The following is a 72,089-nucleotide window of genomic DNA, read 5'->3' as shown; positions in this document are numbered from 1 at the left end:
CCTATTCCATATAGGCCCGACAACACAATATAACTGAAGATCATTACTTCAACCTTAGCCCGTAAACCACTGAATCCAATTTCCAACACCCAGAATTTCCTATAAGATCTAAATCTCGCATCTACACACTGTATAAGTATGAACAAGTTGTATCAAGCCATAACCATAACCTAAGATGCAATCATATGACATACCACATAACTCAACTACTCATAGCAATAATTCCAACCATAATAACTACTCGAAGCAAACCCGGTACCTGTAATAAACCTCGTATCAAACAAAACCTCGTTCTAAAACCTCCGTACACTGCCAATGAGGGAAGAAACACGCAGAAACTCATATCCACTTATCAGATCAACAAGCTATGGAGCTCCATCTTCTTCGACAAGAACTATATCTAATTTCTAAGCCGATCAACAACATTATCCTTCCAAATATACCACAATCAGATCCGATAGCACCTACTCTAGGTCCAACGACCTCATCTTATCAAATACAAGCTACTCTACTGACATGCCACACCAATACTATCTAGAGCCACAAACCGTGCAATCTGTGCACCAATACGCAATAATTCAAATGTACTCAAACATAAAAATGACTCCAATGAGAGAACCGGGGCAAGCTCAACAAGTACCACCACAAGCGCAATGTTACAAACCCATATTACATAGTAGAACCAAGACACATGCATCTAACACAAAGGATCATATCCCGACATACCCCAACTGCAATGCGTGACCCCATCCAGACACTGGTCCATATGGAATACCTCAAGCCACCATGCTCAAAATTAACAACTGTACGCAATTCGACATTAAATACCCGAAGTGTATGACCATAATCACAGAGAAGCATATAGCACAATATACCACAGTCTGGAGAGAACATAACCAAGACGTAATCAATCATTCGACACCCCAATAACCATCTCGCTCAAATCCCGCTATAAGACCGAAACATAACCGCACCATATGTGCTTATAACCAACAAATCAAAACCCCTCGTGGCATAGAAGGGTAACTTATAGAACATATCAGAACACGAATACGCTCAACTCTAACCGAATGGCACATCCCTCAATAGTAGCAATACAGAGTCAACCAATCCGACCCGGTGTAGAATACACATCCTCATTGGGCCTACTAATGGACCCCAAATCAATTCTGGTCACCCACGTATAGATAAATAACCCTCCGAAAGTCTATAATGACTGAATTATAACACATACTATCATCTGGCTAGCTTTGGCCATAACTTCACGGTCCACAACCACGAAACAATTTGCTTCTGAGAACTCCCAGTCTCCAAATTCATAGAACACACGAATCACCATATTTACTCCTTACTCCACCGCCCGAATGTCCAACACATATCCCATACACGATCATCCCACGAGGAATACTTTCATAATTCTTCCGTTCCACAAATCAAAATCTGAATATCAGTAGTTGATCAACCAGGCGAGTACCGCAAATACCAATGAAGCATCCGTAAATCAACACTCAATGTGCCTTCTGAAATGCGCACTATTCTCCAGAATTACCAAGCAGTTATAATATTCATCCATATATCTGAAACTGCCCATGCTGTCAAAAATTCATGACCTTCCCTCAAAATATGAACCGTGACCTTGCACATTCAAAACTCAATCCTGCATAACACACCGCATCTATCATGCTATCATATAAAATGTACGAGAATCTCATAATCAACTCTAAGTTACAAGCAGAATACATACCCGATCAGTCAGAAACCTACCATTTGATCTCATCCAGGAGAAAATCACAATACACAACATGTTCTTCACGCCACTAGGAAATATCCATCCCAAGCAATGATAGAAACCATTGAGAACTCTGTGAAACCCATTTGCCTATAACCAAACCATCAGAACTGAGTCTCTCTAACTCAACAAAGCCACGCAGGTTGCCAAACCAAGAGTATTGACACCAAAACACCTATAGAGCCTCAACACATCATAAATACCCAAATAACCGATCATATCTATTACCGTGCTGATCCAACCTACTACCAAGCTGTCCCATTTCTCCGAGTTCCTTCCGAATTGCCCTTAAGATGACACTTCTCCTTGTTAGAATACCACGATCCTCACCTAAAGCTCACCACAAGAGATCCTAGCATAAAACCACACCGCCCTAAGGCTCATAAGCCGCTTTATTCCCTCTTAAGCACCCCCAAATGTACCGCAACCGAGATACCTACTCTGAAGAGACCTTTTGTGAATCTAAAGCCGTTTCCTCTACCTCTATAATATCGAAATGTAAAATCTATAATGATATAGAAATACCGCAAGTCTCAACACCATCCAATGTAAATCTCATATCCTAGCCATATACAAACCCGGACAAATTCTCAATTGCTATATATAATTCTTGAATCCATTAGATCCTTCTCGAGAGTCATCCATTATGCTCAAATCTCAACTGCGTCACCCAAACGGGCCAAACGACCTCTGCCCCATTAGCACAACAACACCCAAAGAAGTAATCCACACCTTTAAGCAATCGAGCAATTTCCTACTCCACGCGTACTACATCCTTCACGAATAACAACTCAATCATCCCATGATTCCCATATACCCATAAAGTGTAACACACCCTATATCCAGAAATTTCTTTACTCGAATCATCCTCGATATCAACCTCTGCAAGTCATAACCGATCCATAAGTATGCCTCAGACCAAAACTAATGCAACATGTAACCACGCAATCAAATCATCGATAGCAGACTCCCCCACTTAGATCAATGCCATAGAATAGAACATCTGATAACTCACCATACCCATACTCCATTACTGCCATAATACCGCAGGGAGATTCAACTAAATACTTCATAAGCTCCCATAACACAAACCATATAGTACCTCAAATCATCTACTAAGCCTGCATACATCCACATGATGATTAGGTCAACTTTCTCAACCAAATTCAAATTCAAATTTCAACACATATACCCCGCTGGTAGAAAGAAAACTCTCCATACAACATTATAAGGATCACACCTCGGTAGATTACTTCGCAGGAGATAACCCATATGCTTAGGCTCAAATTGGCATCTTGCTATACCCTTTCGCAGCCGCGATTATTACGCCATCACTTAATCTTCCTAAGTATAAACTTACCACAAGACATGAAAATCTACTTCGTTCCACAATTAAACAACGTGAAAAATCTTTCAACACACTCAACTCGAGACTATATGTCACATCAAGACAACAATCTAGCACCCAATAATCCTTTTTACATCTTAAGAAAACTCTTTTCATCACATTCAAACCATCTGAACACATCCTGCAGTCACATCATACTCATCATATAACCATCCAACCACTCATCAAGTCACAAATTCTACTCATAGGGACGCTATCGAACATATAAGTCCAAAAGCACGTGCTCACACAACCGAAATCCCCGTGCTCAAGCTACAGTCATAACCCGACCTCAAGTTCTCCATAATGGCCCATCATCAGCACACATAAATCACATCTCGCACCTCATCCATGGAATCACAAGCCGACGATGCACAGCTGATACCGAGCATACACATACGCATCCAAATGCGTGGAAGGAATTCAAAGAGTTATGTTTCAAGCTGATTCAATTCCGTACGATAAGGAAATAAAGATAGGAACTTATCCTAAATGCCTTGTAGCCTCTTGCAGATAGGTATGGACGTCATCATACTGATCTGCAAAATTTTACTAGACACTTGCTCATGACTTGTAGAACCTATGAACCTAGAGCTCTAATACCACCTTGTCATGACCAAAATCCACCTAGTCGTGATGGTGCCTAACCCAACCCGTCAGGTAATCCAATTAGCAATTATCCAATTTAATGAGATTTATTAAGAAAATAAATAATAATACACCACTTTTATACAGACAATTTTTTAAGGACTGGTAGTACAAATCATGAGCTTCTAAGATTAGAATTTACAAATCTGGTATGAAATAAATACATCATCTGTTCGAAATGTACATAAACAGATTTTTATAAATCTAGGCTACCATGAACAAGAGGCAGCTACAACCGGAACACAGGTGCACCTTCAAATCTAGCTCTCGTCGATCACATCAACATCAACATCCAATATCTGCACGCAAGGTGCAGAAGTGTAGTATGAGTACAACTGACCCCATGTACTCAATAAGTAACAAACCTAAACTTAGGTTGAAAGTAGTTACGAGCTGGAACACAGGACGGGGGGTCCAACACCAATAGCCAACAATAGTTCATAACAACATAATGGAAGTAATAAAAGAAGTAGCTTAGAGATAAAATGCCCAGATCGTTCACAGTTCTAGAAAAATAGGCTTGCTTTTCAAGTATATTAGTGAAAACCCGAATCTTTTACCGAAATAGCCAAAATAAGAATACGTTTTGTAAAACTGTGATTTTTCCCAAAAACTTTTCAACAACAGATAAGAAGTTTCATTTTCAAATGGCATGAGAAAAATACATCTCTATGCCTACATGTCAATGAGTATGTGAAGTCATGAATGACGCAATATCGTACAACATGAGAAAAATACATCCTTATGCCTGTATGTCAAGTGTGCATGTCAATGCGATGCAACTCAGTGATTAAACCATATGCGTACTCTTAGAGTATCAATTCACTCAGTCCTCCCAGTCACTCAATCCTATCAATCGCTCGGCACTGGCATTCAACACTAGCACTTAGTAGGTACCTGCGCTCACTAGGGGTGTGTACAGACTCCGGAGGGGCTCTTTCAGCCCAAGCGCTATAACAAGCCAATCATGGCATAAATCAATAAAACATGCTGCGGCGTGCAGCCCAATCCCATAAATATCCTCACCATCAGGCCCTCAGCCTCACTCAGTCATCAATCTCTCCAGTCTCTCGGGCTTACAATGTCATGACAAATTAGCCCAAAAATGATGATGTGATATATCATTAAATGGTGACAGAGACTGAGATATGATATGAAAATGAATGTGTATGACTGAGTATGTAATTTCAATGTAAGCAAATAATTCAACAACAGCAATGACCTCGGTGGATCCCAACAGAATAAGCATGTGGCCTAGACATGGTTTCTAGCATGAATCACACCTCAAAAGCTCTAGTACGTAAAGATTTCATGGTTATAGATAAGATCAGGTAACTACACAGTACCACGGAAATAACAGAGTCACAATTCACACGGTGCACGCCCACACGCCCGTCACCTAGCATGTGCGTCACCTCAATACCAAACACATAACACGTAATTTTGGGGTTTCATACCCTCAGCACAAAGTTTAGAAGTGTTACTTACCTCGAACAAGTCAAATCCAATACTGAGCAAGCCAAGCGATGCTCCAAGAATTCCATCCCACGAGTACCGACCTCCGAATGACTCGAAACTAGCCAAAAGCAACTCAAATACGTCAAATAAAGCCTAAGGAAACAATTCTAATTGATAAAGGTCGAATCTTTACTCAAAAGCCCAAAATCAACCAAAAAGTCCAACACGGGACCGCACCTCGAAACTCTATAAAACTTACAAAATCCGATAACCCATTCAATTACGAGTCCAACCATACTAGTTTTACTCAAATCTGACTCCGTATCGACATTCAAAACTCAAAAACTCACTCTTTGAAGCTTTAGGCTAAAATCCCCAATTTTCTCTTTAAAACTCATAATCCAATTACAAAATATGAGGATAAAATCACAAAATATAATCAAAACCGAGTGTAGAACACTTACCCCAATCCTTATGATAAAATTTATCTCCAAAATTGTCTCAATCCGAGTCCCACATCTCAAAATATGATAAAAGAACCTAAATCTCGATTTTTATAACTTCTTCCTAGCAGTTTCCGCATATGTGGTCCCGATGTCGCATCTGCGACCACCTCGTCTATGGTAAATGCCTCACACATGTGAGAATTCACTGAAGACGATCCCATCACACCTGCAGAATTTCTCCGCTTTTGTGCACACACATGTGCGACAACCACGTACGCTTCTGTGCCACACGCCGCTTCTGCGGTTGAAACCTCGCATCTGCGCGCACGCAGGTGCGCTACCAAACTCCGCTTCTGCGGTTTTTCTCATCAAGCTCTCACCTCGCTTTTGCGACTAATTGTCCGCATCTGCGTCCATTCTTCCGCAGATGTGGAAACACCAGAACCAGCATACCTTCAGCAATGCAACATGAAATGAAAATGATCCGAACCTCGTCCGAAACTCACTCGGGTCACTCGGGACCCCGTCCAAATATGACAACAAGTCCCATAACATAACACAGACCTACTCGAGGCCTCAAATCACATATAATAACATCAAAACGATGAATCGCAACTCAAATCAAACTTAAATGAACTTTGAACTTTGAACTTTTAAAACTCGCGCCGAAACATATTAATTCAACCCGGAATGTACCCAAATTTTGCACACAAGTCTCAAATAACATAACGAAGCTATTCCAATTCCCGAAAACACAATCCAAATCCGATACCATCGAAGTTAACTTTCGGTCAAACTTATGAACTTTCCAATTATTTAAATTTCTAACTTTCGCCAATTATCGCTGAATCCTTCTGGAAAAATCCAAATACAAATCTGGGCATATGCCCGAGTCCAAAATCACCATTCGGACCTAACGGAACCATCAAAACTCCGTTCCGGGGTCAAATTTACAAAGTCAAACTCGGTCAACTCTTCCAACTTGAAGCTTTAACGATGAAATTCATTCTTCCAAATCGATTCTGAATAATCTGAAAACCAAAACCGATGATTCACATAAGTCATAATATATCATACAGAGCTACTCATGCCCTCAAACTACCGAATGAAGTGCAAATGCTCGAAACGACCGATCGGGTCGTTACACATGCTCAATATCATAATCCGCCCGACGTGGTCACAGGCATAACAACACAATCCGCCCGGCATGGTCACATGCATAACTACAAAATTCGCCCGACTTGGTCACATGCATAACAATACAATTCGCCCGGTGTGGTCACCGGCACAACAACACAATCCGTCCGGCGTGATCACATGCATTACAATACAATCCGCCCGGCTTGGTCACATGCATCCAGTCCAGATCATATCGCACTTAAGCAAATATACAATAATGCATGTATATGTGATGAATGAATATCATGTTTCATGCTCCTGAACTGGTATAATGACATGCTAAAGTGTAGGCATGTGCAAAGTGTACTATCATAGCTCAAATCGATAATTTCATCTAGAAATATCAATTATCAAGTTCATCAAGGGAATTAGCCTTTATGTAATCCTCAAACACGAATCAAATAGTTCACGACAAGGTTACAAGTATAAGAAACATCAATCTTAGGCATATCATAGCCTAAGCACTATCCCGGTACTCACACATAGGCTTAAACCCCACATATATATGCACCCATAACTCATAGCTATCACAAATAATTCGAGCAACAAGTGCCTCAACCAAGTTTAGATAAGAAACTTACCTCAAACATGCCAAAATATATACCGAGCAAGACAAACAACACTCTAAAAATTCCATCCCGTACGAATCAACCTCTGAACGGTTCGACACTAGCCAAAAGAAACTCAAATACATCAAATAATGCCAAAGGAAACAAACCCAAACGATAAATGTTGAATCTTTACTCAATTACTCAAAGTCAACCAAAAAATCAAACCCGATCCCGTACCTCGGAACCTGACCCAACTCATAAATTCCGATAATTCATTCAAATACGAGTCCAACCATACTAATTTCACTCAAATTCGACTAAGAATCAATGTTCAAAACTCAAAAATTAACTTTAGGAAAGTTTAGACAAAACCCTCAATTTCTCTTTTAGATTCACCATTTAAATACCAAAATAAAAGATGCAATCATGTAAAATAATCAAAACCGAGTCAAAAGTACTTATCTCAATCCAAATCTGATTTCAAATTGATCTCCAAATCCATAAATTTCATCCCCTTAAGTTTTTGGGAAAACCCACAAATCTTTAATCAAAATATGGATTAATTCATAATTGAACTAGTATAATAATGTTAAAATACAAAATTTGAGGTTGGATACTGACCGCCATGAAAAACCGAGAAAAACGCCACGGAATAAATCTCAAACGGAGGTTTAGAACTCAAGATATGCTCAAAATACTAAATAAATGCAGTCTGATTTTTTAATACACAGAGAATTTCGCTTCTACGCCCAAAAATCCGCACATGCGGTTTACCAGGTTTAATTTTTGCATTTGCAGACCATTTTTCGCACCTGTGGAGTTGCAAATGCGGACCCAACTTCGCATCTGCGAAGCACCAGCACTAGATTTCTTCTCTGACACTAAAATGGGCAAAACTTCCTCATACGATGTTTGAATTCTATGATTCTTGTTGCTATAGCTCCATAATTACAATACGGATATAATGCTTCAATGAAAACAGAATTTAGAGCTCATTTTCTTAATGTGGTACCATTTATGCTTGAAAAAGCAACGTCGAGCGCAACACAATCCAAACCAATCCGAAACTCACCCGATCCCCTTGGGACCCCATTTGAACATTCCAATAAGTCCCAAAACATAATACGGACCTGCTTGAGGCCTCAAATCCCACACAACAACATCAAATCCTCGAATCGCACATCAAACCAAACTTAATGAAATTTGAACTTTCAACTTCCAAAACTCGTATCGAACCTTTTCAAATCAACTCGGAATGACCTCAAATTTTGCACACAAGCTCCAAATGACATAACGAAGTTATTCCAATTTCTGAAACCACAATTTGAACCCGATATCATCACAGTCAATTCCCGGCCAAACCTATGAACTTTCCAAACCTTCAAATTTCCAAGTTTTACTAAATAGTGCCGAACCTTCTAGGAGCATCTAAATGCAAATCCGGGCATACGCCCAGGTTCAAATTTACTATCCATACCTAACGAAACCATTAAACTCCGATCCGAGGTCAAATACACAAAAGCCAAACTTGGTCAACTCTTCCAACTTAATGCTTCCTAGTTGAGAATCATTCTTCCAAATCAATCTCGGATCACCTGAAAACCAAAACCGGCGATTCATACAAGTCACAATACATCATATGAAGCTACTTAATTCTTCAAATAGCTGAACGGAATGCAAGGGCTCAAAACAATCGGTTGGGTCATTACATTCTCCCCCACTTAAACATACGTTCATCCTCGAACGTGCCAAAAGTCATTCCTAAGCCATCAAATCAATATGTAAACTCATAATGCACATTTCCGTGGGTGATCTTACGTCACCCCAATCCATATAAGCCTGACAACATAACCTAATTGAAGTTCTTTTCTTCAACCTTAGCCCATAAATCTTAGAATCAAATCCCCAATCTTCGGAATCCATTACAAGACCCGATTCTCTCATCTATACACTGAATAAGCCTGAACAAGCCAAATCGAGCCATAACCACAACCCAAAAAGGTAATCACATGATATACCACATAGCTAAGATACTCATATCAATAATTTTCGACCACAATAGCTGCTTAATGACGAATCCAATACCGGTAACAAACCTCATATTAAATAAAATCTTGTTCTAACCCCTCGTATACTGCCAATGATGAAATAAACATGCATAAACTCATAACCACTCATTAAACCGACAAGTCGTGGAGCTCTCTCATCCGACAAGAACTATAGACAAATTTTAAACTAATTAGTGACATTATTCTTCCAAACCTACCGAAATCAAATCTGATAGCACCTATTCTAGGTCCAATGACCTCATATCATCAAAGACAAGCTGCTCTACTGACATTCTACCCCAATACAACCGAAAGCCATAAACCGTGCAATCCGTGCACCCATAAGCAATAACTCAAATGTACCCAAAAGTGGAAAATGACTCAAATAAGAGAACCACTCCGCAAGCTCTACAGATACCACCACAAGCACAATGCTATGAACTCACCATACAAGGGAGAACCGAAACACCCAAAATCAATACAAAGGATCATAACCCAACATAGCTCCACTGCAGTGTGTGACCAAATCCAAACACCAGTCCACATGAAATACCTCGAGTCGTAATGCTCAAAATCATCAACCTCACGCAAATCAACATCAAGTACACAAAGTGCATGACCATAACCATGGATAAATGGCTATCATGATATACCATCAAAAGTAAAGACCATAGCCAAGGTGCAATCAACCATTCGACATCCCAAGAATCATCTCGCTCGAATTTTGCCACAAGGCCCAAACAGAAACGCATCATGTGTGTAGCTAACCAACCGATCACAACCCATAGTGGCACAAAATAGTAACACATAGAGCATATCAGAATGCGAACAACTCGAATCTAACTGAATGATACATCCCTCAACAATAGCAGTGATGAGTCACCAGATACGATCCAGTGTAGAATAGACATCCTCATTAGGCCTACCGGTGGCCTCCAAATCAATTCCAAAATGAGTCGATAACGTTTCCAAAGATCCACTAGAACCTATCCACATCACATACCATCAGCTGGCTCACTTGGCCATATATTTGCAGTCCGCAACCAAGAAACAATCTGCTTCTGAGACTCATAGTCTTCAAACCACAAGAATACAAAAGAATCACCGGATCTGATCCCATCTCCACCACTCAAATGACTGGCACATCCTTCATACATAATCATTCCACGAGAAATACTTCTATAATTCTTCCATGCCACATAGAAAAATTTGAATATTAGTAGTCGATCAACCGGGTGAGTACCGCAATACCAATGAAGCATCCGTTAGTTAAAACATAAGGCACCTTTTGAAATGCGCAGTCTTCTCAAGTGATACCAGATAGTGCCAACATTCTTCTAAATATTTAAAACTGTCAATGTAGTCTATAACTCATGACTTTCCTTTTGAAATTGAACTGTATTCTTGCACATGCAAATCTCAATCTCACACGATGTACCGCCTCTATCAGACCATCATATGAAAACATGAGAACCTTATTAGCAACTCTGAGCCACAAGTAGAATACATACTCAATTAGGTGGAAACCTTCCACTCGATCCCATTCAGGAGAAAATCACAAAGCACAACAAACTCCCTATGCCTATAAAAAAAATGTCCATTCCAAGCCATGGTAGAAATCATCGAGAACACTACGAAACCCATTTGCACAAAACGAAGCCATCAGAACTGAATTCCTCTAACTCAACCAAGTCACGCAGGTCGCCAAACCACAAGAGTATTGCCACAAAACACCGGTAAAGCCTCACCACATCATAAGAACCAAAAGAATCAATCATACCATTACCACACTGATCCAATTACCAAGCTATCTTCTTTCTCCGAGTTTCTTCCAAAATACCCTCAAGTTGACACTTATCCTTGCCAAAACACCACTATCCTTACCCAAAGCTCACCGTAAGAGATCCTAGAATGAAACCACATCGTCCTAGAGCTCATAAGCCACTGTATTTCCTTTTAAACACTCAAAATACCGCATCTAAGATACCCATTTCGAAGAGTCCTCATGTGAATCTAAAGCTGTTTCTTTAATCTCTCAAATGCTGAAATGTAGAATCCACAGTGATACAGAAATAACGCAAGTCCTGGCACCATCCAATGTAAATATCAGATCTTAGCCATATACAAATTTAGAAATTTCAAAAATACCATATATGAATCTTGAACCCATTAGAACCTTCGCGAAAGCCATCCACTCTGCTCTAATATCAATTGCACCTTTCCCCATGCCCAATCCACACACAATAGTGAGTGGAAATGGTCATTGGATGAATAGTACCCAACAAGAGTCGGGGTCGATTTCACAAGGAGTTTAGTATGGGTGTTAGGGGTATACACTTGACGAGAGCAAATGAAATAGCTAAATTGCACTTCCAAACAAAGGGTTTTGTTTTCTACTTCTAAATTATCACTCACAATTATAAGCTAATGAGAAGAAACTAGAAAGCAAATGGTTGTTTTTATTGTTTTTACCAAATAGTTAAAAAACCTAGGGATGTGACCTTCACCTAGGTGTTCGCCTAATGGATTAAATATGTTAACACTTATTTTATTGATCGGGGTGTATTATAGCTCTCAACTCTGAATTACCCACTCAATACCTCTCGGTCATAAAATGATTTTTTTTCAATTTGGCTTTCTTAAGCCCAAATGGGTATCAAGCTAAATAGTTGATAAGAGCTCAAGTCGGGTTTTTTCTTTCTCTAGTTCAAACCCTTTAATTAGGCTAATCAAAACCTTAATTAACCCAATTTCTTATTAGTCAAGTTATCCTAGATTAGGTCCCTCTTTCTCAAGTAGAGACCAAGTCAAAAAGGCATGAATCAATGTTTGCAACCATTAATTCTAAAATTAAAGCACAAACAGGCTAAATAATCAACACCCAATCATAAACAAGCATTGAATTAAATATCCATAAGGTTTACACACTAGGGTTGGGTTACAACCCTAGTAAGAGTCTAGCTACTTATAATGAAAAATGAAGAAAATAAAGAAGAAATACTAATTAAACTCATAATCTAAGATTAAAATGACAAAATATGATGTTTAAATCCCAAAATAGTCACAACAACATTCCTATAGAAAAATACAACTGCTACAACAACTCAAACTTCAAAACTTGACCTAAAAATGTGATTCCCATCTATTTAGAATGGCCCAAAATTCGCTGACAAAAATGTCCCTCGGGAGGTTCTGCGGCCGCACAATTCCATGTGCGGTCCGCAGATTGCTTCAGCTTGCAGGAACTAGGATTTTGCAGCCACACAATTTGATCTGTGGCTGCAATGCATCTTCTGCGGCCGCACAATTCTTGTGCGGTCCGCACTTTAGGCAAGGCTTCAATTCTTGGTCATTTGCACGCTCTCTGAACTTTGAATTCTTTGTCAGTGTGGACCTTGTTCTGCGGCCGCACAATTCATGTGCGGTCCGCACATCAGCTTAAAGTCTGCTGGGCTTCTTCACTTGTTTTGCGGCCACAGAGGGAATTCTGCGGTCTGCACTTTCTTCTGCGGCCGCAGAAATACCTTTGCGGACCGCACTTCTTATGTTCTGCGCCCCTTTTTGCCTTGTGAGTTGGAACACTCCTTTTTGAGTCGAATTGCTTCACGATGGCCCAAATTTCCAACATTCTTGCAATTTGCACACTTTCATTAGTGTTGGGAACATAAACCAATACTTTCAGACTAAAACGGAAGCAAAAAGGTACTAATAAGTGGTCAAAATCCACACTTATCAACTCCTCCAAACTTAAGTCTTTGCTTGTTCTCAAGCAAACAAATTAGTTCCCACCTCTTCAAAGTTAAAGGTCATTTCAACTAGTCAATGGTGAGCCATTCATACTCAGTTGGGACCAACAATTACCCATACTACTCATGTATTATCAACAAGGTGACAAGTCAAATATTCATGCACATATAGTTCTAATGTGACATTTGAGCTTCAAGAATTGACTTTACTCATCAAGGACTCTTGTTCTATTATGTAGGTCATGGTTGACTCTAAACTCTTCCTCATCTACCTTCTATTTGCCAAGCCCACTTAAAAAGTTAGCTCTCAATCTTAAGATTCATGAAAGGTTCACTCTTCTCTCACAAGAGAATGTCACAAGTACGGCTTCAAGTACCATAGGCTTGCCCCTCATGTAGATCACCACTAATGTAAGCTCACTTGGTTCGAAATCAAGTAGGACTTCTTTCGGATTGTAATGAAGGCTTTTGGATTAGGGTAGGATACCATATGGGTAAGTGGCTACACATTTCCTTAAGCACTCCATATTTTCATTTCTCGGCTCACAATTACCAATTCTTAGAGGCATTATCTTTTCATTGAGGGCTAGAGAGACTTGACATCACTCCTTGTTCATTTCATTCCTTTTCTCCCTTTTTGATGCTCATGTTAGGGATCAATACCTCTTTTCGAATCCATCAACCCTTCCACTTATTCTCTTTTTTGCATTTTTTTGTTCTTTTCTTTTCTTTCCTTCTCTTTTCATAGAGATTATTTATTTTCTCTTTTTGTGCCTTGATACCTTTTTCAAATTCCTCATCTCTCCCCCAAACTTATGCTTTAAGCCACTTATTTCACATGAGTGTTTAGGAAAGTCCGGGTGCCAAGAGAGGGTCATGACAAAACGGGTAAAGGCTTATAACATGATTATCAAATGAGAAAGGCTAGAGGGTCAAAGGTGGTTGACTAGGGATAACGACATTAGTTGGCAATAGAAAGCTCAAACGGGCCAAGAAAAGCCTACAATCACTTCTCAAACCAAGCAATACTTAAGATTTCACCTTGAAATACATTCGGGGTAAGTTCTAGACCATTCGCATGGATACTTGGACTAGCAACAATTCATCTCACCCCTCATGTAACTATATTGTAAAAGAGGATAGAGTCGAGAGCCTACAACGACCACATTCAAGTTTAAAGATCACTATGGTCCAATAAACCACTCGATGATCACCAAAGTCAACTCAAGAGTCACAAAGTCACAAACTAGAGCTATTTCTTTCAAAAACCTTATTTCTAATCATAAGTACGTAGTTAAGTGTGTTGGTACCAAATGAAGTATGATTAACTCTTCGAGAATGACTTGATTAGGCCTTTTTATTCATTACTACTACTATTATTATCACTTAAACACAAAAATGGACTCATTCTCTTAAGAAGGTTTCCACACCATCCATCGTTGGGACGAGTCACCCGGTTCACACAAAAACTACCTTTGGAAAAAACCATGACGATAAGAAAACCAAAGGCTTATTATCTACAAAAACAAAAACTAAAATGGAAAAATAAAGAAGCTAATGGACAATAACTACTAAACATAGATAAATACAAATAAGAAAAGAAAGAGAATCATCAAATTATTACAGTGCAAATGTATCTAGAATGTTTCAATATATCAAATAAACTCCAATCCACCCCCCCTCCCCCGAATAAAAGTAAGCATTGTCTCGAATGCTTAGCAAAATAAGAATGAAAGAAGAGAGGGTAAAGAAAATTCCCTAAGGATTCTTGGACATTTGAGTGTCCCCAGCAATATCATCTCCCCCAGGATCATCCAACTGTATCTTATCATCATCAAATCTAGGGGTGTCTGAGTTGTCGAACATCGCACGCACTGCCTCAGCAGTGTCGACAGCAAGGTCTAGCTTCTCAGACTAGCCAGCTGGTTCTACCAGTGCAGATGGTGTTGAAGGATCTCGGGCAGACTTGTGCGGGTCAAGGAGCATATCAAAAGGCAAGTCTCCAGTTGTGGAAAGTCTAGTCATCTCCTTTCGGAGCTTGTCCACTAATTTCTTCCTTGCATGAGACTTCCTCATCTTCTTCACTTCCTTTCCCAACTCCTCAATAACTGACCCGTGTTGTACCAAGGTGACCATGATCGTCTTCTGGTTCTCCAGAATCTTCTTGAGCGTCTCATCAATGTTAGAGGGGGCCTGTGGTGCCTGAGTAGTGGACTGCATTGCAATAGTACTAGACAAGTCAAATAACTTAGAAGTAGCTGTTTGCATCTAGTTGTTGAGACTCGCCAATGTCTGGGAGACTCGTAGAGCAAATAGTGGAACTGTGGGTATGGGCACTAGCTTTAAAGCAGCTCTAAGGACTATGGTAGGAGCTGAGGATGATGGTGGTGGCATATGAGCGACACTGGAAGAAGGCTCATCAGAGGTGGATGGAAGGTCCGTTGTCTCAGTAACTACCACTGCTGGCTCATCAGAATGGCCTGTGGTGGTAGAAGGCTGGACTTTCTTCTTTGGGTTGGTCGATCCATCAGTAAATACCAGTCAAAGGGCTTCTTCGACTTCACCTTCGTGTCAAAAGATCACGGCTCTACCTTTGCATCGGTGAGGTACTCTGTGATAGTGTTGGGGTAAGGGTAGGCCGAGCTATCCTACCGTGCAATCAAGGAAATGTTGGTCGACATCATGACACCCACATTGATTGGATACCCGACCATGATGGAAGCCACAAGAACAACCCGACAAATAGGAAGATGAGTCTCATACTGGCACATATCCAGTTTGCTACAAATAAAAGTCTGCCACCCCTTGGACTCAAAGCTCAATATGTTCCGCTGAATGAGAACCCCATTGGTAATCCATGGTGGTAGTGGCCCTGGTGGTGCTATGATCTCTGCCAACCGAGGTCGGATTTCCTCCTTCATTGCACATTTCTCTCGATACTCTTTTGGCTCAACATCCCCGAAGCCCAAGTATGCGTTTAGCGTATGCTGATCAAACCCCACCTTGAGGTTGCGTACTTTGGTCACCTTCGTCCCCTTCTTTATATGAGCAACATTGGCATAGAACTCTCAGAAGAGGTATTCTTTGGCATCCTCTACTCTCTCAGCGAACCACATCCAACCCTTTCATGCTCTGAATTGCTTCAAGATTGCCAGGTTGTATGTCTCCAGATCTTTCAATAGAAACTGTCTCTCAAGAGTCAATGACCTCACTGTCCACCACATACAAAAATAAGTGAAGGCGGCCAGGCTGACACATCTATCCTCCCAAACCTCCTTCTTCTTTGATCTCTCCACACCTGTGGCTATACCATCTCTTCCTCTACTATCATCGGGGATCTCCTCTATAGGTTGTGCCTTTGTGACTGGTGTAGCTGATGGCTCAGAAGCCCGACTAGCACTCTCCGACCCCTCGGAATGCTATGATATGAAGAAGGCTCATCCCTGAGCTGGTATCTCCCATGTGGCCTCGACTGTGTGGCTGTATGCTCCTCCTGAACAGAGGATGAGTTGCCCTCTGACACTTCCCTAGACGGGACATAGGAGCTAGACTCGGAGAGGTCTATACCTCTCCCTCTGCCTGCTGTGGTTTTCTTCCTGACTGTCTTAGGCTGGTCAAGGGGCAAGGTACCTCTACCTCGACCCCGAGAAGATTCACCTCTTCCCTTTGAAGTGTCTCCTCGGCCTCTCGATCGAACCATTATCTGTATAAAATAAAAGAATATTATTAGTTGCAATTCATTGTTCAACACATTCAGGACTTATATAGGTAAGGGAGAAACAATTGGGCACAGTGGGGTTATGAATGTAATACATGTCTACAAGATAACTGATTTGCGGTCCGCATATTTTTGATGTGCCACTGCAGAAGGGGGTTGCGGTCCGCAAAAAGTTATTGTGCAGCCGCAGAAAGGAAGTGCGGTCTGCGCATTTTAACTTGCGACTGCACTTCTGACCCTAAAAAATACAGACTCTATAATGACAGAGAGATAGCTGATCTACGGCCGCAAAGGCAAATCTGCGATCCACACATTTTAACTTGCAGCTGCAATGCTCTTCTGCCGTGGCACCTAGAAATGTGCGATCCGCATAAATACAGTGCAGTCCGTACAATTTTAAACACTTAGCCATATTTTTGTCCACCTTTCTTGTAAGTCACACTCATCCTTGTAGCACACTTCAAATCAAGTTAGAACACAAATAACACCTAACTACAAAATATAAAGGAAAAAAATATGGGTTGCCTCCCAAGAAGCGCCTGATTTAACGTCGTGGCACAATGCAAAATACCCTCAAGTGAAGTGAATGACCGCCACCACGTGTCTATCTCCAACCTTGCCCAAGTAGTGCTTCACCCGGTGACCATTGACTCAGAATACTTCATTCTTTTTATTCTTGAAGTCTAATGCACCAAAAGGTGTCACACCAACAATTTCAAAAGGACCACTCCACTTGGATTTTAGCTTCCCGAGAAACAACCTTAACCTTGAGTTAAACAACAATACAAGATCGCACACCTTGATCTCTTTGTTCCAAATGTGTTTGTCATGAAGATATTTCATCTTTTCTTTGTACAAGGACAAACTCACATATGCATGGTACCGAAACCCATCCAATTCATTCAAATGTGCAACCCTCAAGTTAGCGGCTACATCCCAATCAAGATTAAACTTCTTTAGAGCCCACATTACCTTGTGCTCTAGTTCCACCGAAAGATGACAAGCTTTTTCGAACATCAACCGGTATTGTGACATTCCGATAGGTGTTTTGTAGCCGTCCGATAAGCGCATAATGAATCATCAAGCTTCTTGGACCAATCCGTCTGATTAACATTCATCGTTTTAGACAAGATACGCTTTATCTCCCGGTTGGAGACTTCCACTTGCCCACTAGCTTGTGGGTGATAGGGAGTCGTGACTTTGTGAGTAACACCATACTTGCTAAGTAAAGTGTCAAAAGCCTTGTTGTAAAATTTTGAGCCTCCATCACTTATAATTGCACGTGGAGTACCAAACCTTGTGAAAATATTATTCTTCAAGAAAGCCACTACACTTCTCGCCTCATTGTTGGGTAAGGAAATGGCCTCAACCTATTTGGACACATAATCCTTTGCGACCAAGATATAGGTGTTTCCACAAGAACTCACAAAAGGACCCATGAAGTCAATGCCCCACATATCGAAAATATCAATCTCCAAAATGGTGGTGAGAGACATTTTATTTTTCTTTGAGATTCCACCGGCCTGTTGACATTCATCACATCTTTTCACTAACTCACTAGCATCCTTGTAAAGAGTGGGACAATAGAAATCACAACTAAGCACTTTGGCCGACGTTCTTACTCCACCATGATGACCACTATATGGCGAAGAATGACAAGCCCCAAGAATATCACCTTGCTCTTCTTCCGGTACACACCTCCTAATCACCCCATCCGTACAAATCCAGAAAAGGTATGGTTCATCCCAATAATAATCTTGACAATACCTTTTGAGCTTCTTCCTTTGGCTTGAAGAGAACTCATCTAGAATGATTCCACAAACAAGAAAATTTGCTAAGTCCACGAATCATGGCACCTCTTTTATTGAAATTGCCAAAAGTTGCTCATCAGGGAAGGAGTCATTAATTTCAAGGCCATTATGCGGCCTCCCCTCCTCCTCCAAATGAGACAAGTGGTCTGCCACTTGATTTTCACTACCTTTCCTATCTTGGATGCCAATATCCAATTCTTGTAACAATATTACCCATCTCATCAACCAAGATTTGGAGTCCTTTTTGCTCATAAGATAACGAAGTGCCGCATGATTTGTGTGGACAATAACTTTTGCACCCATCAAGTATGAGCGGAACTTCTCAATTGCAAACATAATAGCAAGGAGATTTTTCTCCCTAACGGTATAGTTGACTTGGGTACTATTCATGGTCTTACTAGCATAGTAGACCAGATGGAAAATCTTGTTGAGGCGTTGGCCCAAAACAGCACCAACTGCTACGTCACTTGCATCACACACGAGTTCAAAGGGTACAATCCAATTTGGAGTGGTGATGATGGGAGTAGTTGTCAACTTAAGCTTCAACCATTCAAAATCTCGCATGCAATCATCATTGAAATTAAACTTGGCATCCTTCTCAAGAAGCTTGCACAACGGGTTCACCACCCTAGAGAAATCTTTGATAAAGCGCCAGTAAAAACCGCATGACCTAAGAAACTCCGCACACCCTTCACTGAAGTTGGGGGTGGAAGCTTAGAAATCACTTCAATCTTTTCCTTGTCAACTTCAATTCCATTCTTTGAGATTTTGTGGCCGGACAATACGTTCCTCGACCCTGAAATGGCATTTTTCCCAATTGAGCACCAAATTGGTGTCTTCACATCTAGCCAACACTTTGTCCAAATTTGAAAGACAATCATCAAAAGAATCTCCAACCACCAAGAAGTCATCCATGAAAACTTCAAGGTAGTCCTCCACCATGTCTGTGAAAATAGCCATCATACACCTTTGAAAACTCACCGGTGCATTGCACAAACCAAATGGCATCCGCTTGAAAGCAAAAGTTCCATAGGGATATGTAAAGGTTGTTTTCTCTTTATCTTTCAGAGCAATGAGAATTTGGTTGTATCCCGAGTACCCATCAAGAAAGCAATAGAAAGCACGGCCGGCCAATCTATCGAGCATTTGATCTAATAAAGGAAGTGGAAAGTGATCATTCCTTGTGACTTTGTTGAGCTTGTGATAATCCATACACACCCTCCAACCAGTCACCGTTCTTATAGGAATAAATTCATTATTGTCATTGGTGACCACAATCATGCCCCCTTATCTAGGACATATTGAACCGGAAAAGTCCATAAACTATCGGAGATGGGGTAGACAACCCCGACATCCAACCACTTGATAATCTCATCCTTGACAAATTCTTGTATAGCCTCATTGAGTTTCCTTTGATGTTCAATAGATGGTTTTGCCCCATCGTCGAACTTGATGTTATGCATGCAAAAAGCGGGGCTTATATCCCGAATATCCGCCAAGGTCCACCTAATAGCCTTCTTCCTCTTTTATAACACCGCTAATGTGGAATCTACCTACACGTTAGTCAAACAAGAGGAAAGAATAATCGGTAAAGTAGAACAAGGGTCAAGAAATTTATACCGAAGATGTGGAGGAAATGGCTTCAACTCCGAGGTAGGTGGCTCTTAAATAGAAGGTTTTGTAGGAGGAGTCTTCCTATTTTCAAGATCCAAGGACAATTTTTGGGGTGCATAGTTGTACGACCCCATTCCTTGCAAAGAGTTCAAACATTCCATGAAGCTATCCATCTCATCATCATCAAAGTTGAGCAAGACAGCCTCCAACATATCACCAACACTGATTGTAACACTTGTATCATCAACAATGACATCGGTCACCAAATCCACAAAAGAACACACCTTATTGCTATTTGGTTGCCTCATGGACTTACACACATGGAATACCACTTTTTCATCACCAACCCGGAAAGTGAGTTCTACGGCTTTATCATCACAAAGAGCCTTACCCGTAGCAAGGAAAGGTCACCCAAGAATAATTGGCACTTCATAATCAACCTCACTATCTAAGATGAAAAAATTCGCTGAAAGAATGAATTTATCAACCCGGACCAAAACATCTACAATTACACCCAACAACCTTTTCATGGTACAATATGCCATTTGCAATCTCATAGAGGTGGGTTTTGGTTGCCCAATTCCCAAAGTCTTGAAAACTGAATAGGGCATCAAATTTATACTTGCCTCAAGATCACAAAGAGCTATAGCAAATTCGGCACTTCCAATTGTACAGGAAATCGTGAAAGCACCGACATCCTCCAACTTAGGAGCCACTGAATGAACAATCGCACTTACTTGGTGAGTGACTTTGATGGTCTAAAAATTCTTTGACCGCTTCTTTGTCACAAGATCCTTCATAAACTTTGCATAACCAGGCATGTTTTCCAAAGCTTCGACCAATGGCACATTGATTGAAAGACTCTTTATCATTTGAATGAACTTCTTGAATTGATTCTCACCATTTTTCTTGGCAAGTCTTTGAGAGTATGAAGGTGGAGGCTTAGGTAATGGTGCCTTAGCCTTTTGCACTACCGTCTCCGGTATGTGAATAATGTGATTCCTAAACGGGTTCACATTCTCTTGAGTCTCTTCCACATTACCGTCAATATTAATCCGAACTTCCTCATTAGGTTGAACAACATTGTTCGGGATCTCTTCCTCTTATATCACTTGATCATCATCAACAAGTCGCCTTCCACTTGAGGTGGGTGCATTCCCACCTTTTTCACTTCTTGTGATAACTGCCATGGCATGCCTCGTATTGTTACCACCCTTTGGGTTTACCACTGTGTCACTTGGTAGTTCCCTCTTAGGATGAGAATTTAGAGCTTTAGAGATTTGCCCGCTTAGGACGAGAATTTAGATCTTGAGAGATTTGCCCCCTTAGGACGAGAATTTAGAGCTTGAGAGATTTGCCTCATTGGAACTTCTTGGTTTCAGATTGATATGTTGTGTGAGGCAAGTTGACATCCGAATCGGTATTCTTTTCCATCATTTGCTTGAACATGCTTTCAATATGTCTTATCTCATTATTTGAAGAACTTGAACCATGGGAAGGATAAGAAGGTGGGTTGCTCGGTTGTTGATACATTGGGGCCCTTTGAAAAACCAACCCCCCAATTGCCTTGATTGTTGCCTCCCCAATTTTCTTGGTTGTTTCCACTCCAATTTTGTTAATTGTTATTGTTATGCCAATTCCCTTAATTGTTAGAATTCCAATTGCCATGATTATTTTGAGGTCGCCATTATTGTTGGTTTGGGCCTTGGAAGATGTTTCTTTGCCCTTGAAAATTGTTCACATATTGTACTTCCTCCTCCTGTTCATTATAAGAATCATCTTGCTCAAAACCACCATCATCTTGCACATAGTTCTCCACTCGAGTTTGCACTTGTGGACCCTTGGTCCCCCTCTTGTTCACCATCGCATTCTCTCCCTCCATAGCATTAACTTGCTTAGGAGCTTGTACTTGATTTAGTTGGGCTTTTGCTAGTTGAGTCATGGTAGTGGTCAATTCGGCAATGGCTTGCCCATGGTCTTCCAATTCTTTGTGAAGGTGGATCATATTCAGATCACCTTGTGGAACATTGGCCCGGGATCACCAACTCGACAATGTTTCTGCCATCTCATCCAAGATTTCACACGCCTCCGCATAAGGCGTAGTTATAAAGTTTCCACCCGCTAGTTGATTCACTACACATTGGTTGGTTGTGTTAATCCCATGATAAAAGGTTTGTTGAATCATGTTTTATGTCATATCGTTGTTAGGACATTCCTTAATCATTGTTCTATAGCGCTTCCATATCTCGTGTAGTGGTTCATTCGACTCTTGCTTGAATGCCAAGATCTCATCTCGAAGCGTAGCCATGTGCCCGGGAAAGAAAAACTGAGCAATGAACTTTTCCGCCAACTCATCCCAAGTGTGAATTGAATGGTTCGGCAATCATTCCAACCAATCTAAAGCTTTCCCCCGTAGAGAGAAGGGAAACAGCCTTAGCCTGAATGCATCCTCAAAAACAGTAGTTTTCTTGCTCCCCCAACATGTATCCACAAAGCCCTTCAAATGTTTGTAAGCATTTTGAGTTGGAGCACCGATAAAGAAACCTTGTTGCTCAACCAAAGTGAGCATCACATTGGTTATATGGAAGTTGCCCGCCCTAGGGACTATTAAACTAGCATAACCTTTGTTGGGCAATATCCGGTGTGGAGCCACTCTTGGTAGAGGTGGGGGTGGAACAAGCACATTGTCATGAGGTATCCGGCCTCTCCAATTGGCTTGTGGCATATTGTAATGACCCGATCGGTCATTTTGAGCTCTAGCACATCGTTCAATAGTTTGAGGCCTTGAGTAGCTTCACTTCAGGTATTATGACTTGTACGTATGGTCGGAATGGAATTTTGGGAAGTTCAGAGTAGATTTAGAAAGAAAATTCTAATTTCAAAAGTTTTAAGTTGGAAGAATTGACTAAGCTGTGTCTTTTGAGTAAACGACCTCGAAATTAGGATTTGAAGGTTTCGATAGGTTTGTATGATGATTTTGGACATGGGCGTATGTTCGGGTTGAGAATCGGGTAGCTTGGGAGTATTTCGGTGCTTATTACTGAAGGCTGGCATTTTGAAGGTTTAAGAATTTCCTAAGTTTTGGGTTGGAGTGTATTTTGATGTTATCGATGTCCATTTAGGATTTCAAGTATGGGAATAGTTTCGTATGGTGATTCTGGTCTTAGGAGCGTGTCCGGATGTTGATTTGGAGAACTGTAGGTCATTCCGACATCAATTGGCAAAAGTGGGAAATTTGGATGATTTTTGGGAAGTTTGACCGGGAGGGGACTTTTTGATATCGGGGTCGGATTCTGATTCTGAAAGTGGGAGTAGGTCTGTAATGTCAATTATGACTTGTGTGCAAAATTTGAGGTCAATCATACTTGATTTGATATGATTCAGATGCGTTCGTCGAAGTTTGGAAGTTTGAAAGTCAAAGAAGGATTTCGATCATCGATTCGTAGTTTTGATGTTGTTCGGCATGATTTGAGGCCTCGACTAAGTTTGTAATGTGTTTTGGAATGCGTTGGTATAATTGGTTAAGGTACCGAGGGCCTCGGGTGGATTCCGGAGGGTTAACAGATCGAGTTTGGGCTTGGGGGAAAGCTGAGGCAGATGGTGTTTGGTGCAATTGCACCTGCGAGAAAAGAACCGCAGGTGCGAGACTGTAGAAGCGGCCAAGGGGTCGCAAATTCGGAATAGAGTGAGGGTGGATGGATTCGAAGGTGCGAGGAAATTTGCCGCACCTGCGGGCTCGCAGATGTGGGCGGAGGAGCGCATAAGCGAGAGCTGGGCTGAGGGGGAAGGCCGCAGAAGCGACAGTCTGTGCGCAGAAGCGCATTTTGGCACGTAGAAGCGGAGATGGCCCAGGTGAGGGACGTTTGCAGAAGCAATTTTTTATTCGTAAAATCGAGGCCGCAATTGCTTCAATTCTGTCTGCAGAAGCGAAAACTGGGCATAACATAAGGGATCAAACTTGGTCATTTCATCATTTTCATTTGGGATCTTTGGAGCTCGGTTCTTGTGCGATTTTGAGGAGTTTCTTCATGTAACACAAGGTAAGTAATTTCCCACTTGTTGTAAGCTAAATGTAAGGTTTATATGTGGATTTAAGAGGAAAATTTGGGATTTTGGTAGAAAAACCTAGAAATTGGTATTTGTGGATTTTGACCACGAAATTTGACATGGAATTTGGAATAAGTTATATATTTTAGTTCGTGGTGTTATGGGTAAAGTTATCTTAAAAAGATTTTTGAAATCCGGGCACGTGGGCCCGAGGATTGATTTTATAAATTTTTTGAGCGGAGTTGGGAATTGTTTAAATTGATTAATTATGGGTATTAGAGTATATTTGATTGGTTTGCATATTGTTTGACTAGTTTTGGACCGACGAGCATTGGTTTGAGGTGTTGAGAGGCCTAGAGCCGGTTACCAAACTTCGGAGCTAGGTAAGTCCCTGTCTAACTCATTGAGGGGGAAACTACCCCTAGGTGATAAGTCCCTGTCTAGCAGAGCTAGTTGTGGGTGCTACGTACGTACGAGGTGACGAGAGTCCGCACGTAGCTAAAGCATGATATGTCCGGGTACACTTAGGATCTTATCCTATGATATTTAAATTATCTAAACTCATTCTGCTGGCTTAACTAATTAAAGTTATAATTGAATTTGAATTAGAAATAAACGTATGTATAATAGGCCAAGTCTTGACACTTTGAATTTTGGAAAAGTTAATTGAGAAATGGTAAAGATTATATTCATTTTATGCTCCTGTGCTGTATTGTAAACACGTGTCTCGTAATTCAGTAAACTTCCTTCCTTTTCTTGTGGATCGGGCCGAATGCCTAGGCAATATGTAGATGCATCTATGGTTCATTCCGCTTGACTATCGACAGTGTACACATTATTCTGGATCGGGCCGAACGACCTCGACAGAATCATGTGTTATATCGCTAGTAGTCCGAATGTTCACGAGTTAATCTCAACTACTGATGCCCGACATATTATACGGTGTTCCTTATTTATTTGATATTGGCACTTGATAATTTCTGAGCTGTTAAGGCAGGACACAAGATCGAGATATTTATACTTTAAAAAAGAAATAATTGGAAGATTATGAACCTTATAGATTTATCTTATTATTGCCGAACGTTGTATATCTACTTAAGTTTTATTATATTACTTTATTGGATATTTAGTAAGTGTCGATGTCGATCCCTCGTCACTACTTCTCCGGGGTTAGGCTAGATACTTACTGGGTACACGTTGATTTACGTACTCATGCTACACTTCTGCACTAAATGTGCAAGATCTGACAGGTTCATTGATGACCACCTTGGCGCGTAGGCGCACTTGTTGAGGAGAATTTATGTGAGTTGCATTCCAGGCTACGCATTGCAGTCCACCGGGTCTCCATTGTACTATTTATTTTATTCTGTCTTATTATATTCGGGACAGACGTTGAATTAATATTGTACTCCTTACAAATTTCTCATGCACTTGTGACACCGAATTTTGGGGGTTTCTGCTGGTTGATCGTTATTGTAGATCACGTAGTTATTATCATTTTCCCCCTGTAAATTCGATTCTATACTATTTAAGTAATGAAGATTATGATCTCGAGAGTAATAAATGAGTAAATAAATTGATGAATTAACGTTGGCTTGCCTGACGGCGACGTTAGGCGCCATCACGACCTATAGTGGATTTTGGGTCGTGAAACTCATGAGGTACCTCCTCTACTTGTTCTTCCTCACCATCCAATTCCCCCAAAGGCAATTTTTTGAGATCATTGTTCGCCATTTTATACCTATAATTTCTCACACAAGTTAGTAACACGGAAGGGAAAGAAGATATTCCAAAAATAAACTCAAATATATAGCTAACACCATTTTAACTCCCCAGCAACGGCACCAAAAATTGACCCACGTTCAATCCACACTCAATAGTGAGTGGAAACGGTAGTTGGAAGAATAATACCCAACAAAATTCGGGGTCGATGTCCACATGGAGTTTAATATGGGTGGTAGGGGTATACACTTAACGAGAGAAAATAAAATAGCTAAATTGCACTTCCAAACAAAGGGTTTTGTTCTCTACTTCTAAATTATCACTAACAATTATAAGCTAATGAGAAGGAACTAGAAAGCGAATGACTGTTTTTGTTGTTTTTACCAAATGGTTAAAAAGCCTAGGGATGTGACGTTCACCTAGGTGTTCGCCTAATAGGTTAAATCCGTTAACACTTATTCTATTGATCGGGATGTATTATAGCTCTCAACTCTAAGTTACCCACTCAATTCCTCTCTGTCATAGAGTGATTTTGCGCAATTTGGCTTTCTCAAGCCCAAATGGGTATCAAGCTAAATAGTTGATAAGAGCTCAAGTCGGATTTTTCCTTTCTCTAGTTCAAACCCTTTAATTAGGCTAATCAAAACCTTAATTAATCCAATTTCTTGTTAGCTAAGTTATCCTAGACTAGGTCCCTCTTTCTCAAGTAAAGACCAAGTCGAAAAGGCATGAATCAATGCTTGCAACCATTAATTCTAAAATTAAAGCACAAACAAGGCTAAATAATCAACACCCAATCATAAACAAGCATTAAATTAAATATCCATAAGGTTTACACACTAGGGTTTGGCCACAACCCTAGTAAGAGTCTAGCTACTTATAATGAAAAATGAAGAAAATAAAGAAAAAAATACTAATTAAACTCATAATCTAAGAATAAAATGACAAAATATGATGCTTAAATCCCAAAATAGTCACAACAACCTTCATAAAATAGCAAAATACAATGGCTACAGTAGCTTAAACTTCAAAACTTGACCTAAAAATGTGATTCCCATCTATTTAGAGTGGCCAAAAATTCGCTGACAAAAATACCCCTCGGGAGGTTTTGCGGTCGCACAATTCCATGTTCCGCAGATTGCTTCAGCTTGCAGGGACTAGGATGTTGCAGCTCCACAATTTGATATGCGACTGTAATGCGTCTTTTGCGGCCGCACTTCAGGCAAGGCTTCAAGTCTTGGTCATTTGCACACTCTCTGAACTTTGAATTCTTTGTCAGTGCGAACCTTGTTCTGCGGCCGCACAATTCATATGAGGTCCGCATATCAACTTAAAGTCTCCTGGGCTTCTTCACTTGTTCTGCGGCCATAGAGGGATTTCTGCGATTCGCACTAATACCTCTGCAGACTGCACTTCTTATATTCTGCGCCCCTTCTTCGCTTGTGAGCCGGAACACTCCTTTTTGAGTCAGATTTCTTTATGGGAGCCCAAATTTCCAAAATTCCTTCAATTTGCACACTTTCATTAGTGTTGGGAATATAAATCAATACTTTCGAAATAAAACAGAAGCAAAAAGGTGCTAATAAATGGTCAAAATCCACACTTATCACACCGCTCAAACGAGCCAAAGAACCCGTGTTCCTTTAGCACACCGATATCCAAAGAAGTAACCCACATCTCTAAGTAGGAGTGGCAAACGGAAGGGTCGGGTCGAATATGAGCAGGTCAAAATGGGTAATTGAAAAAATGGATAGATTTTTCGACTCGAGCCATATTTAATACGGATAAAAAAGGACTGTCCGACGGATAATATGATCATCCATATTATCCATGGCTTCTTTAATATAATCACTCTTGTAAGAATTCCTAGTCTTCCAACCTTGAGGAGACCCCAATTTGAAGCTTTACAAATGTAAAAGTTAAACTCATTAGTTATCCATTTGGTTATCCATTTTCTAAGTGGATAATATGGTTCTTATCCATATTCGACCCTTTTTAAAAATGTTTATTATCCAACCCATTTTTAGTGGATAATAAGGGTGAATAACTGTTTTAAAACCATTTTGCCACCTCTATCTCTAAGTAACCGAGCAAGTTCCTTTTATTAGCACATTACATCCGCCACAATTGGTATCCCAAATCATTCCAAGGTTTCCAATATGTCCAAAAAGTATAATACATCATGCATCCAGAAATTTCCTTGCTCAAGTCATCCTCAAAACCAACCTCTACAAGTCATAACCAATCCACAAGTATGCCTCAGATCGAAACCAATAAAACACATAACCATGTAATCAAATCGTCGATAGCAGACTCCCCCCACTTGGATCAAAGCAATAGATCATAACATCCAATAACCACAATACCTTTACTTCACAAATGCCACAATCTCGCACCGTAATTCAGTTAAGTCCTTCATGAACTCATATAGCTCAAATCATATAATACTTCAACTCATCCACTAAACTCACATTCATCCTCATGACAATCAAGCCAACTTCCTCAAGTGATCCAAACTCAAATTGCAACATATATAACTCACTGATATGGAGAAACTCTCCACACAAACATCATAAGGATCACACATCCATAGAACACCCCACAGGAGATAACCCACATGCTTAGCCTCAAACTGGCATCTCTCGATGCCCTTCCATGGCCACAATCACCATGCAATCGCTAAATCTTCCCGAGTCTAAACTCGTCAACAAAACATAAGAATCTACTTCATCTAAAAAATGAACAACATGAAAGACTCCTCAACAAGCATATAACTCGAGTCTATACATCACATCAAGATAGAAATCAAGCACCCAATAGTCCTTATCATATCCCAAACAAACTCTTCTTGTCACATCCAAGCCATCTGAACACATCCCACATCCACATCATACTCATCATATAAACCACTCACTGAGCCATCAATCCCACTCCTAGGGACACTACCAGACATATAAGTCCAAAAGCACATACTCGCACAACTGAAACCACCGAGCTCAATTTGCGTGCAAAACCCGGCCTTAAGCCCTCCAGGCTGGCCCAACTCCAAAATACAGAAAACACATCTCACACCTCACCCATGAAATCATAAGCCATCACTGCACAACTGATACCGAGCACTCACATAACATACGAGTGAGTGGGAGAAATTCAAAGAGATACGCTTCAAGCTGAATCAATACCGCATGATAAGGAAAGAAAGATGAGAAGTTTATCCTAGATGCCTAGTAGCCTCTCGAAGATAGGTATGGATGTCATCATACCGATTCACAAGTCTCTACTAGACACTTGCTCATGACTCGTAGAACCTAAACCTAGAGCTCTGATACCAACTTGTCACGACCCAAAATCCACTAGTTGTGATGGCACCTAACCCAACCTGCTAGGTAAGCCTACTAATAGTCAACATATTCCAAATGAGATTAATGAGAAATAGATGATAAAATAACTGAACTTTTATACAACAACCCAAGGACTGGTAGTACAAGTCATGAGCCACTAAGACTTAGATTTACAAAACTGAAATGAAATAATTACAACATCTATTTGGAATGTACATGAATGGAATTTGAATCTAAAGCTACTAAGGACAAGTGATAGCCATAACTGGAACGTGGGTACATCTTCAATGCCAGCTCCCACCATACACAACAACATCAACTCCAAGATCTGCACGCAAGGTGCAGAAGTATAGTATGAGTATAACCGATCCCATGTACTCAATAAGTACTCTAACTAACCTCGGCGAGGTAATAGCAGCCAGAAGTATAAATGATACTCTCTATCACCTGTACAATTTATAAATTCAACAAGTATAGAATATATATAAGATCAAATCAGGAAAATTAAAGGTAAAACCAACTTGATGCTCATAATTCTTTATTTTAAAGTGTTCTACTCAGTCAACAATCCACCATATAAGGAAGATATGCAAGTAATTTAGGTAAAAAGTTAAGGATATTACAAGTAAAGATGAAATGCAATAACAAAATATCAGTCCATTACGACGCACAACCCGATCCAAATAACAATATTCTAATAAGGCCCGTTGCGGCATGTAACCCGATCCAAATAACCATGACCAGCTCTCCCAGAGCTCACATTAACTAAAAACCCGTCGGTTTCTCACAATCCGCGTGTACACCATCAAGAGAGAAACATGAGAGGGTGACCCTAGGGGATAGATCCGTATCCACATGCAAGAACGGCTAATTCAACGCGCTATCAGCCCATCGTGGTCATATGCTCAATATCATAATCTGCCCATCGTGGTCATATGCTCAATAACAGATCCGCCCAGTGTAGTCACATGCCCAACGTGCTCACAAGCATAACAATATAATCCGCCCGGCGTGTTCATAAGCATAATAACACAATCCGCCCGGCGAGGTCACAGGAATAACAACACAATCCACCCGGCGTGGTCACATGCATCCAGTCCAAATCATATCGCACAAAAGCAAATATATAATAATACATGTATATGTGACGAATGAATATCAATTTTCATGCTCCTGGACCGGTATAATGACATGCTAAAGTGTAGGCTTGTACAAAGTGTACTATCATAGCTCAAATAGACAATTTCATCCAGAAATATCAATTATCAAATTCATTCAGGGATTTAGCCTCTATGTAATCCTCAAACATGGATCAAATAATTCACAATAAGGTTACAAGTATAAGCAACACCAAGCTTAAAGCTTAATAGTCCATTCTAGGCATATCATAGCCTAAGCACTACCCCAAACATGGATAAATACCCCGGTGCTCGCACATGGGCTCAAACCCCACACATATGCGCACCCATAGCCCGTAGCTATCACAAATAATTCAGGCAACTAGTGCCTCAACCAAGTTTAGATAAGATACTTATCTCAAACATGCCAAAACAAATACCGAACAAGCCAAACAACACTCTAGAAATTCTATCCCGCGCAAATCAACCTCAGAATGGCTCAACACTAGCCAAAAACAACTCAAATACATCAATTAATGCCAAATAAAACAAACCCAAATGATAAATGTCGAATATTTACTCAATTACTCAAAGTCAACCAAAAACTCAAACCTGAGTCCACACATCAGAACCCAACTTGAGTCAGTAATTCTTATAACCCATTCAAATATAAGTCTAACCATACTAATTTCACTCAAATCCGACTCCGAATCGATGTTCAAAACTCAAAAATTAACTTTAGGAAAGTTTAGACAAAACCCCCAATTTCTCTTTTAGATTCACCATTTAAATACCAAAATCAAAGATGGAATCATGTAAAATAATCAAAACCGAGTAAAAAAATACTTATCTCAATCCAAATCCAACTTCAAATCGATCTCTAAATCCATAAATTTCATCCCCTTAAGTTTTTAGGATAACACCCACAAATCTCCAATCAAAATATAGATTAATTCATAATTGAACTAGTATAATAATGTTAAAATACAAAATTTGAGGTTGGATACTAACCGCCATGAAAATACGAGAGGAACGCCGCAAAAATCACCTCAAACGGAGCTCTAGAACTCAAGATATGCTCAAAATACTAAATAAATGCAATCTGATTTTTTAATACACCGAGAATTTCGCTTCCGCGCCCAAAATTCCGAGTTGTAATTTTTGCATTTGCGGACCATTTTTCGCACTTGTAGAGTCGCAGATGCGGACCCAACTTCGCATCTGCGAAACACGAGCACCAGTTTTCTTCTCTGACACTAAAATTGACATAACTCCCTCATACGATGTCCGAATTCGACGATTCTTTTTTATATGACTCCGTAATTACGATACAAATCTAATGCTTCATTAAAAATAGAATTGATAGCTCTTTTTCTTAATATGGTACCATTTATGCTTGAAAAAGCGACGTCGAAACATAAACAATGAGCGCAACACAACCGAAACAAATCCGAAACTCACCCGAGCCCCTCGGTACCCCGTCCGAACATACCAATAAGTCCCAAAATATAATACGGACATGCTTGAGTCCTCAAATCCCATATAACAACATCAAAGCCACGAATCACACCTCAAATCAATCTTAATGAACTTTTGAACTTTCAACTTCCAAAACCCGTGCCGAACCTTATCAAATCAACTCAGAATGACCTCAAATTTTGAACACAAGCCCCAAATGACATAAAAAAGTTATTCCAAATTTCAGAAACACAATCCGAACCCGATACTATCATAGTCAACTTCCGGTCAAACCTATAAACTTTTCAAATCTTCAAATTACCAATTTTTGCCAAATAGTGCCCAAAACCTTCGAGGAACATCCAAATGCAAATCCGGGCATACGCCTAAGTACAAAATCACTATCCGGACCTAACGGAACCATCAAAACTCTAATCCGAGGTCAAATACACAAAAGTCAAACTTGGTCAACTCTTCCAACTTAAAGCTTCCTAGTTGAGAATCATTCTTCCAAATCAATCTCGGATCACCTGAAAACCAAAACCGATGATTCACACAAGTCATACTACATCATATGAAGCTACTCAAGACTTCAAACAGCTAAACAGAATACAAGTGCTCAAAACGACCGGCTGGGTAGTTACAAGTATAGTGTAATAATGGAAAGCAAGGAAATGATTGATAATAAAGCAGTTCAATAACGTAAGCTAACAACAGAATTTAAAGCAGTAAAGGCAACAAGGAATGAAGAAATGATAAGAACAACAAGAAATCAATACGGACAAATATAAGTTAGGCAAATGAAGAGATAACAAAACTGTTCAACCAACAAGCCTCTTTAATATGAAAAGTACAACACGAATCACAAACGAGGTACCACGCCTCATATTCACATTTCACAATCTCAATCACAATCTTTTCTTATATCGCTGCATGAGCCTTACATTTGGATATTTTTGAAAACATTTCTCTAAATAGCTATACACGCTTTAACCTCCTTATATCGCCACGTGGCTTCAAGTAATTCTCTTACTAGCAACACACACATAAATCCCACCTTATGTTGACGCATGCACATCAACCCCTATCCTTATACCGCCACATGCGCATCAATATTACAATACAATAACAACTCGCATCACATGTGCCTATATGCCACAACTTGCCAAAAATCAACAATACCAATGTTACTACAACATATAGCCTACGACTCAACCATAATGTGTACAAGAATCTCAATAATAGTAAAATTAATTGGGAAATACTCAACATGGACAATCAACAACTTTAACCTCAATGTGATAATGGCTTTTACAACTTCAAAATCAATAACCAAACAAGAAAATTTTCCCAAAAAATAACAATTTCAAGTAAGAGTAATTCAACAATAACGGAGGTAATAAGACAATAAGAGAGGTTACAACTTCAACTGAAGCATGTAAGAGCGAACATAACAATAAAAGATAGAACATATGCTAACAACGTCAAATAGAGCATGTGAGATTAAGTTTAGCAATAAAATATATAACATTTTATGATAAATCCAATTAAATGCATGGAAGAAGTCTAAAAGTTTAAATCGGTCATTTTACCACATAAAGCCCATGTACACTGTAACGCCCCGATCGGTCATTTTGCTTTCTAGATCTCTGTTCCTCTCATTAAGAATCCTCATATGTGCTTTTACTATTTTATAACTTGCGGGGATGGTTGGTTTGGTGTTGGAAGAGTTCGGATTGAAATCGGAACACTTAGTTCTTTAATAGTGGCCTAATATGGCCAAGTTTGACTTGAGTCAACATTTTGAGTAAATGACATTGAAACCGAGATCTGCTGGTTCAAATAGTTTTGTATGATAATTTTGGACTTGACGTGTGTTCGGATCGAGTTTCGGGTGATCCGTGAGTATTTCGACGCTTAATGTCGAAAGTTGGTACCTTGAATGTTTTAAAGTTTCTTAAATTTGGTTTGGAATAGACTTTGGTGTTATCGATGTTCGTTTGGGATTTCGATCCCTGGAATAGGTCCATATGGTGATTTATGACTTGTACACAAAATTTGGCATCATTCGGAGTTGTCTAAGTAAGATTCGTCCCATTCGGAGCTAGTTGAAGAAGTTTGAAGTTCATAAGTTGATTAATTTGGTTTTGGGGTGCAATTCTTAGTTTCAATGTTGTTTTATGTGTTCCGAGATTTTGAGGAGGTCCGTATTATGTTTATGAACATGTTGGTACAGTTGGACGGGATCCCGGGTGGCTCGGGTGAGTTTCAGACCACTCGGAGCTAAGTTCAAATTTATGAAATTTGTTGTTCTAGTATCGTTCTTCGTGAACACGGAGAAGGCATCGCGTTCGTAGTGAAGGAATGAGGCTGGAAGAAACTTTGTTCTACGCATTCGTGATAAGGAGCTCGGCTGGAAGAAACTTTGTTCTTTGCATAGCTTTGGTCAGGCAAGCCTTCGCATTCAAGAAGTGCATTTTCAGCGGCCTTGGTAGTTTGCCTTCACGATCGCGAAGAAGGAATCCTGGGCAGTGTTATGTTTTAAAAACGGGACTTAGGCCATTTTCTCTCATTTTCACTTCTCTTGGCCGATTTTGGGGCTCTTGGAGAGGTTTTTTTCTACTAGCATTTTAAGATAAGTAATTCCTACCCAATGTGAGTTTAATACATAAATTATGGGAAGATTTTAACATGTAAATTATGGAGTTTTAGTGTTTTGTTGAAAAATCTAGGTTTTGGTAAAAATGGGATTAAACTACGAAAATGATTATGAAATTGAGTAAAAATTATATATTTGTGTTCGTGAGGTTATGGGTAACATATTTACAAAAATTTTCGAAATTCGGGCCCGGGGGTAAAGTTTAGGAATCTTCCTAATTAGATTGAGTAATTACTCTAATAGTAAAATTATGTCCTTTTGAGCATATATTGATTAGTTTGTACGACCTTTGGCTAGTTTCGGATTGTTCGGTACCGATGTGAGGCAATTAGTGTGGTTGAAGAGCCGAGTGGTGGAATTGGAAGCGAGTTAAGTCTCTTACCTAACCTTGTAAGAGGGAATTATCCCCGTAGGTGTTTTAAATTGTTATTTTCTAATAATTGTGGGTGCCATGTACGCACGGTGTGACGAGAGTTCGTACGTGGCTAAAATCATACTTATGTTCGGGTATACTTAGGACTTTACCATGCAATACTTGTATTATTTGAACCCAACTTTTAGTTTAATTACTTGAATTTATAATTGAAATTGGATATGGGATTTTATGAGACCGAGCTTCATTGACTTGAGTTTTGGCGAAATACTTGATTGTTGGTGGAAATTATACCTTCTTTGAGTACTATTCTTGTGTTGTAGTCGTTGACTGTAGTTTTTAGAGTTTCTTATTCATGTGGATCGGGCCGAACACCTCGGCAATATATTTAGATGCATCTATGGTTCGCGCTGGTCGACCCTCGACAATGTACACGATTATTCTGGATCGGATAGTACGAACTCGGCATAGTTCGTGCATAATATCACTAGGAGTCCCGTTATTCTTGATATTTCCTTCATGACTTGACATTTGATAATTACTTGATGGCTCTTAATTGATAAAATTGGCATGTGATAATTGGAGATTTTAAATTGAAATTTTGTTAAAAGATCATTACTTATTATTTTCTTATTCCATTGCTATTGTTGTATTTCATACCTAATTATAATACCTCCACTTTATTTATTGACCTCTAGTAAGTGTCGATGTCAACTCCTCGTCACTACTTATTCAAGGTTAGACTAGATACTTACTGGGTACACGTTGTTTACGTACTCACGCTACACTTTTGCATAAATTGTGCAGGTTCTGAGGCAGGCACATCTGGTGTTCCGTACAGGCACGCATTGTCATTATCCGGAGACTTGGTGGTGAGCTGCTCCCCCATGCTCCGATTCGCAGCACCTGGAGTTTCCTTCCTGTTGCACTTTACTTTATATTTCTATCTATTTCATTTCAGACAATAGTTGTTGTGGTATGTATATTCTACTAGATTGCTCATGCACTTGCAACACTGGATTTTGAGAATTGCTAGTAAATATTTATGGTTTTTGTCTATTAATATCACTATTTCACTCTTATGTTTTACTTTATGCTTTATATCACCGTGACTACTTATTTTTGGTTTCTTTAATAAATAAAATTCATGACTTTAAAAATAATAAGATGAACAATTAAATGGATAGTTCACCGTTGACTTTTCTGACGGTGACGTTGGGCGCCATTACGACCTATAGTAGGAACTGGGTCGTGACATACACAGTCGTCACCTCGTGTACACGTCTTCCACATAATACAAATAACACAAACAACCCAAATCCCAAGAGGTAGTTTCCCTCACACAAGGTTAGACAAAATACTTACCTCAACTAGGCCAAATCAACTATCGAAAATTGCTTTTCCCCTAAAATTTGCCTCAACATGGCTCAAATCTAACAAAAAATGACTTAATATCATCAGACAATGCAAGTGAAATAAATTACGATAGATAATGCTATGATCTTTACACAATTTACCAAAAGTCAACCTCGGGCCTGCCCGGTCAAAACCCGGGTCCAAAGGTAGATTTTGACTACCCATAACCCTACGAGTCTATATATGTGTTTTGTTTTCAAATCCGAGTTCAAATCGACTCTCAAAACGCAAATTTTTATTTTTAAAAACTTTGACAAAAATTCCCAAATTTCCTCTTTGATAATTTTGATGTTAAATCTGAGATATAATCATGAAATATAGTTAGAAATTAACTAGAATCACTGTGCAGATGTCAACTGATAAAGGCTGTCATATTTGGCATTCAAACCTGTAACACCCCGGAAAATTTCGAAGTACTTAAGTGTAAAGTCCGGTAAAATTTGTAAAAGAAAATAATGTTTCGTGATGCCGAATTGGGCTTACGTGTTGAAATGTTTTTGGGTTGAACAATGCACCGAAAAGTAAAGAAAAATATTTGGCAATGAAATGCGTTTCTACGGTCCAATTATGCGACCACAAAATCACTCTGCAGACCTCATAATGGCCGCATAGTGAGGTAGTTAATTGGGCCAGTTGGAAGCAATTATGCGGTCGACTATGCGACCGCAAACACAGGCAGATATTTGGTCATTTTGGACACCAATTATGCGACTAATATGCGGTCGCATATGCGACCGCAGAACCTGTTCCGGAGCTCATTTTTGAATTTTTAAAACCCGACCCTATTTCGTTAAATACACTCTTTGGGCCATTTTTGAGCTATAATCTGATATTTTAGAGTGTGTGAGAGAGAGAGTGACCTAGAGTAAGAAGGTATTTTTCAATAATTATTCTTCAATTCTTGCTTAAGTTTTGGAAGATTAAGAAGGGAAACTCACTAGGTTTTTATCCTAGAGGTAAGATTCTACAACCTAACCCCTAATTTCGAAATTTTCTGAAAATGGGTAATTAGCAAGATAATTCTTGGGCATGAGAGTTGTTTATTTTACATGCATGTGATATGAAGGGGTGTAGGAAGATTGTTGAACTAGGAATGGTAAAGATTGGGTTGTGAGATGATGGAATTTTCCATAAAAGGACTTTGAAATCTTATGCACACATAGTGTTTGATAAAATACTCAAATGAGTTAGAACCATGATCATCGTCCTAATTTTGGTTCAACTTGTTATATTTCTACAATAGATTCAAGTTGCTAAGAATTCCGGAACATTTCGAGTGTAAGGAAGCTCAAGTGAGGTATGTTGGCTAAACTCTTCTTTAAGAATTGGAATTCCCATTATCCTTGTAAGTTCCAAGATGTTGATTACAAATCGAGTATTCCAATAAGTTTTGTGATAAAGATATATGTTCAATTCGTGTTTCAAATGCTCTTATCATATTGCATTATAAATTGAGGATGTGTTCCAAACTATGGATTGTGTATCCATATGTTATAATTTCAAGTCATGATTTATGTAAAAGTTGTTATGCCAAGCTGTGTAGAGATTGTGATTGTGATACACCTCCACCCGTATATATTGGGGTAAGGCGACATGACCTCTTTATGTGGGGATTATGGTATAGATATTGTGATTGTGATAGGCCCCCACCCGCATATATTGGGGTGAGGCAGCATGACCGCTTTGTGTAGGGATTATGGTATTGTGGGACTGCACCTCCACCCGTATACATTGGGGTGAGGCGGTACGACCGCTTTGTGTATAGTTTTGATATTGTTGTGGAACCAACACCCACATATATATATATTGGGGTGAGGCGGCATAGCCGCTTTGTGTTGGTATTGGTATCATTGATGCATTTCCACCCGCATACATTGGGGTGAGGCGACATAGCAGCTTTGTGTAAGTATGGGTATCGTTGATGCATTTCCACCCGCCTACATTGGGGTAAGGCGGCATAGCCACTTTGTGTTGGTATTGGTATCGTTGATGCATTTCCACCCGCCTACATTGGGGTGAGGCAGCATAGCCGCTTTGTGTTGGTATTGGTATCGTTGATGCATTTCCACCCGCATACATTGGGGTGAGGCGGCATAGCCGCTTTGTGTAGGTTCTTGGTACTGTGGTTATACATTCACCCACATACATTGGGGTGAGGCGGTGGGGCCGCTTGAGTAGAGTTGTGATATTGTACTTACACCTCTACCTGCATACATCGGGTGAGGCGGCGGGGCCGCTTTGTGTGAAGATAGTTACAGAGGATATCATCTTATATCCTATAAATGATATTGATAGCTCTTAATAAGCTTGCTCTAGTTTAAACGGTTAGCTATATCATGCTATTGTCGCCCGAATTCATCATATTCATATTGTATTTCTAAATTCTTAAATTGGTGTTTGGTTTTCATACTAGTACTATTCGATGGTACTAACGTCCCTTTTACCGGGGGCGATGCATCTTTAAATGGATGCAGGTGGTTCCACAGCAGTAGGTATTGATCAGTGATAGCAGACACCTTCTTCCCAGCTGACTTTGTGAGCCCCACTTCATTCCGGGGTCATGTATCTTTTGTTCTTTGTGTATTCTGTTTGAGGTATAGCCGGGGCCTTATTGCCGGCATTATCATTGTACTCTTCCTTATCTATAGAGGCTCCGTAGACATAGTGTGGGTTGTGTATTGGTGCTGGGAATTTCAAAACATGTTATGTTGTGGCTGTATTATTTGTCCATTTGAGACATTAAAAATGATGAAAACTATTGGTATTGAAGACATGATCACATTTTTATCTAATTAAAGAAAATATATATCATCTTCATTCGTGGATGAGTTTGGGTAGAAGAAAATTTAACAGGATTGCTCGGTCGGGTTCACTCGGTTGAGCGTCGATCACGCTCCTCGATTTTGGGGCGTGACGAAACCTACTGGGCACAAATTTTTGTCCTTCCAAAGAAGCTTATGAAGTTAATTGAGGCAATATGTAAAACATTCCTATTGACGGGTGCTGCTATTATCTCTAAGAGAGCACTAGTGGCATGGGAGAAAGTATGCAGGCCAACAGCTGCTGAAGGGCTCAATATACTGGACATCAAACTGTGGAATAAAGCAACAGTCATAAAACATATGTGGGATATAGCAAGAAAGAAGGTTTGCTTATGGATACTGTGGGTGCATAGCTTCTATATAAATAATAAAGACCTGGAAATAATGGCTACACCTAAGGCTGCATCTTAGGTGGTGAGGAAGATACTAGATGGCAGACTCTTGATTATGGAGCACCAACAACTTCAAGGTGACATCCATAGCAGATTAAAGTCAATGTGCACTGATACAAAGTTCCAGATAAAGCGAATGTACTTGAAGCTGATACCAACATATCCCAGAGCTGAATGGAAAAGTTTGATGTTGCATACCAACATACACCCCAGATATATATTTACTCTAGGGCTTGCAGCACAACAGAGACTAGCTACAGTGGAAAGACTATTGAAGATTGGCATCCAAATTCCTGCAGCATGTGCATTCTGTAGATATAACCTGGAATCTTTTAGTCACTTATTCTTTGATTGCACCATCACAAAGCAGTTGTGGTCCAGACTATGTTCATGGTTGGGATATAATAGGAGAATTAGTGATTGGAATGCAGAATTGGAATGGGTATGCAAGAAAGCCAAGAGCAGAGCAGGAGCAAATGCAATTACCAGCTGTGTGTTTGCCATGACTGTTGCATTGATTTGGAGAGAGAGAGAAACAAGATCAGATTTGAACAAGCTAAATTTGATGATTCTAAAATCTGTAGGGAGATAGTACTGCACCTGCACATTAGAGAAAAGGACATAGTCAAGTGGAAGGGAGCATTGCAGCAGCTGGATTGGGTTCCATAGATAATTAATTGATACACTAGGGAATCCTTGTTGTACATTGTTTTGAAACAAGTGTCTGTATGAAATTTTATAGTGTAGGATAGATAGACACAAGAATTGATAGAAGCAAAGTGTGATGTATATCTGGAGTAGCCTATCAAAGCTACTCCTCGGACTTCATTGTACATTTTTTTTTGAATATCAATAGAATTAATATTTAACTAAAAAAATTAATTAGAATCACTTACCTAATATTTCTAGATGAAAATTCCCTCTCTTTCGCCTCATATCGAGTCTAGGGTTCTAAAATAAGAGAAAATGAGATGAAATTCTGACTTTCTAACCTTTTGTTCCGTTGCAGATGTCACAATTGCGACACTGGGTTCGCAATTGCAAACCCTCGCAATTGCGAAGAATTCATCGCAAATGCAGTACTGACAGTCTATAAAGGATGTCGCAGTTGCGACATTGGATTCGCAATTGCGGAGTCTGCTCCCTTCACAAATACGACTAAAATGTCGCAATGCGAACTTACCCAGAATGGCATACACATCACAATTGCTAGTGGGGTATCGCAATTGCGATACCTGACCTTCACCTGTTCACTTCACAATTGTGAGGCAGGTACTCACAATTGCAACATCAGAGACACAAGTACACCCACAACCTGTTTAAGTACAAAACCATTCTGAAACATGTCCGAAACTCACCCAAGCCCTCGGAAATCCAAACCAAACATCTACACAAGTCTAAAAATATTATACGAACTCGTTCGTGCAATCAAAATATAAAAATAATATCTAGAACTGCGAATCGGACATCCAAACGCATGAATTTTAAAGAAAAGTTCAAGAACTTCTAGAAATACAACCAAGCGTATCTTATCAAATCAACTCCAAATGACATCAAATTTTGCAGCCAAGTTCCAAATAGCAAAACAAACCTATTTCAAGTCCCAAAACCAAATTTCAAACCCGATGGTCAAAAAGTCAACCTATGATCAAACTTGGGTAAACTTCTAAATCTCAAATTGTCAAATTTTGGCAAAACAACACAAATCAACCTACAAACCTGGCCTCCGAATTTATTTATGGGCATACGCCTAAGTCTAACATCATGATACAAACTATCACGATCCAAAATCTATCTAGTCATGATGGCACCTAACCCAACCCACTAGGTAAGCCAAGTAACAGTCAACACATCTCAAATGAGAATAATAAAAGTAAATGAGGAAAATAACTGAAGTCCTATACATTTTCCCAAGTATTGGTAGTACAAGTCATGAACTTCTAAGACTTAGAATATAAAAAGCTGGTACAAAATAGATACATCATATGTTCCAAATACACATAAACACATTTGCAAATCTAAAGCTACTAAGGAAAAGTGGCAGCTATAACCGGAACACATGTACATCTTCCATGCCAGCTCCCGCCATACACAGCAACATCAACTCCAAGATCTGCACGCAAGGTGCATAAGTGTAGTATGAGTACAACCGATACCATGTACTCAATAAGTAACAAACCTAACCTCAGGTTGAAAGTAGTGATGAGCTCGGAAGAAGGTTAGAGTCCAACACTAATAGCAAATAACAACTCGTAATAATATAATGGGAACAGTAAAGGTAAATAACTCAAGAGATATATGCTCAGCTCGTTCATAGTTACGAGAAAGTAGGCATGCTTTTCAAGTATAACAGTCAATTCCAAATCTCACCACTGAAATCAACTAAACACAAGTTTATCAAAATAACTGTATTCCCAATTCACAACACCAAATAAGAATTTATGTTTACTAATCAGCATGTGGAAAGTACATCTTTATGCCTACATATCAATATATATGTCAAGTCCTTAATTATCATATACCATCTATCATGAGGAATATACATCTGTATGCCTACATGTCAAATATACATGTCAAATCATCAATGTCACATTACCGTCTAACATGAGAAAAATGCATCTCTATGCCTACATGTCAAGTATGCATGTCAAATGAATGATTTCACAGTGATATTCTCAGGTACTCTCACTCTCAACATACTCATGCTGTCTGTCTCAATGCCCACTTCATCACACACAGAGACAATCACTCAGCACTGTACGAGTGCCTGGCACCAATACCTCTCACCAAAGCACGTGCATGTATATCATTGTTCCTGCGCTCACTGCTGGTATGTCAAACTCCGGAGGGGCAAATCCTGTCCAAGCGCTAATCAAAAGCCAATACGGCCTTCTGCGGTGTGCAGCCCGATCCACAACAATAATAATAAAGTCAATATGGCCCGCTGCGACGTGCAGCCCAATCCACAACAACACTCTCAACACAGCTCTAAAGCCCACCTCAGTCATCAACCTCTCAAGTCTCATGGGCTCACAATCTCATATCACTCAGCCCCGACAACACCACATATGGGAAAATAATAATAACATGCGATGTAACAATGAATGATGAACAGAGACTGAGATGTGATATGCAGTTGAAGAATCATGATTGAGCGTATAATTACAGTTAAATAAGATAACCCTAAACAACAGAAATAGCCTCATCATATCTTAACCATAAAGCCTAAATATGTTTTCTAACATGAATCATAGCTCAATTAATCTAACAAATAGGAAAAACATGGATAAGACAAGACATGATAGCAAAACAGTACAAAAGTGTCACGACCCCAATTTTCCACCTTAGGATGTTGTGATGGCACCTAGTCTCTAAGACTAGGTAAGCCTATCATGCATAGAGAGATAGATGGAATAATAATAAAACTTCAAATTTAAACCATCTAAACTATCATAATATAACTTAATAGTACAACCGACAATAAGTCCCAAAATCTGGTGGAACTGAGTCATAAGCTCTACATGAATATACCGTAAAATCCCTAGTACAACACTGTCTAGATAAAGAGTAAACAGTAACAAAATAAGGATAGAGGGTGACTCTGAGGCATGCGAATGTCGGGAAGGTATACCTTGAAGTCTCCGAACTGAATGATCCACTCACTGATGCCTAGCCTGAGTTAAGGTACCTGAATCTGCACAAAAATATACAGAAGAGTAGTATGAGTATACCACAATGGTAACCAGTAAATATCAAGCCTAACCTCGGTAGAGTAGTGACGAGGCCAGGTAAAGATACCTACTAGGATAAGAAAAACAGAACAATATAGTATAGTCTAATAATGAAAACGAGGAAATAATAAAGCAATACAACAAGGTAAGTTATAACTGAATTTAAAGCAATATAGGCAACAAGGAAGTAACACATAATAAAGACATCAAGAAAATAATGCGTACAAATACAAGTGAGGTAAATGAGATATAATAACAAGAATCACAATCGAGGTACCGCCTTGTAACCTCATTTCACAATCACAATCACAATCTTTCCTTATACCGCCATGTAAGCCTTACATTTAGATAATTTTGGAAATATTTTTCACGAAATAGCTACACACACTTTAGCCTACCTTATGTCGCCGCGTGACTTCAAGTAATTTCCTTACTAGAAACACGCACATAAATTCCACCTTATGCCGTCGGATGCACATTAAACCCTATTCTTATACCGCCGCATGCACATCAATATCACAACACAATAACAACTCAGACCACAAGTGCCCATATGCCACAACTTGTTAAAATAATCAACAATACCAATAGTTCCACAACATATAACCCACGACTCAACCACAATGTGAACAAGAATCTCAAAAATAACAAAATAAAAGTGAACAGCTCAACAAGAAAGATATCTCAACAATTAACAACTTCACCTCAATGTGATAATGACTTTTATAATTTCTACACTAGTAACTCAACACAAAGATATTCTGTGAAATAGCAGCTTGAAGTAAGTAATTCAATAATTAAAGAAGTAACAGACAATAAGGAAGGCAATAACGTCGACCTAAGCATATAAGAAAAAAATAACAAGTAAGAGGTGGAACAAGTATTAACAATGTCAAATAAAGCATGTAAGGGTAGATTTGCACATATAAGGGTAGGTTAACAATGAAATGTATAACATGTTATGACAATTCGATTAAGGGCATGACAAGAGTTTATTCCGAATAATAAAGTTGCAATCTTTACAGAAATTCAAAAAGTCAACTCAAATTATTAGACCAAACATACAAAATCCGAATACACATTCGGTAATGAGTCTAACCATATTAAAATTATCCAATTTCGACCTCCAAATCCTCAATTAATAGTTTAGGAAGTTTTCACAAAAATCCCCAATATTTCCAATTCAAAACACTAATTAAATAATAAAAACAATGATGGATTCATGAATAATAAGCAAATCCGAGTAAATAACACTTACCCCGATCCAATCCTTGAAAATCCCCTCCAAAATCGAGCTCTCTAAATCAAAAGATGAAAAGTAGAACAAAAACCTCGATCTCCACTATTTCTGCCTAGGTATTCCGCACTTGCGGCCTCACCGTCGCATCTGTGTCTCCGCTTCTGCGGTTAAACTTCCGCACCTGCGGATTCTACTTAGGCACCTGACCAAGTGCACTTGCGGCTAAGATTACGCACCTGCGGGACCACTTCTGTGGTCCTGCCTTCGCTCCTGCGAGTCCACTTCTGCTGAGAGTCCACCGCACTGCGGTCTCACGCTAAAATCCAAATTCCGCATCTGCGGAGCCATTCCCGCTTCTGCGATTATGCATCTACCCATCTTCATCCGCACTTGAGGAATTTGTGCACCATGCTCAATCTCTCTTCTAAGGCTCAGAGGCCGCTTTTGCGGTGCCGCACCTACGACAAAAAATGCGCAGGTGCGATTGCACCAGAACTAAGCAGGCCTCCAAAATCCATCAAGTCTCCAATGGGTCCGAACTCACCCCAAATCACACCCGGGGCTCCCCGGGATCCCGTACGAACATACCATCAAGTCCCAAAATACATAGTGAACCTACTCGAGGCCTAAAATCACATCAAACAATATCAAATCTATGAATCACACCCTATATCAAGTCTTTTGAATCCATGAACATTCAACTTCCAAAACTAACGCCGAATCATATCAAACCAACTCCGAATGAGTTTAAATTTTGTACAAATCATAAATGATACAACAGACGTATTTCAAATTTCAAAACCGAAATCTGACCCCGATATCGACAAAGTCAACTCTCGGTCAAAGCTCTCAACTTTCCAACTTTTGCCAATTCAAGCCAAAATAACCTACAGACCTCCAAATCAATATCCGGACATACTCCTAAGTCCAAAATTACCATACGAAGCTATCGAACCATCAAAAATCTATTCCGGAGTCATCTACACAAAAGGCAAATTTCGGTCAACTCTTTCAAGTTAAGCTTCCAACTTTGGGACTAGGTATCCCCATTCATTTCGAAATTCATCTGAAACCAAACCAACTACCCAGACAAGTCACATAACTACAATTTAACATAGAGTAGGCAATAAATAGAAGAATGGAGCTACAATACACAAAACGACCGGCCGGGTCGTTACAAAAAGTTAATCCGGATCATGATTACCCCGGTGCATGCTCACACGTCCGTCACATAGCATGTGCGCCACCCCAACACAACACAAATAATATGGTTCCTAGGGATAATTACCCTAAATTCCAAGTTTGAAAATGTTACTTACCTCGAACAAGCCAAATTCAATACGAGTCTAACCTTATAAGTTTCATCCAAATCCAACCTCAATTTCATGTTCAAAACCCCAAAATTCATCCTCTTAAGTTCAAGTAAAAAAACCCCCAATTTCTTCTCTTCAAATACTTGATTTAGGTGTAATAATCCATGAAAAAATAAAATATATAATAAAAAAAAGATAAATTTACTTTCCCTCAAGATTTGGGTATTTATCATCTCCAAAATCACCTTACTTGTGCTCCAAGAACTCAAAAGGTGAAGAAAATAAACTCAAAATCCCCAAATTTGATGTTTGAATGCACTGCCATTGGTCTTTCTTCGCGATCACGATATCCAACCTCGCGATTGCGATTCAAAAAAAAAAAGAATTCCAGCACAGTTTTTACCTGTAAGGCCCCGTAAAAGTTTTTCTAAAACTCGGGGTTTTGTGGTGCTGAGGTAGGCGTATGTGTTAATGCGTGGTACAAACGTTTTGGGTCAAACAGTACGCTGGGGAGTTGAAGGAAAATGCTTGGCAGAAAAAGGCATTCTGTGGCCCACTATACGGCTGCAAAATCACTCAGCGGGCTGCAGAATGGCCGCAGAGTGAGGCAATCAACTGGGCAACTTTTGGATGTCATTTCGCGGCCAATTTTGCGACCGCAAAATGATTTTGCGGGCCACACACCGATCGCAGAACCAACATGAAATTTTTTAGAGGGAGGTTCTGCGGCACATTATGTGATCGCAGAACAGGTCTGCGGACCGCATAATGGCCACAAAGTGGGGCAGACCTGCCCAGTTCCGAAGGGCCATTTCGCGGCCTATTTCGCGAATCGCAGAAGCATTATGCAGTCGCATATGCGACCGCAAATCCCGTTTTGGAGCTTTATTTTTTTGGGTTTTTTATAACCTTACCCCCTTCTCATAAAACACTATTAGGGGTCATTTTAGAAAGATAAAACTTACATTTTAGAGAGAGAGGAAGGTGGTCTAGAGTGAGAAGAGGAATTATAAGCCATTGCCATCAATCTTTGCCCAAACCTTGAAGATTTCTCTAGAAAAACTCACAAGGTCTTCAACCAAAAGGTAAGGTTCTACACCCTAGCCCTTAATTTCAAAATTTAACAAGAAATACGTAATTAGTAAGATAATTCTTGGGTATGAGAGTTGTTTATTTTGCATGCATGTGTTATCAAGGGGTGTGGGAAGGTTGTTGAGCTAAAAATTGTAAAGGATGGGTGGTGGGATGATGGAATCCTCCATAAAAGGACCTTGAAACCTTAATGTACACCTAGTGTTTGATAAAATGCTCAAATAAGCTAGAACCGTGATCATCTTCCTAATTTTGGTTCAATTTGTTATATTTCTAAATTAGATCGAAGTTGCTAAGAATTTATGAAACATTTTAGAGTCTTAGGAAGCTCAAGTAAGGTATGTTGGCTAAACTCTTCCCTTAGAATTGAACCCCATAATGTCATTGTAAGTCCCAAGTTACTCATTATGAATCGATTATTCCGAATAAACTTTGTGTTAAAAGACTTTTGTGTTCAATATATATTCCAAATGCTCTTGTTAAGTTGTACTACTATTTGGTAATGTGTTCAAAGTATTGGTTGCTTAGCGGAATACTATGGCTTCAAGTTGCATTTCAAATGATAGCTAATACCAATTGTGTAAGAAACCTCAATGATGTTAAGATTCTTGTTTGCTCATATGTATGCTTAGTGTCTTGAACATAAATGCCTTGTTGTTGATAATCCTTGATAATGACTAAAAGTGGAATAGTGAGCTTGAATTATGAAGTACGGCCAATGTGCCAAGAATGCTATTACGTTATGGCCAATGATGTCAATAAAATGAATGATATATGAAAGAATATGAATTGAGTGGTAAATACTTTTAATAACAAATTCTTTGGAAGTATCGATTAGCCACCGAGGAAGGGTAGGTCGGAACAACCTAACCTCAAAATTACACGTGCTGGTGTAGGAGTGATTGAGGGGTAAATCCCCGTGTTAACGTGATGAGATTGTTTTCCCTTACATGGGATGGGATTGGTGTGTTGAGATGTTTTTCCCTTAAATGGGATGAGATTATTTCTAGCTAGATGTGATGTAATGTCGACCCACACGACATTGTGGTGAAACGGCTTCGCCGATCGGGCTGAGATCGGACGCCATGCCACACACATGGTGGTATTGTGAGTGTATGTCTCGGGGTGAGACGACTTAGCCGATCGAGCTGAAATTAGACTCCGTGCTAAAACACGGTGGTATATTGACGCTAAAGATCTCCCAACTTAAATTATCGAAACCTACTTGGAATTTACGTTTCCCCTAATGTGACACTTTGATACCGTTTGAGTCTCTTATTGATATCATGTTTTATTCTTCGTTTATTGTTGCTCGTTCTATTGAGAGGTTGCTTAGTTTTACATACTAGTACTATTTTATATGTACTAACGTCCCTTTTGCCGGGGCCGCTACATCTTTAATGGATGCAGGTGGTTCCATAGTAGGTGGTATTGATCAGTGATAGCAACACACCCTCTCCTCAGCTGATTTGGTAAGCCCCACTTCACTTCGGGGTCCTGTATCTTCTATCCTTTGTAAATAGCATTTTGAGGTATAGCCGGGGCCTTGTTGCCAGCACTATCATCGTACTCTTCGTATTTATTAGAGGCTCTGTAGACATAGTGTGGGTTGTGTTTGTTTTGGGGAAGTTTAAACTAAAAATGTTGAAATTTTTTCATCTGTTCCACTTTAACTATGATTGTACAATGTACTATTTTGAAAACTTGTTAATGACGTAACTAATGAAAATGAACCGGTGTTGTTCACATGACTTCTTATTGACTTATTAATGATCTGCATTCTTCTCTTTATTTGTGGGTGAGTTGGGTAGACAGCACTATGCAGGCTTGCTCGACCGAGGTAACTCTGTTGAGCACCAGTCGCGCTCCCCGAGGTCGGGGTGTGACATTACCCTTCACGATCGCGGCCATATCCCCATGATCGCTATGAACAAATTCCAACATGCTTGCCCAACTCTTCCAGATATCCTCTAGTATAATAGCCATAACATTTTTTGTATATAACTCCAAATGACTAACGTTTTGATATTTCTGAAATCTAGACAGAAAGAGCTACAACTTTCATTTTTACATCATCTCCAAATTCCTTATAGTTTGCAAGATATAAGCTTCCAAAGTCAGTCCTATAATATCGAAAATTTCTCTACGCGATCGCAAGAATGGCTTCCGCGATCGCGATTCAAAATGCCCAAACAACAATTTTCTCTTCGCGAATGCGACTTGAAGTCCGCGATCGCGATGCACTCCCCTGTAGCCAAAAACTAGCAACTGAAAATGGCATAGAAATAGTCCGAAACCATCCCGAAACTCACCCGAGCTCCTTGGGACCCCGTCCAAACATACCAACAAGTACCAAAACATAACACGAACCTACTCGAAGCCTCAAATCACACATGACAATATCAAAACCATGAATTTTACCTCAAATCAAACTTTATGAACTATTAATTTTCAAAACGCGTGACGAATTATATCAAATCAACCCGAAATGACCTTAAATTTTGCACACAAATTCCAAATGATATAGCGAATCTATTCCAACTCCCAGAACAATAATTCGAATCTGATATCATCAAAGTCAACTCCCGGTCAAACTTATGAACCTTCCAAACCTTTGAATTGCCAACTTTCACTAATTATGGCCAAAATCTTATAGAAGCCTCCAAATACAAATTCGGACATACGTCCAAGTCCAAAATCACCATCCGGACCTAATAAAACCATCAAAACTCCGATCCGGGTTCAAATATTTAAAAGTCAAACTTGGTCAACTCTTCCAACTTACAGCTTCTTAGATGAGAATTATTCTTCCAAATCAATACCGAATCACCCGAAAATAGAAACCGACGATACACACAAGTCGTAATATATCATGCGAAACTACTCATGCCTTCGAAACATCAAACGAAATACAAATTTTCAAAACGACCGATTGGGTCGTTACACAAACCTATCAGAGCCATTAAAATACTGTTCCAGGATCGTTTTCACAAAAGTCAAACTTTGGTCAACATTTCTTACTTAGGCTTCTAAGCCAAGAACCAAAGGGTCCAAATCAACCAAAAACCTTCCCAGAATGAAACTAACCAACCCCGCAAGTCATAGAATACATATGTGTGATGCATCAAAAAGGGAAACATTCCTCAAATATACAAAACGAACGGTCGGGTCGTTACATTGAATCCTACAAGTATCTGATATGAATATGTAGCCCTTCACGATTCTGAATGTATAATATTTCTTTTAACTTTGGAGTTTTGTCTTTGTTCGTTAACATGAATCTTTGTACGTATATATGAATCTATAGTCCTTCCTTGTTTTTATGACTTTGAATGTGTAATAATTCCATTAAAATTGAAGTTTTTGTCTATCTCCGTTTGGTAGTTTAGTAAATTAAAAACAATATATTAATTGTAGTAGTTATAAATTTATCTAACATGAAATGTTAGGCATTTACCAACAAAGGATATATTTTAGAAACCTTTGTGAAATTATTTTTTGAAAAACGTTTGTGTTAGGAGTAGCTTGAGAACCTACCTTTTCAATGTTTTGCATTTCAAGGAAACATCTTCTATTTGATTTTCCAAGAAAAAATAATTTCTTTAAAAATAAATCATAACATTTTTAGGAAAAAGTTACCAAAAAGTACTTTAATTCCAATAATACTCGTTTCACCGAGGATTTGATCTAATGGAAAAATGGTTTGGAATGTGTTTATCTCACAATATTGATTCTACATGGACAATTTTGTATTAATGAACATAAATATGCTTTAATTATTATTTTTTTTATAATTTTTAAAATGTTTATCTTCATTAGTATAAGCTGAGTGTTGTATGGAGCTGAGTGTTGGCCCGTCAAGAAGTTCTATGTCCAAAAGATGAGCATAGCAGAAGTAAGGATGTTGAGATGGATGTGTGAACATACCAGGAAAGAAAAGATCAGGAATGAAGTTATTAGGGACAAGGTGAGAGTGGCATCCGTGGAAGCCAAGTTGCGGGAATCGAGGTTGCGATGGTTTGGGCATGTGAAAAGGAGAGACATAGATGCCCCGGTCAGGAGGTGCGAGAGGTTGACCATGGCGGGCTTGAGGAAGGGCAGGGGTCGGCCAAGGAAGTATTGGGGAGAGGTAATTAGGCAGGACATGTCAGTGTTTCACCTAACCGAGGACATGACTAGCGATAAGAAGGTGTGGAGGTCGAGAATTAAGGTGGTGGGTTGACATGTAGTTGTGAGTTTCTCCTAGGTTTACCAGTAGTACTGGTAATATTCTTGTTGTGGGTTGAAAGTTACTTCCTTCTAGTTTGTTATTGTATCTGGTACATAGCAACCACGTCCATTATTTTTGAAAATTGCTACTGGGATTGTTGCTCCATGATTATTACTATTTGATGCTACTTTTTCTCCCCTTTTAATGAATATTGTTGCTCCCTGATCGTTACTATTTGATGCTACTTTTTCTCCTCTTTTCTTATCGTCTTTTGCCTCCCTCTTCCTTCTTCTCCTCCCTTATTCTTCCTTTCCACCTTTTCTTGAACCGAGGGTCTATCAAAAATAACCTCTCTACCTCTCCAAGTAGGGGCAAGATCTGCGTACACACTACCCTCCCCAGACCCCACCCATGTGATTATACTGGGTATGTTGTTGTTTTTGTTTTATCTTCATTAGTAAAAGATATACGCGCATTAAAAGTACAAAGCTCCTTAGTGAAATGTCGTTCGTTTTTTTAACCTTTAAAAAATAATTTTATATTAGATAGAATTATAATTAATTATTTTCCTAATTTTTAGGACTTTAAAATCATCTAAAATTTGGTTATTACATTCTTCCTAATTCGAAATATGTATATACTTATCTCACGATATTAGATTATTTAAATCTCCTTTTATAAATGAACTACTAAAATTTAGGAGTTTGAGATCATTAAATGAATTTTCCACTTCTATTCTCAAACAAATAAGTTTAACTTTAAAGTCTATATAAACGGAAAAAGAAGAAGTTAAAGTCTAAGGAGCTCCAAAATATGATTGTCATGATCTGAATCCCATCTTAAGACCGTGATGGCGCCTAACCGAATTTTCTAAGCAAGCCAACTCGCATTTCACAAAAAAAAAAAATGAAGTCTATTTTCTTAAATTAATGTTAAAATAACATAAATAGAGATAGTAATAATCCAAAACAATAACAAAACCTGATAAAGCCATAACTCGGCCTAAACACAGCCAACATCGCACAACCCCAAGACTAGGTAGTACAAGTACATGAGCTACTACGATCAGAGAATATGTCTGAATACATAACAAATTATCTGAAATACAAATAGACAGGAAAAATACTAGAACAGGGACTCGGGAATTGTGAAATAGATCCATGAAGTGCAACTCACCTTGAGTCTCTGTGTGAACTCTAAGCTCAGTCCGAAACTCTGCTAGGACCCATCTGAGGATCTGCACAAAAAGATGTGCAGAAGCATAATATGAGTACACCACAATCTGTACCCAGTAAGTATCAAGACTAACCTCGGTGAAGTAGTGACGAGGTTCAAGCCACATGATACTCACTAGTCAAATAACTTTCTCGATAAATCAATAAGTGGCAATATGATATGAAGTGAAAAATAATATCAATAATTCTTCAAATAGAAGAGGAGGCCTACGAAATAGCACGATGAACAATATTCCATAATCTTATGAAAATACAACACAAAGTTTCAATGAAAACGAGTACACGATTAATATATTGCGCTCGTCCCAGCACACCAATAATATCAAAGATAACATCCAATACATCACATAATCTCAGCAAGAATAACCCCCGAAAATATCACGTACAACATCACAATACCATCTTTATCTCACCACGTGTGCTAAAATAAAGTAAATGACGGCCTTGTCTCGCCACATGCATATTAATAATCCATCCCACCTTGTCTCGCTACATGAGCAAACCCGATATAGCCCGCTTGTCTCGACATATGTGCACTATCAACAATAATAATAGCACGGCAAAGACTTCGTACCAACACCCAAACAATCTGCCCAACATGTCCACATGTGTCACAATATAATAAAATAATAATATCACAGTCTCATCAAGATATAAGCTCACAACTTATCAATAGAGTGTACGAGGACATAATAATAACATAAAAGAACGGATGGGTATCTTAACAAATAAATCATGACTATGACTAAGTCAATATAGTGATCATGATTATATAGTCACAAAATGATTTAAACATGCTTCATACAAAGTTCCTTATCAAATTATGGCATATTAAAAGCCTGCGGTCTAACCCGGTCATAAATCATATATAGCACCCGTGTACACGCTCGTCACCTTATGTATATGTCATGTAACGACCCGATTGGTTGTTTTATGTATTTGCGCCCCGTTTTCCCTTTTGATATTTCACACGCGTTTTGTTCCGGGAAGGTTTTGGGTTGATTTGGACCCTTTGATTCTTGTCTTAGAAGCCTAAATTGATTATATTGACCAATATTTCACTTTTATGAAAATGACCCCGGAACCGTATTTTGATGGCTCCGATAGGTTCGTATCATGATTTTGGATATGGACGTATGCCTAGAATTGAATTCGAAGGCCCATATGTTGATTTGTGTTATTTTGCCGTAAGTTGGCTATTTGAGGTTTAGAAGATTTCTCAAGTTTGACCGTATGTTGATTTTTGTCTATCGGATATGAAGTTTGGTTTTGGGACTTAGATAGGTCTGTTATGCTATTTAGAATTTGTCAGCAAAATTTGGTATTGTTTGGAGTTGATTTGATCGGATTCGGACGCTTGGTTGCAATTCTAGAGATTCTTGAACTTTTCTTTGAAATTCATGTATTTTGATGTTTGATCCATAGTTCTAGGTGTTATTTTTGTATTTTAATCATGTGAGCAAGTTTTTATGATAGTTTTGAATTTGTGTGGATGTTTGGTTTGGAGCCCCGGGGGCTCGGATGAGTTTCAGACGCGTTTCAGTATGGTTTGGACTAAAATAGGATTTTCTAGTATGTTGGTGCTCTGATGTCACAATTGCGAGCATGGCAGGGAAGGCTCAGATATCGCAATTGCGATACCTTGTTCGCAATTGCAAAGTCGTACCTGGGTAGGGAAGGATCGCATTTGTGATAATCGTGTCGCATTTGCGAACCCATTATCGCATTTGCGACTTAACCCTTAGGTTGTCAGTAGCTGCTTTTGCGAGGAATTCTTCACAATTGTGAGGATTCATAATAGTTGCAATTGTGACATCTGCAACTGAACAAAAAATAGGAAAGTCGGGATTTTACTCACATTTTCATATTTTAGAACCCTAGACTCGGTAAGAGACGATTTGGAGCGGGGATTTTCATCTACAAATATTGGTAAGTGATTCTAATTAATTTTCAATTATATTTCATGATTATATCTTAGATTTAATATCAAATTTATGAGAATCAAAGAGGAAAATTAGGAATTTTGTCAAAGTTCTGAAAAATGAAGATTTTAGTTTTGAGAGTCAATTGGGACTCTGATTTGAAAACAAAGCACATATATGGACTCGAGGGGTTATAGGTAGTCAAAATCTACCCTTGGACCCGAGTTTTGACCGGATGGACCCAAGTTGACTTTTGTTGACCTTTTGGGAATTATGTAAAGATCAAAGCTTTATCTATTGTAATTGGTTTTCCTTGCATTGCTTGATGATAATAAGTCATTTTTTGTTAGATTTGAGCTGTGTGGAGACGAATTTTGAGAGAAAAGCTATATTCGAGGGTTGATTTGGGCTAGTTAAGGTAAGTGTCTTGCCTAACTTTGTGTGGGGTAACTACCCCTTAGGATTTGGGTTGTTTGTGTTAATTGTATTATGTGAAAGACGTGTACACAAGATGACGAGTGTGTACACGGGCTATATGTGGTATTTGACCGATTTAGACTTTTGAACTTCTTCCATGTACCTAATTGAACTTGTTATAACATGTTACATCTTTCATCGTTAAATTTACTCTTACATGCTTTAATTGACATTACTAGCACTTGTTCTATCCTTGATTGCTGTAGTTTCTCTTATATGCTTTAGTTGAAGTGACTATCTCCATTATTGTTTTGTTACCCCTGTAATTGTTGAATTACTCTTACTTGAAGTTGTTATTTCGTGGAATATGTTCTTGTTGAGTTATTGGTGTTGATGTTGTAAAAGCCATTATCATATTAAGGTGAAGTTGTTAATTGTTGAGGTATCTTTCCTTGTTGAGTATCCCTCATCCATCTTGTTGTTATCGATATCATTGTACACATTGTGATGGAGCCATGGGCCATTTGTTGTGTAAATATTGGTATTGTTGATATTGGCAAATTGTGACATATAGACACTTGTGGTGCGAGTTATTATTGTGTTGTGATAGTGATACACATGCGATGGTATAAGGATAGGGGTTGATACGCATGCTATGAGATAAGGTGCGCTTGATATGCATGTTTCTATTAAGGGAATTACTTGAAGCCACGCAGTGAGATAAGGGGGCTAAAATGCATTTAGCTATTTCGGAAAAAATTATTTCAAAACTAATTGTAAGGCTCACGCGGTGATATTAGAAAATATTGTGAATGAAATTATGAAATGTGAACATGAGGCGGTACCCTAGTTGTGATTCTTGTTGTACATTCCATGCTAAAAGAGGCTTGTTGGTTGAACAGTTCTTGTTGTTTTCTTCATTGTCTCACTTGTATTTGTCCATGCTGACTATTTGTTGTTTCATCATGTGTTCACTACATGTTGCCTTTACCACTTAAATTTCCACTGTTAGCTTATATTATTGAATTGCTTATCTGTCATTTACTTCCACGTTTTCCATTATTAGACTATGCTATATTTTGTTAGGCTTTCTTATCCTAGTAGGTGTTTTAACCTGGCTTCATCACTACTCTACCGAGGTTAGGCTTGATACTTACTAGGTACCATTGTGGTGTAGTACTCATACTACGCTTTTGTACATTTTTGTGCAAGTCCGGGTACATCTGCTCGTGTTGGACGCCAGTGATTGATTAGCTTTGTTGGAGACTTCAAGGTACAGCTACTCAACGTTCGCATGACTCAAAGTCACCTCTGCTTTAGATGTTCTACTGTTTATTTCTTGTTCTAAAATAGTACTTTATTTCGAGACTATTAATACACTCTTGTAGAGCTTATGACTAGGTTCCACCAGGTTTTAGGGGAGTTGTTTACAACTGTACTGTTAAGCTTTATTATGACAGTTTAATGGTTTAATTTGAGGTTTTATTATTATTTCTTAATGTATTCTAGGCTTACCTAGTCTTAGAGACTAGGTACCATCACAACATCCTAAGGTGAAAAATTGGGATCGTGACAAGTTGGCATCACAGCTCTAAGTTCATAGGTGTTACGAGTCATAATCAAGTTTAGTAGAGTCTTGCGGATAGGTACGGAGACGTATGTACTTATCTTCGAGAGGCTACAGAACTGTTAGGAAATTCCACTTCCTTGATTCCTTATCGTACAAATTAGTTGACTTTGAACACTGAATCTTTGCCTTTCTATTCTCTCACAGATGGTGATAACATGCACTGCTGGATCCGATGATCAGACACCCGTGCCCCCTACTAGAGCCACGGGAGCCCCGGGGCCGGGGTAGAGGCCGAGGAGGGGCACGTGTTATAGCCATATCACCTGCTCGAGCTGCGACTGAGGAGCCACAAGTAGCTCCGATTGGGGACAGGCACCGGGACTCCTGTTACTGCCCCTGAACTTCAGGAGACCCTAGCATAGTTTCTAAGCATGTTCGTCACTCTAGCTCAGGCGGGATTGATTCCCCTTGCACTAGCCATATCTCAGACTTTGTTTGGCCGGATATTATTGCCATTTCGTAGGGGGTTTCTAATCTATTGATGTACCGTTGACGAGATTATACCTGAAGGGTACTCTTTTCAGATGGTATGAGGAGTGTGAGGCGAGTTTTCAAAAGCTCAAGACTGCTTTGACTACAACCCCATAGTTGGTGTTGCCTATAGGCTCAGGGTCTTACATTATGTAGTATGATGCATCACACATTGAGCTTGGCATGGTGTTGATGCAAGTTGGTAGGGTAATTGCCTACGCATCTCAGTAGCTGAAGGTTCATGAGAAGAATTATCGGGTACATGACTTGGAATTGGCAGCTATTGTTCATGCATTGAAGATTTGGAGGCACTATTTGTATGGTGTTCTATGTGAGGTCTATACCGACCACCGAAATCTCCAGCATATGTTCAAGCAAAAAGATCTTTACTTGCGGCAGCAAAGATGGTTAGAGTTGCCAAAAGACTATGATATCACTATTCTATATCATCCCGGGAAGGACAATATGGTGGCCGATGTATTGAGTAGAAAGGCAGAGCGTATGGGTAGTTTGGTATACCTAGCAGCAGTAGAGAGGCCGTTAGCCATGGATGTCCAGGCCTTAGCTAATCAATTTGTTAGAATGGATGTTTCGAAGTCTAGCCGGGTTCTTGCTTGTGTGGGTCTCGGTCTTCCTTGTATGAGCGCATCAGAGAGCGTCAGTATGATGACCCCCTATTTACTTGACCTTAAGGACACGGTATAGCACGATGATGCCAAAGAGGTTTCTATTGGAGATGACGGGATTTTGCGGATGCAGGGCCGGATATGTGTGCCCAATATGTATGGGTTGCATGAGTTGATTCTTTAGGAGGCCCATAGTTCATGGTACTCTATTCATCCGGGTGTCGCTAAGATGTATTAAGATTTAAGGCAGTATTGTTGGTGGAGAAGAATGAAGAAAGATATAGTGGAGTTTGTGGCTCGGTGGTTGAACTGCTAGCAGGTGAAGTACGAGCACCAGAGGCCAGGTGGTTTGCTTCAGAGACTTGAGATTCCCAAGTGGAAGTGGGAGCGTATTACCATGACTTCGTTGTTAGGCTTCCACGGACTTTGAAGAAATTTGACGCAGTGTGGGTGATTGTGGATAGGCTAACCAAGTCGGCACATTTCGTCCCACTAGTGACTCCCTATTCTTTAGAGCAGCTGGCTCAGATCTATATCCGTGATATTGTTCGTCTCCATGGCATGCTGGTGTCCATTATCTCCAATCGAGGCACGTAGTTCATATTGCATTTCTGGAGGGCCGTATAGCGTGAGCTAAGCACACGGGTTGAGTTAAGTACATCATTTCACCCCTAGATGGATGGACAATCCGAGCGCACCATTCAGATTTTGGAGGATATACTACGCGCCTGTGTTATGGATTTTGGGGGTTTATGGGATCAATTTGCCGCTTGCAGAGTTCGCGTACAACAACAGCTACAAATTGATTATTCATATGACTCATTATGAGGCCCTATATGGGAGGCGGTGCCGTTCTGCAGCTGGTTGATTTGAGCCGGGTGAGTCTATGTTATTGGGCACTGATTTAGTTCGGGATGACTTGGAGAAAGTCAAGTTGATTCGGGATCGGCTTCGTATACAATAGTCAAGATAGAAGAGTTATGCCGATCGGAAGGCTCTTGATGTAGCATTTATGGTGGGAGAGAGGGTTATTTCTACGGGTTTCACCCATGAAGGGTGTGATAAGGTTCGAGAAGAAGGGAAAGTTGAGCCCAAGGTATATCGATCCTTTTGAGATCCTAGAGAGAGTTGGTGAGGTGGCCTACAAGCTCGAATTGCCACCCAGCCTATCGGCGGTCCAACCGGTGCTCCATGTTTTCATGCTCCGAAAGTATTATGATGATCTGTCCCATGTATTAGATTTCAGCTCAAACCAATTGGACAAGGATTTGACTTATGTTGAGGAGCCGGTGGCCATCTTGGACAGGTAACTCCGAAAGTTGAGATCAAAGAGTATTGCTTCAGTGAAGGTTCAATGGAGGGGTCATTCGGTCGAGGAGGCGATCTGGGAGACCGAGCACGATATGCGGAGTCATTATCCTCACATTTTGATCACTTTAGGTATGTCTCTATGCACGTTCAAGGACGAACGTTTGTTTTAAGAGGTGGGGAATGTAACGACCCGACCGGTCATTTTGTGTATTTGTGCCCCATTTACCTTTTTGATGCTTTACACATGTGTATTTGTGGTTTTATCACTTGCGGGGTTAATTAGTTTTGTTCCGGAAAGGTTTCAAGTTGATTTGAACTCTTTGTTTCTTAGCTTAGAAGCCTAAGTTGATTATGTTGACCAATATTTGACTTTTGTGAAAAAGAACCTGGAATGGTCTTTTGATGGCTTCGATAGGTTCATATCGTGATTTTGGACTTGGGCGTATGCCTGGAATCAAATTCGGAGGTCCGTAGGTTAATTTGTGTTATTTTGCAGAAAGTTGGCGATTTGAGGTTTAGAAGATTTCTCAAGTTTGACCGTAGGTTGACTTTTAGATATCAGGTTTGGAATTTGGTTTTGGGACTTGTAATAGTTCCATTATGCTATTTAGAACTTGTCTGCAAAATTTGGTGTCATTTGGAGTTGATTTGATTGGATTCGGACGCTTGGTTGCAATTCTATAGATTCTTGAACTTTTCTTTGAAATGCATGTGTTTTGATGTTTGATTCATAGTTCTAGGGTTATTTTTGTATTTTGATCGCGCGAGTGAGTTCATATGTTATTTTTGGACTTGTGTGGATGTTTGGTTTGAAGCCCCAGGGGCTCAGATGAGTTTCAAACACGTTTCAACATAGTTTAGACTGAAATAGGATTTTCTGGTATGTTGGTGCTCTGATGTCGCAATTGCGAGCTGATAAGTGGGTATTCTGACTACTTATTAGCATCTTTTAGCTTTTGTTTTAGTTTAAAAGCATTGAATTGTGTTCCCAAAACTGATGAAATGTGCTAAATGGCATGAATATTGGAAGATAGACTCCCGAGATAAACTCCAACTCATAAAGGAGTAATCTAAATGCAAGGCACAAAAGCTCACAAAGTGCGGACAGTAGAATTTCATCTGTGGCCGCAGATGATGAAGGAAAGTCCAGCAGACTTTTGTGCAAAGAGCGGACCGCACATGAATTGTGTGGCCACAAAAGCTGGGCTAGGAACAAAGTTCAGAGAATGTGCAAATTCCCAAGTTCCAAGTCCCTCAGAAGTGCGAACCGCACAAGAATTGTGTGGCCACAAAAAAAGTGCTTTGCGGCCACAAAAGTAAAAGTGCAGACCGCAGAATTACGACCGCAGTTACAAATCTGCGGACCGCAAAAAGAATGCCTCACGGCCGCAGATCAGAATTATGCAGCCGCAGACCTCCAGTTCCTAACAAGTTGAAGAAATCTGCGGACCGCACATGGAATTGTGCGGCCATAGAACCTCCCGAGGGAATTTTTGTCCGAAGTTGTCAGCTTTGTATAAATAGAAGAGTTTCACGAAAATAGGTCAATTTTTGACATCAGCAACTACAGTAGCCGTTTCTCCTTGCTTCTTTTAGTAGTTTTTCATATTTTGGGATATTTTAATAGAGATTTTATCATTTTAATTTTTACAATATGAGTTTAATTAGCATTTCTTCTTCTATTTCTTTAATTTCAAGCATGAGTAGCTAGATTTTTACTAGGGTTGTGACCCAACCCTAGTGTGTAAACCTTATGGGTGTTTAACTTAATGCTTGTTTATGATTGGGTATTTATTATTTAGTCTTGTTCATGCTTTAATTTGTGGAATTAATGGTTGCAAATATTAGTTCATGCCTATTTGACTTAGTCTCTACTTGAGAAAGAGAGGCTTAGTCTAGGACAACTCGGCTAACAAGAAATTGGGTCAATCGAGAGATTGATAATCCCAATTAAAGGGTTCAACCTAGAGATAGTAATAACCCGACTTAAGCTTTTATCAACCGTTTTGTGCAATACCCATTTGGACTTGAGAAAGCCAAATTGGGCAAAATCACTCTCTGACCGAGAGGTATTGAGTGGGTAATTGAGAGTTGATAGCTATAATATATCCCGATCAATAAAACAAGCATTAAGGTTTATATCCCATTAGGCAAACACCTAGGTGATGGTCATAGCCCTAGGCTTTTTACAAAACTTGAAAAATAACAAAAACAATTTTTTAGTTTTACTTCTTAACTTTGCAATCTTAGTTTAAATTAGACATAGAATCAACCCCAATTTTTGGAAGTGTAAATTGAGGTAGTTCAAACTCACGTACTACAATATATACGCCTAACTCCCATACATAACTCCCTGTGAAAATCGATCCCGACTCTTGTTGGGTACTACTATTGCAATCGACCGTTTCATAACAATGAATTGAGGTGTGAAATTGGACGAGATCAATTTTTGGCACCGTTGCCGGGGAGTTAAAAAATGGTGTTAACTATATATTTAGGTGTGTTTTTGAAATATCTTCTTTTCCTTCCTTGTTACTAACATGTTGAGAAATTGTAGGCACAATCATAGCAAACAATGATCTCGTAAACATAGCTTTGGGGGACGTGGATGCTGAGGATAATCAAATGGATGAGGTCCCTCTTGAACCTCAAGCAAATAGACGAGGTCGAGTGCCTCATGACAATGTACCCGCTCCACCCCCACCTCCACCAAGAGTGGCTCCACACCGGGTGTTGCCAAATGAAGGGTATGCAAGTGCTATAGTCTCTCCCCGTATTAGGGCGGGCAACTTTCAAATAACCCACGTGATGCTCACTTTGCTCGAGCAATGAGGGTTCTTCACCGGTGCATCGGGTCAAAATGCATGCAAACACTTGAAGGGGATTCGTAGATACTTGTTGGGGGAGTAAACAAACTAATGTCTCCGAGGATGCCTTGAGGCTAAGGCTTTTTTCCTTCTCTCTACGGGGGAAATCTTTAGATTTGTTGGAACGTTTGCCAAATCATTCCATTCATACTTGGGATGAATTAGCAGAGAAATTAATTTCTAAGTACTTCTCTCCCGGGCACATGGCTATTCTTCAGGATGAAATTCTAGCATTCAAGCAAGAGCCCAATGAATCACACTACATGATATATGGGAACGATATAGAACAATGGTGAAAGAGTGTCCCAACAACGATATGACGGAGAACATGATTCAACAAACTTTCTATCGGGGGATCAATACAACCAACAAATGAGTAGTGAATCAACTTGCCGGTGGGAACTTTATGACTACGCCTTATGCGAAGGAGTGTGATATTTTGGATGAGATGGCGGATACTCATCGGCGTGGCAATCCCGGGCTAATGTTCCACAAGGGGATCCCAATATGATTCACCTTCACAAAACATTGCATGACCATGGGCAAGCCATAGCTGAATTGACCACCACCATGAACCAATTGGCAAAGGCTCAACTTCAACAAGTGCAAAACCCAAGGCAAGTCAATGTAATAGAGGGAGTAAACATGATGGTGAACAAACGGAGAACAAAGGGTCCGAAAGTACAACAAAAGAGTGGAAAATTTTGTGCAAGAAGATAGTGAGTTTGAGCAAGAGGATTCCTACAATGACCAAAAAGAAGAGGTCCAATATGTGAACAACTTTCAAGGGCAAAGAAACAACTTCCAAGGCCCAAGCCAACAACAATGGATACCTCAAAACAATCAAGGAAATTGGAATTCTCACAATCAAGGTAATTGGAGTGGTGGAAACAATCAAAGCAATTGGAATAACAACAACAATCAAGGCAATTGGAGGGGAGGAAATAATCAAGGGAATTGGCTTAACAACAATAACCAAGGCAATTGGGGAGCCAACAATCAAGGCGGGTGGAATAACAATCAAAGAAATTGGGGGTCGGGTTTTCAAAGGCCCCCGATGTATCAGCAACCGAGCAACTTGCCTCCTTATCCTTCCCATGGTCCTAGTTATTCCAATAATGAAATGGGCCGTATTGAGAAAATGTTCAAGCAAATGATGGAGAAGAATGCTGATTATGATGCCCAACTTACTTCACACAACATATTGACCCGCAACTTAGAAGTGCAAATGGGGCAAATCTCTCAAGCTTTAAATTCTCGTCCTAAGGGGGCACTACCAAGTGACATGGTGGTGAACCTAAATGGTGGGAACAATACGGGGTATGCCATGGCCGTTACTACAAGAAGTGGAAGAGGTGTGAATGCACCCACCTCAAGTCAAAGGCAACTTGTGGATGATGAGCAAGTGGTAGAAGAAGAATAAGAGATCTCGAACAATGTGGTGCAAGCAAATGATGAAGTGCAGATTGATATTGATGACACTATGGAAGAGACTCAAGAGGAAGTGAACCCGTCTAAGGATCATGTTATTGACATACTGTAACCAGTAGTGCAAAAGGCTAAGGCACCATTACCTAAGCCACCTCCTATATATACTCAAAGGCTTGCCAAGCAAAATGGCTAGAATCAATTCAAAAAGTTCTTTGACATGATGAAGAGTCTCTTGATAAATGTGCCATTAGTTGAAGCCTTAGAGAAAATGCTTGGTTATGCAAAGTTTATGAAGGATTTGGTGACAAAGAAGCGGTCGATGGATTTTGAAACTATCAAAGACACTCATCAAGTGAGTGCAATTGTGCATTCGATGGCTCATAAATTAGAAGATCTTGGTGCTTTCACAATCCCTTGTACCGTTGGAAGTGCTAATTTTGCTAAAGCTCTTTGTGATCTTGGGGTAAGTATCAATTTGATGCCTTATTCGATTTTCAAGACCTTGGGAATTGGGCAACCAAGACCCACATCTATAAGATTACAAATGGCCGATCGTACAATGAAGAGACCGTTGGGAGTGATTGAAGATGTATTGGTTCATGTTGATAAGTTCATTCTTCCGGCGGATTTTGTTACTCTTGATTGTGAAGTGGACTATGAGGTACCGATTATTCTTGGAAGACCTTTCCTTGCTACGAGGAAGGCTCTTATTGATGTTGAAGCTGGAGAACTCACTTTCCGGGTGGGTGATGAAAAGATAGTGTTCCACGTGTGCAAATCTATCAGACAACCAAATAGCAATGAAGTGTGTTCTTTTGTGGACTTGGTGACCGATGTGATTATTGATGATACAAGTTCCATGATTAATGTGGGTGATATGTTGGAGGCCGTCTTGCTTAACTTTGATGATGACGAGATGGATGGCTTCATAGAATATGTAAAATATTTGCAAGGAATGGGGTCGTACAACTATCCACCCCGGAATCTTTCCTTAGATCTTGAAAATAGGAAAACTCCTCCTACAAAGCCTTCAATTGAAGAGCCTCCTACCTTGGAGTTGAAGCCATTGCCTCCACATCTTCGATATGAATTTCTTGGTCCTTGCTCTACTTTACCGGTTATTCTTTCCTCTTATTTGACTAACGTGCAGGTTGACTCAACATTGGCGGTGCTCCACAAGAGGAAGAAGGCTATTGGGTGGACTTTGGGGGATATTTTGGGAATAAGCCCCGCATTTTGCATGCACAAGATTAACTTGAAGCAGGATGCCAAACCATCTATTGAACATCAAAGGAGACTCATTGAAGATATGCAAGACGTGGTAAAAAAGGAGATTATCAAATAGTTGGATACCAGGGTTGTCTACCCTATTTCCGATAGTTCGTGGACTTCTCTGGTGCAATGTGTCCCAAAGAAGGAGGGCATGATGGTGGTCACCAATGACAAGAATGAGTTAATTCCCACAAGAACGGTGATTGGGTGGAGAGTGTGTATGGACTATCACAAGCTAAACAAAGTCACAAGGAAGGATTATTTTCCACTTCCCATCCTTGACAAAATGCTTGATAGGTTGGCCGACCGTGCTTTATATTGCTTTCTATATGGATATTCAGGCTACAACCAAATCCTTATTGCTCCGAAAGATCAAGATAAAACAACTTTCACATGTCCCTATGGTACTTCCGCTTTCAAGCGGATGCCATTTGGCTTATGCAATGCACCGATGACTTTTCAAAGGTATATGATGGCGATCTTTACGGATATGGTTGAAGACTACCTTGAAGTCTTCATGGATGACTTCTTGATGGTCATGGATTCCTTTGATGATTTCTTAGCAAATTTGGATAAAGTATTGGCAAGGTGTGAAGAAATGAACTTGGTGCTAAACTGGGAGAAATGTCATTTCATGGTCGAGGAGGGAATTGTCCTTGGCCACAAAATTTCAAAGAATGGCATAGAGGTCGGAAAGTCAAAGGTTGAGGTAATTTCTAAACTTCCACCTCCAACTTCAGTGAAAGGCGTGCGAAGTTTCTTAGGTCACGCGGGGTTCTACCGGCATTTCATCAAAGATTTTTCTAAAGTGGTGAACCCATTGTGCAAGCTCTTAGAAAAATATGCTAAGTTTCACTTCAATGATGATTGCATGAGAGCCTTTGAATTGCTAAAGTTCAAGTTGACAACCACTCCCATTATCACTGTTCCTAATTGGAGTATCCCTTTTGAGCTCATGTGCCTAGTGATGTAGCGGTTGGAGCAGTTTTGGGGAAACGCATCTACAAGATTTTTTATCCGGTCTACTATGCTAGTAAGACCATGAATGATGCCCAAGTCAACTACACCGTTACGGAGAAAGAGCTCATTGCATTGTGTTTGCAATTGAGAAGTTCCGCCCGTACTTGATGGGTGCAAAGGTTATTGTTCATACAGATCATGCGGCACTTTGCTATCTTATGAGAAAGAAAGATTCCAAAGCTCGGTTGATGAGATGGGTGCTATTGTTGCAAGAGTTTGATATTGACATCCAAGATCGAAAAGGGAGTAAAAATCAAGTGGCAGACCACTTGTCTCGTTTGGAGGAGGAGGGGAGGCCGCATGATGGCCTTTAAATCAATGACTCTTTCCCCGATGAGCAACTTTTAGATATTTCAATGAAAGAGGTTCCATGGTTCGCGGATCTAGCAAACTTCTTTGTGTGTGGAATCATCCCGGATGAGTTCTCTTCGAATCAAAGGAAGAAGCTCAAACGGGATTGTCAAGATTATTATTGGGATGAGCCATACCTTTTCGGATTTGCATGGATGAGGTAATTAGAATATGTGTGCCGGAAGAATAGCAAAGTGATATTCTTGAGGCTTGTCATTCTTCGCGATATGGTGGTCACCATGGCAGAGCAAGAACGGCGGCCAAAGTGCTAAGTTGCGGTTTCTATTGGCCCATTCTTTACAAAGATGCAAGTGATATGGTGAAAAGATGTGATGAATGTCAACGGGCCGGTGGAATTTCAAAGAAAAATGAAATGCCTCACTACCATTTTGGAGATTGATATCAATGATGTATGGGGTATTGACTTCATGGGTCCTTTTGCGAGTTCTTGTGGAAACACCTACATCTTGGTCGCGGTTGATTATGTGTCTAAATTGGTTGAGGCCATTGCTCTACCCAACAATGAAGTGAGAAGTGTGGTGGCATTCTTGAAGAAGAATATTTTCACAAGATTTGGTACTCTGAGGGCTATCATAAGCGATGGAGTCGCATTTTTGCAACAAGGCTTTTGACACTTTTCTTAGCAAGTATGGTGTCACTCATAAAGTTACGACTCCCTATCATCCACAAGCTAGCGGTCAAGTGGAAGTCTCTAACCGGGAGATAAAGAGTATCTTGTGCAAAACAGTGAATGCTAACCAGACGGATTGGTCAAAGAAGCTTGATGATGCACTATGGGCTTATTGGACTGTTTTCAAAACTCCTATCGGGATGTCTCCATACCAATTAGTGTTTGGCAAAGCTTGTCATCTTGCGGTGGAACTTGAGCACAAAGCCATGTGGGCTTTAAAGAAATTGAATCTTGATTGGGATGCAACTGCTAACTTGCGGGTTTCACATTTGAATGAATTGGATGAGTTCCGGTACCATGCTTATGCAAGTTCGTCCTTGTACAAAGAGAAGATGAAATACCTCCATGACAAATACATTCGGAATAGGGAGTTCAAGGTGGGCGATCTTGTTTTGTTGTTCAACTCACGGTTGAAGATGTTTCCCAGAAAGCTAAAATCTAAATGGAGTGGTCCCTTTGAAATTGTGGGTGTAACGCCTTTTGGTGTATTGGACTTGAAGAACAAAAACAATAAGGCTTTTCGAGTCAATGGTCACCGGGTGAAGCACTATTTGGGAAAGGTTGATGATGGCCATGTGGTGACAGTGATTCATTTCAAATGATGGTAATCTGCGTCGTGCCGCAACGTTAAATCAGGTGCTTCTTGGGAGGAAATCCATATTCTTTTTTCTTTTCTTTTCATCTTTTGTAGTTAGGTGTTATTTTGGTGCTAACTCGATTTGAAGTATGTAGCAGGAATAAGTGTACTTTACAGGAATTATGCCCAGAAAACTGACTAAGTGTGGAAAGAATTGCGGACCGCAAATGTACTGTGCGGGCCACAAAATTTTGGTTGCTACTGCAAAAGGTGATTTACGGCCGCACAATTACATTGCGGACCGCACAATTTGAAAGGGAAAAATGACAACTCTCTAAAGTTAGTTTGTCAGAGAAACGGCCAAATTGCGGCCGCAAGACAAAATCTGCAGTCCGCAACACATTCTACGGCCGCACAGAAAATTTTGTGGACCGCAGCACAAAAGGGCTCCTGAGCCCCCAGGTAATAGAGTGCGGACCGCAACAGGAATTCTGCGGCCGCACTAAACTCTCTTTCCCTCAGTCAAAACCGTCCAGTATAAATAGAAGGCCTAGGGCTACTGTTACTTATTTTCCCTCTCTGAGCATTCACAAATCTAAAACATTAAAATTATCTGATAAATCATCTGCCACACACACTCAACATCTGTGATCACTCATTTGCACTACTTCAAATCTGGTATGCCTCAATTACTTGTAGAAATTTTCAATTTTTAGTTAAATTTACAACTTGTTAGTTAGTTTTAGGCCAATAGTCACTAGAATTCAATTATACAACCATGTGGGGTTAAAACTGTAGTAGGTCAACTAGTACTTGCTCTATGGGGAATGGGTAAATAGGTTTTCATGATTATACACTACCACCATGTCCAATTTGTGCAAAAATTGCAAACCCTATAACTCTGATCATAATTGTATTAAAATCTGCGGTTGCACAAGAAATTGTGCGGTCCGCAGAAGTTGAAATTAGGGTACTTTAGTCAAGCATGATTCTGCGGCCGCAATGAAAAATGTGCGGACCGCAGAATAACTAGTTCTCTGTTATCCGAGAGTTGTCAATTTGATGACTCACATGTGCGGCCGCAATGGAAAATGTGCGGACTGCAGAAAAGTGATTGCGGCCGCAAAACAATCCATTCTCTGTTATCAAAAATTTGGCATATTGGTGGTATCTGAGTTGTGGCTGCAAAGAAAATTGTGGTCACACTGATAATTGTGCAGATCGCAAATCCAATTCTGCGACCGCTAGATTAAATTGTGCGGTCCGCAATGCCCAGTCTGCGGCCGCAATGATAATTCTATGGACCGCACTCCCCTACCCTGCAAGTATATTTTACACTGTATTGTTCATTGTCTCTCTGGTGTGTTCTTGTATGTTTGAACTTGAATTACAACTGACACCTGATGTTGTTTGGTACAGAAAATGGTTAGATCTCGAGGTAGAGGTGATACTTCATAGGGGAGGGGTGAACCTTCCAGGGGTCGAGGCAAGAGTGATTTACCCCTCGCCCTCCAAAAGATAATCACAAAGAAGGCTACAGCCGACCGAGGGAAAAATGTAGATCCCTCTGAATCCAGTTCTTATGCCCCGTCTAGGGAAGCATCGGAGGGCAACTCAGTTCAAGAGTTGCCAACTATCCAATCAAAACCATCAGGGAGTTATCAACTCTAAGACGAGCCTTCTACATCACCTAGCACCTCCAAGGGTTTGGAAAGTGCTAGTCAGGCTTTTGAGCCCTCCTCTACACCTGTCCCGAAGGCACCAGCGACTACAGTTGATGACATCCCAGATGATGGCCGAGAGGGAGATACTACAGTTACCGGCCTTTAGCGCTTGAAAAAGAAAGAGGTCTGGGAGGACCGTTTCGTCAGTCTGGCTGCCTTCACTAGCTTACGTGTGAGGTCGCTCACTCTTGAGCGACAGTTCCAATTACAAGATCTAAAAAAGTATAACCCGACAGTCTTGAGGTAGTTCCGAGAGTAGAAGGGGTGGATGTGGTTCACCTAGAGTGTAGTGTATTCAAAGGAATATATTGTTCGGGTGTTCTACGCCAATGTGGAACACATCAAGAAAGGGACAAAGATAACTAAAGTGAGGAACCAGAAGGTGTGTTTTGACCAACACACATTGAACACCTACTTGGGGTTTGATTGTATTGAGCTCTCACAGTATTTGGAGAAGTTGGCAATGGGAGATGCAGCTCGCCCATGGCTAGCTGAGATTCTGGCAACTCCTGGGCCACCACCACCATGGATTACCGCAGGGGTGTCTATTCATAGAAACACCCTGAGTTTTGAGGCGAAGGGGTGGAAAACCTTTGTATGTAGCTGACTCAACCCGTGTCAGAATGAGACAAATCTTCCTATCCCGCAGGCAGTTCTAGTCGCCTCCATCATGGTTGGGTACCCGATCAATGTAGGTGCAGTGATGTCGGCCAACATATTTGTGGTCTCCAGGCAAGTTGATACCTCCTACCCATATCCCAACACCATTACAGAGTATCTTGTGGATTCACGGGTAGAGCCGAGAGATTTTAATACGAAGGTGCAGGCGAAGAAGCCCTTCTCATGGTATTCATTGATAGATGCAGACAACCCTAAGAAAAAGGGTAAGCCGACTACCACCATAAGCCAGTCTGATGAGCCATCGGTGGTAGCTGCAAAGACAGTCGACATGCCATCTACATCAACAGAGCCTTCAGCCAGTGCAGCAGCTATGCCCTAACCTCCAGCCTCAGTGCCTCCAATAGCCCCTATTACAGGTTCCACCTCAGCTTCAAACCGGTGCCGATGCCCACTGTTCCACTATCTGCACAACGAGTCTCCTAGACACTAGCGAGCCTCAACAACTGGATGCAGACAACTACTGCAAAGCTGTCTGACATATCTAGTAATTTTGTAGCACAGTCCTCGACTCCGGCACCCCAGATTCCCCCCCCCCCCCACCCTACCCACAGTTGAAGAAGCTCTTGGAGAATCAGAACACAATCATGGCCACTTTGGTGCAGCATGGGTCAGTGATAAAAGAGCTGGGTAAGGAAGTGAAGAAGATGCAGAAGTCCTAGGACTCCAAAAAGTCAGTGGACAAGCTCCAGAGATAGGTTACCAAGCTTGCAGCAGCCGGAGACATTCCATTTGACATGTTGATTGACCCGCACCACCCAGGCCCAGATCCTGCAGCACATACAGCACCAGTTGGCCTGTCTGAGGAGCCAGACCTTACTATTGACACTGCCAAGGTAGTACATTAATGCCACGGTTCTTTTCAAAGGTAGTTTTTGTGTGAACCGGGTGACTCTTCCTAACGATGGATGGCGTGACAACCTTCTTAAGGGACTGAGTCCGTTTTGGTGTTTAGGTAATAATACTAGTAGTAATGAATAAAAGACCTAATTAAGTCATGCTCGAAGAGTCAAACATGCTTCACTTAGTACCAACACACTTAAGTACGTGCTTATGGTTAAAAACAAGTCTTTTGGAAAGAAATAGCTCTAGTTAGTGACTTTATGACTCTTGTCTTGACTTAGGCAGTCATCGAGCGGTTTAATCAAACTATAGTGATTTTCAATCTTGAATGTGGTCGTTATGGGCCCTCGACTCTATCCTCTTTAACAATCCAGTTGTGTGAGAGGTGATATTATTTTGTTGCAAGTCCAAGTACCCGTGCGAATGGTCTAGAACTTGCCCCGAATGTGTTTAAAGGCGAAATAGTAAGTTTTGCTTGGCTTGAGAAGTGATTGTAGGCTTTCCTTAACCTGCTTGAATTCTCCATTACCTACCAATGTTGTTATCCCTAGTCAACCCATTTGAGCCTCAAGCCTTTCTCATTTGATAACCATGTTATAAGACTGTACCCATTTTGTCGTGACCCTTTCTTGGCACCCGAGCTTTCCTTAATATTCTTGTAAAACAATTGGCTAAAAACATAAGTTTGGGGGAGAGACGAGGAACTTGAAAGAGGTATCAAGGCATGAAAAGAGAAAAGAAATGATGAGAAGGAAAGGCAAAGAAAAAAAAAAGAACAAAAAGAAAAATGCCAAAGAAAGTGAGTAAGTGAAGGAGTGGAAGGGATTCAAAGAAAAGTAATGGTACAAAGCATGGAGAAATCAAGTGGGAGAAAATAAATGTCATAATCAAGAAAGAATGATGCTAAGTCTCTCTAGTTCTCCCAAGGAAAAGAAAATCCCTCAAAGAATTGGCAAAGCATAAGTCGAGGACAAAAAAATTGGAGTGCTTAAGGAAAGATAAACCCACTTTATCATAGCATATCCAACCTTAGTCCAAAAGCCTTCATTGCATTCCGAAAAAGCCCTACGTTATTTCAAGCCGAATGAGCTTACATTAGTGGTGATCTACATTAGGGGCAAGCCTATGGTACTTAAAATTGTACTTGCAAGATTCTCTTGAGAGAGATGAGTGAACCTTTCGTAAATCTTTGGATTGAGTGCTAAAATTCTAAAGTGAGATAGGCAAGCGGAGAGTAGAGGAGGAAGAGTTTGGGATCTACAATGACCTACATGAAAGAGAGAGCTTCCACGATGAATAAAGTCAACTCTTGATGCTGAAGTGTCACATTAGAACTATATGTGCATAAAGGTTTAACTTGTCGCCTTGTTGATAATACATAAGTATTGTTGGTAAATGTTGGTTCCAATTGATGTGTGAATGACTCACCTTTGATTGGTTGTAATGGCCCTTAACTTGTGGAAGTGGAGACTATTTTATTTGCTTGAGGACAAGCAAAGACTTAAGTTTGGGGGAGTTGATAAGTGGGGATTTTGACTACTTATTAGCACCTTTTTGCTTTTGTTTTAGTCTAAAAGTATTGAATTGTGTTCCCGAAACTGTTGAAATGTGCTAAATTATAGGAATATTGGAAGATAGACCCCCGAGATAAAATCCAACTCAAAAAGGAGTAATCTAAACTCAAGGCAATAAAA

Source organism: Nicotiana tabacum, chromosome 14 (assembly GCF_000715075.1).
Source record: "Nicotiana tabacum cultivar K326 chromosome 14, ASM71507v2, whole genome shotgun sequence".
NCBI classification, from domain to species: domain Eukaryota; kingdom Viridiplantae; phylum Streptophyta; class Magnoliopsida; order Solanales; family Solanaceae; genus Nicotiana; species Nicotiana tabacum.
Note: the sequence above shows the minus strand (reverse complement) of the source record.